The 72,089-nt window shown below is 40.1% G+C and overlaps 2 protein-coding genes across 2 annotated transcripts; one reads left to right on the forward strand and one right to left on the reverse strand.

Moving 5' to 3' along the window:
• Window positions 1-2,282: 2,282 nt before the first annotated feature.
• On the forward strand, window positions 2,283-5,614 carry LOC126237714 (small nuclear ribonucleoprotein Sm D1). The gene is made up of 4 exons (XM_049947744.1): window positions 2,283-2,531; window positions 2,779-2,855; window positions 5,001-5,198; window positions 5,312-5,614. Exons 1-4 carry the CDS (start codon window positions 2,518-2,520, stop codon window positions 5,380-5,382), a joined length of 360 nt encoding a protein of 119 aa, XP_049803701.1. The 5' UTR covers window positions 2,283-2,517; the 3' UTR covers window positions 5,383-5,614.
• Window positions 5,615-24,414: 18,800 nt separating this feature from the next.
• Window positions 24,415-49,363, reverse strand: LOC126195157 (uncharacterized). Its single transcript, XM_049933668.1, has 3 exons — window positions 49,194-49,363; window positions 24,815-24,909; window positions 24,415-24,613 (listed from the first exon to the last, which is right to left on the reverse strand). Exons 1-3 carry the CDS (start codon window positions 49,236-49,238, stop codon window positions 24,442-24,444), a joined length of 312 nt encoding a protein of 103 aa, XP_049789625.1. The 5' UTR covers window positions 49,239-49,363; the 3' UTR covers window positions 24,415-24,441.
• Window positions 49,364-72,089: the final 22,726 nt, after the last annotated feature.

Below are 72,089 nucleotides of genomic sequence, written 5' to 3' on the forward strand. Positions count from 1 at the left end.
AAAAATCCCAGTTTCCACTTGGCTCCCATAGTGTTCTGCTACTGTCTGCTTTTCTGTAGCTGAAGGCTGTCCCCAACAAAAATACGACATTCTACAGGTATGATCTCACACAACCTGACCACGTCCTGGGCTACAGTAATATATTCCAACAATATTTAGATAAAAGAAATGTTGTAAATGTTCATTCATACTCAAATCATTTTCAATAAATTACAAATAATGGTTTGTTCATAAATAAATAAACTAGTATTCTTATGCAAGTGCACTCACTCTAAATGACAACAGATTGTCGCTAAATATTGTTCGAAAAATTAACTTCTTAAATTATCATGATGTATTCCCAGTTCCAATCAATAGCTAAAGAAATATTTGGTAAAAATAGTTATATATTCATTAAGTTAATACACAAGTACGAAAAAATATTAGGTATTCATACTACAGTCAATTGCTGTGTTATTGCAGAGAATGCGCTTTTCTGTCAAGCATTTGTATAATGAAAAGATATAAAAAATGTAATAAATCAAGAAATAAAATAGATACATATGTGTAGCTTTCAGAAATTGGCTGCAGTGCAGTGCTATCATTTGAGATATCGTTTGTTGAAATCACATGAAGCATTTAAACCAGAGGCTCATTGTGAAAATGTTCAGTCACATTTATTGTGTAATACTGCCTTAACACTTTGTGGTATCTTGTTCAGAAACACCATGCCACTATGTGCAACATCGTTTTTAATTTCGGAAAGCATAGTCCAGTGTACATTTATCTGATTTCTGTTCTTGGTTTTGTAAGTATGGACATTAGCCCTGGTTTTTTATGTATATGCATTGTCTTTGGCATAAACAAGAACTTGGAGTCTGTACGAATTGGGAACAGTAAGTGTGAAGTATTTTTTTGCTTCAAATTATTTTGTAGACCAAAAATACATCTTATTACTTTCTCCTGACAGATGATGCCATTCTTATCTCCATCAGAGTTTCCCCAGAGTATCAACCCATAGTTCAAGTGTGGATACAAAATGCATAATAGGCTATCAAGAGGTGGTCTTGACTGACACAATAATTCCGTACATCCCCTCTGAATAACTTGCCGCAGTGCTGCACATAGTCACATGCTACCCTAATTTCCAAAAAGAAATGCAATAAAAAGCATACGAGCAGAGCATATGAGCACATACTTCCTATGTCGTCCTAGCAGATCATTCACGTTAAAGGCTGTTTTCTGGCGCTCTCTACCAATCGCTCAAACGAACCTAGAAATCCTTAGGGTGGGTTAACTCAAGCATCAAAAGTGTCTCCACATCTAGTGGCATACTGTAGCTGCAATGCACTAGCATGTGTGAACTCCCAGTTTTAGTGGCGCAAGTTAAGAGACTCAACTTTTGTGATGCCACAAGAAGTTCATCTTGGTTGTACTTTGTTGCGCCTCATACCTACCACCACTGCTCCCTGGCGACAGTATTTCGAAACACGAGCAGTCTGTTGCAGTTATCATGCAGTAATTGCTGCTGTACTCCATTCGATTTCAGTTTGTTTTTATTTTATTCTTGAAAAAATGAAAACAATGGTCTACCAATACATTTTCGCAGCTTCTAAACCTACAGTAACAACAACCTATGTTTGGATTCTGCAGCAGTGTGTGTGTGTGTGTGTGTGTGTAAACCAATGACATATCCCATGAAGGAAAAAATTAAGGAACATAATCTATGTAACGAAAAAAACGAGTCGAATAAACTTTATAATTTGTGAGACCAAGCATTGTATAAATTGCCTATTATATGCAGGAAATAGCTCCAGAGTGTAATATGGCAGTTGTTAAACTAAACTGTAGTTATTCAAAATGCCTGTATCGACGAATGCAATAAGATTCTAAAATCTTGAAAGAGTGGCGTGTCTGCAAATGATATTTACATGGTAGCTGTCATTAGTCTGCCGTTGTAGACAGCATTTTGTCTCTCATTGTTATTTCTTTTATATATGTGTTTATTTCCCTGTGTGAAATTTATTTTTTGATCCAGCATTTGGGTTTCGTATTCCTCGTATTTAACTCTTGTCACAGCGCTAAGCCCGTAATCTGCACTATTTTATCCATACACGCTTATGTGATTTCAATTGACGCCATATTGAAAGCTGTGCAACTACGTAGAATTTGTGGCGTCCTGTGTACTGTAGCTCACGATGGCACTACAGGAAGCAACAAGCTGTGGCGCCACGATAGATGGGTATGCCCTCCCGTACCCTATGTACTACATACACGATCTTTGGCTGTGGTTAGCTTTGGGAAAACCGCCATATGTACTTTTAAACATCTTTGAATGGAAGTGGCGTTGTTGTGTATAGTGAATTGTAGCAGCGGTAGAAGCTTAGTGGAAAGGGTATTAAAGTTTCCAATTAATTTTGTTCTGTATATGTAACTCGCGTATGCTGTGAAACGAGTTCGTGATAGATTGCTCTTGACACATAGCTAATAACACGTGTGTATAAATATTTGACCGGCAGTCGTGGTCTCTCAGCAGTCATGAAATTAGTGAGGTAAGTAAATAGTTAATACAAAAGCAGTGTTCATATACTATTTCTTCTCTATTTAGTAAATAGCATAACCTGAATTTTAAAGTGAACTTCAAATAGTGTATTATACTTCAATGTTGTATGTACAATTCTCGTAAATGTAGCTCGTTTCTAATGGAAGTTTCTTTGTTCTTATTTGAATTGTTTTTTTTTTTGTGTTTGTTGATTAGCAATGGATTTGTATGTTTTATCGTAATTATCATTTGTGTAGGTTTTTGATGAAACTTAGCCATGAAACGGTTACCATCGAGCTCAAGAATGGGACCCAAGTGCACGGTACTATTACTGGTAAGTTTCGTGTTACATAAATGTTTTGAGTGTCTTCAGCTGTAGTTGATTGCAATATGGGCCATCAAATGTTTTATTGTGTTTCTCATTCGCTCAAAGAACCGTTACAAAATTTACCTTGTGCTGTATAAAATACTGTTTCACCACTTCGAATTTTGTATTTTGTTGTGACGTATTTATATTTCGTAGCGTGGGATTGGTTGAGCTGTGAATTGGAACAGTTAACCTTCGTTACTGTTCTCAACGGATTTAACATAATTGGTATAGTGAGATTTGTGTAACACCTTATTTAATATACTGTTAGGAAGTAACGTTTCGTAATTTTTAGTCATAATGCTCACATTGTCAGAAATTAGAGAAATAGTATTGTCCTAATTTTGGTTATGTTTAGTTCCCTTATATGTAGTATTTGGAACAAACTTTTGTTCATTCATTGCCGAAACACTAATCAGTGTGCTCTGTGCAAAGGGTGGGGGGGGGGGGGGTAGCTGCCTGTATGTAAAACATTCATATTAACACACTTGAAGCACTTCCTTCATTATGACTATTCTTTGGGTGCAGATTCATTTGAATTAGTGTCGATATTTCCTTTTCAGATTCAGATGGGGGAAAAAAAAAAAATCTGTACACCAGGGAAGTTTAAGTTACAACTTTACCAAGACATTAGCAGTTGAAAGCACTTCTTGAATAACTAAGTTACAATGAACTCATAGATCACCTATAACACATTTTGTATTATAATTTCACCTTTTCATATCTGTGAAAACAGGCACCACTACTGTGGCGGGGTTTTGTGAACTGCCATTAAAATTTGTCTGTCTTTCTCCACAAGTGAAGCTACAGTGATGTTAAGCACAGTCTCATCTATAGCTTATAAAAATAAGCTACCAAAATGTCAAACTAGAAATTATTTGCCATTTCATGACAACATTAAGAAATATGTTGGTGTGTGTGAAACCCCAGATCACCATGAAGGGATAAGAATGAATTTGTGTATGAAGGGGCTAGGAAGAGAATGGAGTACTGTTAATTTTAGTATTCTAATGAGATGGTCTGCGGAGGACAGGGTGATCTTGAGAAACAAAGTAATCGTTTATATGAAAAAATATATTACGAAAAGGAAAGACTGCAACCACGTGATTTGCATACTAAGCTGCAACCACTGTGCTGCTTTCTACATGGGCATGACAAGTAACAAGTTGCCTGTCCGCTTGGGGGACACTGCCAAACTGTGGCCAAGGCAGCTGGACCACCAAGGTGCTGAACATGCTGCCTAACATCGTGTGCTTCACTTCAGTGACTGCTTAACAGCCTGCAATCTATCATACATCCCTGTAACCCCCCTGACCTCAGTCTTTGCTACCCCCTTTGCTGCTTCCACTCCAGCACTATACAGTCTTGTATTCCAACAAACCCACTAGTCGTCTTTCCCACTCTGCTTCTCACTCCTCTCCCCCCACTCCCTCTGCCGCAACCAAAAACTTTCCGACTGCACCTAGAAGTCCTACACGGTCCCCACCATGTCACTGCATGCTCTCGCAAGCAGCATTATACCTTCCCCCCTCCCAAGCTATCCCTCCCCAACCTGTGCCACATTCTTACTCACACGACAATGCAGTTGCAGCCCAGCAACGGTAACCGGAGACAATGGTCATGTCAGAATTGTGAATGTGAGAGTCTTCTATTTCGAAAGAAGGCCTCTTGGCCAAAAAGTTAAACTTATAGCAGTCTTTTTGTTCTACCCGTCCGCAACTCAACATTCCAGCATATATGGTGAGTTGCATTCTGTCCTTTCGGTAACATTGCCGTTTTCCATATTTTAATAAAAGATTGACTTACACATGAAATAATTAACGGTTGCAGAGTAAATGTGCTTTCTTGCACATTATTGTATGCGAAATCTGGTTGCGGCAGATGATTACTTACTGGTGTTTTTACCCCCCTCCTGTATCCATTTGTTTATGTGGATGATTTGTAATGATTACTAAGTGTATCATCCTACAGTCTGCGTAGATGATGTTCTCAAGGTAAGCTTTTTAATTAATTTGGTTTAGTGTTTGTTACAGCTTCTCACTAAATTATAAAATGTGTTCTTCCTTTGTAGTAATTTATATTTTACATACACGTTTACTTTTTTGCTTGAAGGTGTCGATGTTGCTATGAACACTCACTTAAAGGCTGTGAAGATGACAATAAAAAACAGAGACCCAGTGCAGTTGGAGACACTGAGCATACGTGGAAATAATATTCGATATTATATTTTGCCAGACTCATTACCTCTTGAAACACTGTTAATAGATGATACGCCGAAAGCCAAAGCAAAAAAGAAGGAAGCTGCAAGAGGTAATAGATTCTGTTTTAGTTATAATCATTCTTTTGTGGCATGGCAGATTATATTACACTGCTTGAAGAGAAGTGAAAAATATGTACAGCTGTAACTTATTCTCTCTATATAGGTGCCAGCAGAGGCCGAGGACGCGGCAGAGCAAGGGGACGTGGGCGTGGAAGGGGCAGAGGAAGAAGATAAGTGTTACCAAGAAAGAAATTGTTCCGTATGCGTTCTGATAAATCTCACAGACTTTGACACTTCAGTTAGATATGAATCCTTGTGTGTTTGTGCGTAACTGTATTCACACCATTGGTGTGAGGAGTGTGGTTGTGTTCTTTCCTTAATATGCATAAATTTCATTTACTGTGAAAGTTTGTATGTCAAGCATTTTTATTTGTAATATGTAATAAAGATCTATTAGGAAGTGTAATCACATTGCACATTTGTGTGTGTCACTACATTGCTGCTATGCAGTGCAAGGATTTATTTTTAAGAGGAGGCTTGAGTGTTCTGTTTCAGTGGATAGATTTGTGTATCAGTCGTACAATCACTAGATCTCAAATGAAACTTAATTTCACATGGAAACATAGTAACTGTGTTTTGCCTCCACTGACAGTAGTTGGAAGGTTTATTTTTACCATTTTGAAGACAATCTATTCCTTTGAAAACTGTCACACTTCCTCAGACAGTATGACATGTTACATGGAACAGGAGGATGATACAAGAAAAATTATAGGCAAACCTAAATTAGCTGTTTCTGGGAACTAGATTTGAGCTCATGCTGCCAGCTGTGTTTCATGGATGTTCACACGGGACAGATAAAGCTTGGAATCTAATTACTTGAATTTTGTCAGTTGTAAGAAAAGATGAAATTGTTTTCCAGTGTAAAAAAAAAAAGATTGGCAAGACCAAAGTTTGCTCTGGAAGAGACCCGAGTTACGAAAAACTAGAAGTCTTTGTACAGAAGTACTCATGGAAACATTTTCACATTGATTTCTTTGATACAGAAGGAATTGACACGCATTGTGAAGGTAAGTGTACCTCTTGCAAGGCTGTGTGAACACGTAAAGAATCACACTGTATTGGGCACTCAAAGCAGGTTGAATCCTGAACTTGGTAGTCTATGAGCTTTTATACCACAAATTCTTCCTGTTTCGTGAGAGATACTGGAATGGACTAATGTTTATCCCTTTTTTACAGGTATGACATAAAGGATAAATATTCAGAATAATTGTTATATACCAACAGCTTTTTGTTTTACTGATTTGGGAATATTGCAGTGATAGTTGCGTATATTCTTGCCTAAGTTTTCCATAGCTTTGTAGATAACAAAATTAGTTTAATGTGGTGATAGGAATAGTATGATTTTTTTACCCATCAAATTAAGTGCTCGATTTCTGTGAATCCTTTCATTCTAAGGAATTTATTATTTTTCTAAGTTTACTTGGGGTGTCATCTCCTATGGTGCTTTGAACTGTTACCAGTAATAATAAAATTATATGATATATTTATTTTTAGTTAATAGTTATGGGTGTCACATGCAAAAAGTTATTTTCAGAACAGTGGAAGTTCATTTTCAGTGACTTTGAAAGTGTCTCCTTTTACATTTTATTTGAAAGTCATGTGTTGGGTATTGTTCATAACTCTTGGTTCTTTTAATTGGGGTATAGCTTAATGCTGCAACTTTCAGGATAACACATCTGAATATGTATCTGCTTTTCCAAGTCTCTTCAGGTATTTCAGGTGAAATGAATCATTTTACATGGCCTTGATCTGAGAACTGTTTCTCTTTGCCATTGCTGCTTGTTAGCAGAATATCAATGAAGTCACCACAGTCAATGTTATCTATAAATAAATGTGGTGCAGCCATAGTTCCGTCTGCTGCATTCTGGTCAGTACCAGTCATTTTTATCACAGTGAAGAACTTGTTGTCAGTATAGATTGTTACCTGAACAGACTTCTGAGGTTTCCATCTTTCATTTACCACAGTTCTGCATATTTGTTTCTTCCTTAGGTATAAAAATTATGTTTATGTTCTTAGTCACTTAACTAGCACATTCAACAAGTGCATTACCATCCTTTAAATGTTCTTGTAAGCACATTGTTCCATGCACTTTGCTTAACAATGCCGCCCACTTCTACATACCTTTACTGTGCAAAGATGCAAGGAATTACCTTTCTCTAATGACAGTGGAATCCCTGGTTACTTCAAACTATTCCTTTCCCCCCTCCCACCCTTTTTTTTAGGAAAAAATGCCCTATATATGTTGGCAGTTTTACAATATAACTCAAGTCTGACAAATACTCAGCTTCTGCTGAGTTGTGTTCATATCAGCATCTGTATCACTAGATATATAATACACACACACAGAAAGCACATTGCTGAAACCTTCATGAGTGGTTGAAATTTGTCGGTGTGCTTTCGACTATTCCCAGGTCATTATTTCTTTATTCCCAACATTGCAGCTAAGTCTCATTCCACTCATTCACTACTATTGTTTCCCTGCCCCCTCCATGTTACTGCATCCATCCCACACGATACTTGCATTCTGGCCAGAGTTGGCAGTTATGTATACTAGGTGTGTATTAATGGTAGGGTTTCTCTTTTGCTGATCAAGACTGTGGCCGAAAGCATTTTGTGTCTTAACTGTGCCTGTCTCCAACGTAATGTGTTGTCTTTTTTTCAAGTTGTTTTGTTAGCAAAACATCTGTAACAACTGTTCAACCCTCCGAAATAGATGTTCGAAAGCTATAGCATTATACTTTTTGCAAAGTTTGTGTCCTATTAAGTCAAGACGTGTAGAATATATCAACACATTTGCATAATTTGAAAACCAGAATACCACATTTATTACTGAATATACAGTAAAAATGAAAAGTGTTCTCTAAGTGGATACCATGGTTTCATCTATGGCAACAAAACTTTCTTTGCAACACATCCTCTATCTCTGTTAACTTCTGAGTTTTAACACCTTCTTTGGCTGATTTAATAGTGAAATGGATGCAGTTGAGGATAACCTGAAAGAAATTTCTGCTAATTATTTTAGGCAAAATGTCATTCTTGAACACAGGATTTGTACTGCAATAATCCTCTATTGTTAGGCATTATTGGTCCATTGTACGTAATAATGCCAAAAAATTTGTGTATACTTTCTTCATTCATTTCTTTCCAACACTCCATCCATGCATTTTTCTTACAAAATTTGCTATTTAAAATCTGTGCAGCATTTCAATTGGATTCAGTTACAATCAAATTAATCACTTTCTTGTCAAAAAATACATGTAGTTTCAAAGTATTCCTATTTGTAGTATACATCTACATTTATACTCCGCAAGCCACCCAACGGTGTGTGGCGGAGAGGGCACTTTATGGGCCACTGTCATTACCTCCCTTTCCTGTTCCAGTCGCGTATGGTTCGCGTGAAGAACGACTGCCGGAAAGCCTCCATGTGCGCTCGAATCTCTCTAATTTTATATTCGTTATCTCCTCGGGAGGTATAAGTAGGGGGAAGCAATATATTTGATACCTCATCCAGAAACGCACCCCCTCAAAACCTGGACAGCAAGCTACACCGCGATGCTGAGCGTCTCTCTTGCAGAGTCTGCCATTTGAGTTTGCTAAACATCTCCATAACGCTATCACGCTTATGAAACAACCCTGTGACGAAGCGCGCCGCTCTTCTTAGGATCTTATCTATTTCCTCTGTCAACCCGACCTGGTATGGATGCCACACTGATGAACAGTACTAAAGTGTAGGTCGAATGAGTGTTTTGTGAGCCACCTCCTTTGTTGATGGGCTACATTTTCTAAGGACTCTCCCAATGAATCTCATCCTGGCACCTGCCTTACCAACAATTAATTTTATTTGATCATTCCACTTCAAATCATTCAGTGCGCATACTCATATATTTTACAGAAGTAATTGCTTCCAGTGTTTGTTCCGCTATCATATAATCATACAATAAAGGATCCTTTTTTCTATGTATTCGCAATACATTACATTTGTCTATGTTAAGGGTCAGTTGCCACTCCCTGCACCAAGTGCCTATCTGCTGCAGATCTTCCTGCATTTCGCTGCAATTTTCTAATGCTGCAACTTCTCTGTATACTACAGCATCATCCATGAAAAGCCGCATGGGACTTCAGACACTATCTACTAGGTCATATATATATATGCAATGGTCCCATAACACTCCCCTGTGGCATGCGAGAGGTTACTTTAACGTCTGTAGACATCTCTCCATTGAGAACAACATGCTGTGTTCTGTTTGCTAAAAACTCTTCAATCCAGCCACACAGCTGGTCTAATATTCCGTAGGCTCTTACTTGGTTTATCAGGCGACAGTGTGGAACTATTGAACACCTTCCAGAAGTCAAGGAAAATAGCATCTACCTGGGAACCTGTATCTAATATTTTCTGGGTCTCATGAACAAATGAAGCGAGCTGGGTCTCACACAATCGCTGTTTCCGGAATCAATGTTGATTCCTACGTAGTAGATTCTGGGTTTCCAGAAATGACATGATACGTGAGCAAAAAACATGTTCTAAAATTCTGTAACAGATCGATGTCAGAGATATAGGCCTATAGTTTTGCGCATCTGGTCGATGACCCTTCTTGGAGACTGGAACTAACTGTGCTCTTTTCCAATCACTTGGAACCTTCCGTTCCTCTAGAGACTTGCAGTACACGGCTGTTAGAAGGGGGGCAAGCTCTTTCGCGTACTCTGTGTAGAATTGAATTGGTATCCCGTCAGGTCCAGTGGACTTTCCTCTGAGTGATTTCAGTTGCGTTTCTATTCCTTGGACACTTATTTCGATGTCAGCCATATTTCGTTCTTGCGAGGATTTAGAGAAGGAACTGCAGTGCGGTCTTCCTCTGTGAAACAGCTTTGGAGAAAGGTGTTTAGTATTTCAGCTTTAGGCGTGTCATCCCCTGTTTCAATGCTATTATCATCCCAGATTGTCTGGATATGCTGTTTCGATCCACTTACTGATTTAACGTAAGACCAGAACTTCCTAGGATTTTCTGTCAAGTCGGTACATAGAATTTTACTTTCGAATTCACTGAAAGCTTCACGCATAGCCCTCCTTACACTACCTTTGACATCGTTTAGCTTCTGTTTGTCTGAGAGATTTTGGCTGCGTTTAAATTTGCAGTGAAGCTCTCTGCTTTCGCAGTAGTTTCCTAACTTTGTTGTCGAACCACGGTGGGTTTTTCCCGTCCCTCACAGTTTTACTTGGCACGTACCTGTCTAAAATGCATTTTATTATTGCCTTGAACTTTTCCCATAAACACTCAACATTATCAGTGTCGGAACAGAAATTTTCGTTTTAATCTGTTAGGTAGTCTGAAATCTGCCTCCTATTACTCTTGCTAAACAGATAAACCTTCCTCCCTTTTTTTATATTCCTATTTACTTCCATATTCAGGGATGCTGCAACGGCCTTATGATCACTGATTCCCTGTTCTGTGCAGAGTCGAAAAGTTCAGGTCTGTTTGTTATCAGTAGGTCCTAGATGTTATCTCCACGAGTCTGTTCTCTGTTTAATTGCTCGAGGTAATTTTTGGATAGAGCACTCAGTATAAAGTCACTCGATGCTCTGTACCTAACACCCGTCCTAAACATCTGAGTGTCTGTCTATATCTGGTAAATTGAAATCTCCACCTAAGACTGTAACATGCTGAGGAAATTTATGTGAAATGTATTCTAGATTTTCTCTCAGTTGTTATGCCACTAAAAAAGTGGGGAGGTCGGTAAAAGGAGCCAATTAGTAACCTAGCTGGTTGTTGAGTATAACCTCCACCCATAATAATTCACAGGAACTATCCACCTCTATTTCGCTACAGGATAAACTACTACTAACAGCGACAAACACACCACCACCAGTTGCATGCAATCTATCCTTTCTAAACACTGTCTGTGCCTTTGTAAAAATTTCAGCAGAATTTATCTCTGGCTTCTGCCAGTTTTCCGTACCTATAATGATTTCAGCTTCGGTGCTTTCTATCGGCGCTTGAAGTTCCGGTACTTTACCAACGCAGCCTCGATAGTTTACAATTACAATACCGATTGCTGCTTGGTCCCCACATTTCCTGACTTTGCCCCGCACCCTTTGAGGCTGTTGCCCTTTCTGTACTTGCCCGAGGAATTATTATTTATTTCTCTTCATCTGTAAGTGCAGTGGCTGCAGACTGACTGACATTTTGAACCAAGACCACTCATTGGGCCATATGAATAAAACTGAAGCACAAGCTTGGAGCAAAAGGTAGAAGTAAGAGCATGAGTACTGTCACTTATCGACTGAAGCTGTCCGATTCAGATGAAAGCTAGATATGTGCAGAAAGTACAGTGTTTTTAGTCACGGCTTTAGAAAATCATCCTGAGTTATTAGAGAAGTCACAACTTCCAGAAGGAAAAAGAAAAAGAAGCAATGCTAAATGTTATACTTTCATTTGAAACCGATATCAAATTGACAGGAAACAGTTGCTAAAGAAAGTCAGTAACGTGAAAATGAGACAAAGGGAAAACGGATAGGAACAGAAAGGGAACCGATTGTTTTAAATGTTTTACTGCTTGCTACAAGGAGATTGGAATCCTACAATGAACCAGATACCAGGTAAGATAAATTATAAGCTCATGTGTTGTTAATATTTTTTTTATTTTCATTCTGTTAAAAAATTACAAAGTGTGCAAGCGTGTTTTTTTTTTTTTACCCAATTCATTAACTTTCAAGGGCAGTGACACTAGGGGTTGCACCGTCCATTCTACACAATCGCCAGTAGAGCACTCTAACTCATCTGGTAAGATTCAGTTCTAGTCAGTTAAACAAAATTAATTATTGCTACTTTTAAAGATACTAGTGGAAATTTGTTTTTTGTGAGAGTAGCTAAATGTTCTTATTACTGTATCATAAGTACTACTACTATTACTATTATTAGTGATGCTAGCAGTAATATGATATGTAAGAGCCATGTTTGCTATTTTGTTTCATTAATTTCCATGGCTAGAGTTAATGTGGGCCACCAACATTTCGTAATCCTTTGCGAAGGAAAGTTTCCGCTGTTATCTATGTAAAGTAAATCGTCATAAAAATGCAAACACACATTAAGTTCCACCGTTGTATACATCTCTGGCACACATATGTGTTTCTAAGAACAGATGTCACACCTCGTGCTGGCCCACCATCCTCTTCGTCTAGAGCAAGTCCATATGCCAGGCACCACCCTTGAAGGAAGGAGCATTGCCAGAAACAGACGAGACAAAGATGCTCAGTAATGCAGAATTACATAGGCTGGTGCTGCTGGAGCAACTGAAGCTCACAACTGCAAATGGAAAAAGAAGTTATGTTAATGAACTTTCTTAATATAAAGATGAATAATGTAAAAAAAATTTGCAGGAGGAGAATGAAAATAGTTTCAATTTATATACCATTCTGTAGACTGTTAGTCCTTTTGTTGTAAACAAAACATTCTAAATCCTGCGTTTTGTACTAGAACTGCAATTCTTGTCTTCTTTGACGTCCTCTCCGAAGAATATCTGCTTCAGTTAAAGGCTCCTCCTCATTATCACCATCTTCATACTGTAGATGTTTTGCAACATTATGCAGGATAAAGCAGCAAGCTATTATTGTTGGAACATTTGGTAAGGCAACTCTACACATATACTGCAAATTAGGAAACCGCCTATTCAGCAGACCAAAGCAACGCTCTATCACAACTCCTTTTTTTAAAAGGTTATTGAATAACTTGTGGCTGTCCTCAGTTGGATTACAAAACGGGGTCATCAACCAGGGCTCTAGGCCATACCCTTTATCACCCAAAAGAACAGTGTTCTTACATTCACTAAGCACTTTCCAGAAACTTGAATTTCTCCATATCTGATTGTCATGTAATGACCAGGGCCAGCTAGCCTAAACACTAGTGAACTGTTCCTTCACGTTGCATGCAGCCTGCACATTTATACTAGCAAAACCCTTTATGTTGATATATTTGTCGCCAAATTGCACAGGTTTTGGAATTATCACATGTGTACAGTCAATTACACTAATAGCACTTGGAAATTTGTATTTTTGTAGCCACTCATTTTTAGCCGCAGTAACATTATGCGTTGGCAACGGAAACTTGATCCACAAATGAGCTTTTTCCATTATCATTTTACACTACTGGCCATTAAAAATGCTACACCAAGAAGAAATGCAGATGATAAACGTGTATTCATTGGCCAAATATATTATACTAGAACTAACATGTGATTACATTTTCATGCAATTTGGGTGCATAGATCCTGAGCAATCAGTACCCAGAACCACCACCTCTGGCCATAATAACGGCCTTGATACGCCTGGGCATTGAGTCAAACAGAGCTTGGATGGCCTATACGGGTACAGCTGCCCATGCAGCTTCAACACGATACCACAGTTCATCAAGAGTAGTGACGGGCGTATTGTGACGAGTCAGTTGCTCGGCCACCATTGGCCAGACATTTTCAGTTGGGGAGAGATATGGAGAATGTGTTGGTCAGGGCAGCAGTCAAACATTTTCTGTATCCAGGGACCGAATGAAGGGTAGAGCCAGGGGTCGTAACACATCTGAAATGTAACGTCCACTGTTCAAAGTGCCTTCAATCCGAAAAAGAGGTGACAGATGTTTAACCAATGGCACCCCATATCATCACGCCAGGTGATACGCTAGTATGGCGATGACAAATACACGCTTCCAGTGTACATTCACTGCGATGTCGCCAAACACAGATGCGACCATCATCATGATGTAAACAGAACCTGGATTCATCCAAAAAAATTGTTTTGCCATTCGTGCACCCAGGTTCGTCGTTGAGTACACCATCGCAGGCGCTCCTGTCTGTGATGCTGCGTCAAGGGTAACCGCAGCCATGGTCTCCGAGCTGATAGTCCGTGCTGCTGCAAACGACGTCAAACTGTTCATGCAGATGGTTGTTGTCTTGCAAACGTCCCAATCTGTTGACTCAGGGATCGAGACATGGCTGCACGATCCATTACAGCCATGCGGATAAGATGCCTGTCATCTCGAGTGGTAGTGATACGAGGCTGTTGGGATCCAGCACGGCGTTCTGTATTATCTTCCTGATCCCACCGATTCCATATTCAGCTAACATTCGTTGGATCTCGACCAACGCGATCAGCAATGTCGTGATACAATAAACCACATACCAACCTTTATCAAAGTCGGAAATGTGATGGTACGCATTTCTCCTCCTTACACGAGGCATCACGACGACGTTTCACCGGGCAACGCCAGTCAATTGCTGTTTGTGTATGAGAAATTGGTTGGAAACTTTCCTCATGTCAGCACATTGTAGGTGTCGCCACCGGCACCAGCCTTGTGTGAATGCTCTGAAAAGCTAACATTTGCATATCACAGCATCTTCTTCCTGTCGGTTAAATTTCGTGTCTGTAGCACGTCATCTTTGTTGTGTAGCAATTTTAATGGCCAGTAGTGTAGAAACACTACTCACTGTTTTACTGAGTGTAGTTTGATTAATTCCTATTTCTTCTGCTGCTATTCCAGACTGGAATCCTGGGTCAGCTACACACCGAAGGAAAATCTTCACCTTCTGTTCCGACGATAGTGCTCCACCTCTTCTTTCCCCTGTCTGTCAGAAAATGCTTTGCAATTCACTTAACATTTTCTTTGTTGAAACGATACAAGAGTTTTACAGTGCTCTCCAGGTGGACATCGACGTGGTCTGTAGCATTTTTCGCAGCGTAAACGTACTGGTATTTGAGCCATATCTGCACTCTGCAAACGTGAGCCTGCTACTGACCAGCCTTCAAGTTTCACAAGCAATTGCTTCCAGAATGAAGTCAGGGCTTCTCTTCATTCTCACAGTTCATCTAATACCGAAGCAAGAGCTCTTTTTGTTCCTGCAAGCAAAAGCTCTTGCTTCACATTTTATTCATAAATTCCGAAGTTTTAGCTTCGAAATTCGAAGGAAACGCATTTGCTTCACTTTATTCTTACGGCCCATTGTCATCACCAATACTAGCGAACTGGTGATATCACCATCTATGTCCATACTCTGGTAGCTATTGTAAAGCGCATAGCAGAGGTTACTTCCCATTGTACCAGTTGCTAGGACTGCTTCTTCTTCCATTCGTACAAGAAGCATAAGAAGAATTTTTAACCTAATCTTGTCCACATGATCCCTTTGAGAGTGACATGTAGGGGGTTGTAGTTTACGCCCAGAGTCATCACTTAAAGTATGTTCTTGAAATTTTGTAAGTATTCCTTCTTGGGATATTTTGCAACTATCTTCAAGTGTCTGCCAGTTCAGTTTCTTCAGCATCTCTGACACTCCCCCGAGTAAAAAAAAAAACTGTAACCATTCACACTGTACTTTTCTGTATATGTTCAGTGTACCCTGTGAGTCCTGTTTGGTATTTGAGCAACATTCTAGGATGGGTTGCGTAAGTGATTGATAAGCAGTCTCCTTACCAGACTGATTGCCTTTCCCTAGTATTTAACTGATAAACAGAAGTCTGCCTTCTGCTTTATCTACAACTGAGTCTATGTCATCATTCCATGTCACACTTACAAAGTGTTACATCCAGGTATTTGTATGCTTTCACCCATTCCATCTGTGACTCGATAATCTTGTTTTAGGATACTATATTTTTCATTTTGTGAAGTGCACAACATTTTTGAACATTGAAAGCAAGTTTCCAATCTTTGCACCACTTTGAAATCTTATCAAGATCTGACTGAATATTTGTGCCTTTTTTCAGACAGTGATTTCTTCCAATTACTGGGTACAGTTTTTTGTTTCAGGAATCTGCAACAGATTACAGTTAAGAGGGGCTAACTCCATCACAAATTCAGTATCAAATCTCATACACATTCCTTTGGCCCTGCAGCTTTGTTTTGTTTTAGCAATTTCTGCTGTTTCTCATCACCGCTAAACTCCACATCACTCATCTTTGCAGTGGTGCCAGAATTAAATTGTTGCAATACCCCTGGATTTTAATTTCTAGAGCACCATTTGGAAACTGAGCTCATTGTTTCTGCTTTTGCTTTACTAACCTGTCTCAATCCCTGTCCCATCCATTACTCTTTTGGCACCAACTTAGGTACTTTTACATATCAACAGAATTTCTTTGCGTTTTGTGTGTGTTTCTTTGATGAAATTTTGCTACAGTAGTCGCTGAAAGCTTCACACATTGCCCTCATGACCACCAAACTCGCTTAATTCAGTGTTTCGATATCTGTTGCTCTATACATTTGCTATCAATTGTATCTGCAGGTGCATCTTATTCATCAGAAAATTCTGATAATTCTGAATCATCTGTATCAAAATGTGATTCTTCAATATCCTCAGTAATTCATCTGTGAAACCATTCCTCTATTGATGTTTACAGTATCCTGACATCTGACTGGTTTGAGCTAAAACCATTTATGCTTGTACTATATAACAAAGCAAAACTAACTGTTCAAACAAAACATAATTAGCAGTCAACTTTATACTGTGTGCAAGCTCACTCTACACTGGTGTCAACTCAACAAGAAATAAAAATTAATGTAAAATACAGCAAGATGAACTGTAAGAACTTACAACTGCCACCAGGGTGTAACTGACAATACCTCGCCAATCCAAGATTGCACATATAGGCAACATTCATCTCCAGTATGTTCGATCAGCAAGGCATAGGTGACTGAATGGATTACATGTTACAAACACACCATCCAAGGACAAACAAGAGTGGAACTTGGTGCCACCATTGTGCACAAGGTGTCAGATGTCGGGGCTTTACTATGTCTACGAGCAGCAAAGCAGTTACCGTGTTAATCTAGTGACTATGAAAGAAGTTGGAGGTGGTATGTTGACTGGTGCATCTTTTCCAATCCAATGGTCTGATCTTGTAATCTTTTTGAATGCAATTGCACTGACGAGCCAGCCCTACAACCATTGCTCACCCTGCAATTGAAAGATATGTGGTAACACTGTGGGCACGTGACATGGTGAGGAAAGTATGTTATTGGAACAGCAATAAATTTGGAAACATTCTGGTGATGAGGAGGGCTTGCCACTTTAGCATTGGAGAATGGTGAAACTACTGTTAGGTAAGAAGTTGTTGGATGTCCAAACTGCACCTGAGAACATAGGCATCTGAGGCTTGCCTACTGTGGAGAGCAGGGTAGGTGGCGCCCTGTGGCAGATACGACAGAGTACAGTGCTGGTGGTGGTACAAGTGTTTTCACAGCAAACTTCAGCACACACTGTGGAATGTAATGCCCCACAGTAGACAATCGCTACTTGTTACCATGTCAACCTGTTGACATCACAAATTATGATTGCAGTGGGCACAATATCATCAAGATTGATCTGTGGGAACAGGGCACATAGTCACGTTTCTTGTAAGTTGACAAGTGTGTCTGGATTCTCCATCGCCTACGAAGCCCACACCTACTACAGTAGTACAAGTTTATATGCCAACTAGCTCTGCAGATGACGAAAAAATTGAAGAAATGTATGATGAAATAAAAGAAATTATTCAGATAGTGAAGGGAGACGAAAATTTAATAGTCATGGGCGACTGGAATTCGAGTGTAGGAAAAGGGAGAGAAGGAAACGTAGTAGATGAATATGGATTGGGGCTCAGAAATGTAAGAGGAAGCCGCCTGGTAGAATTTTGCACAGAGCACAACTTAATCATAGCTAACACTTGGTTTAAGAATCATGATAGAAGGTTGTATACATGGAAGAACCCTGGAGATACTAAAAGGTATCAGATAGATTATATAATGGTAAGACAGAGATTTAGGAACCAGGTTTTAAATTGTAAGACATTTCCAGGGGCAGATGTGGACTCTGACCACAATCTATTGGTTATGACCTGTAGATTAAAACTGAAGAAACTGCAAAAAGGTGGGAATTTAAGGAGATGGGACCTGGATAAACTGAAAGAACCAGAGGTTGTACAGAGTTTCAGGGAGAGCATAAGGGAACAATTGACAGGAATGGGGGAAAGAAATACAGTAGAAGAAGAATGGGTAGCTCTGAGGGATGAAGTAGTGAAGGCAGCAGAGGACCAAGTAGGTAAAAAGACGAGGGCTAGTAGAAATCCTTGGGTAACAGAAGAAATATTGAATTTAATTGATGAAAGGAGAAAACATAAAAATGCAGTAAATGAAGCAGGCAAAAAGGAATACAAACGTCTCAAAAATGAGATCGACAGGAAGTGCAAAATGGCTAAGCAGGGATGGCTAGAGGAAAAATGGAAGGATGTAGAGGCTTATCTCACTAGGGGTAAGATAGATACTGCCTACAGGAAAATTAAAGAGACCTTTGGAGATAAGAGAACCACTTGTATGAACATCAAGAGCTCAGATGGAAACCCAGTTCTAAGCAAAGAAGGGAAAGCAGAAAGGTGGAAGGAGTATATAGAGGGTCTATACAAGGGCGATGTACTCGAGGACAATATTATGGAAATGGAAGAGGATGAAGATGAAATGGGAGATACGATACTGCGTGAAGAGTTTGACAGAGCACTGAAAGACCTGCGTCGAAACAAGGCCCCTGGAGTAGACAACATTCCATTGGAACTACTGACGGCCTTGGGAGAGCCAGTCCTGACAAAACTACCATCTGGTGAGCAAGATGTATGAAACAGGCGAAATACCCTCAGACTCCAAGGAGAATATAATAATTCCAATCCCAAAGAAAGCAGGTGTTGACAGATGTGAGAATTACCTAACAATCAGTTTAATAAGCCACAGCTGCAAAATACTAACACGAATTCTTTACAGACGAATGGAAAAACTGGTAGAAGCTGACCTCGGGGAAGATCAGTTTGGATTCCGTAGAAATACTGGAACACGTGAAGCAATACTGACCTTACGACTTATCTTAGAAGAAAGATTAAGGAAAGGCAAACCTACGTTTCTAGCATTTGTAGACTTAGAGAAAGCTTTTGACAATGTTGACTGGAATACTCTCTTTCAAATTCTAAGGGTGGCAGGGGTAAAATACAGGGAGCGAAAGGCTATTTACAATTTGTACAGAAACCAGATGGCAGTTATAAGAGTCGAGGGACATGAAAGGGAAGCAGTGGTTGGGAAGGGAGTAAGACAGAGTTGTAGCATCTCCCCTATGTTATTCAATCTGTATATTGAGCAAGCAGTAAAGGACACAAAAGAAAAATTCAGAGTAGGTATTAAAATCCATGGAGAAGAAATAAAAACTTCGAGGTTCGCCGATGACATTGTAATTCTGTCAGAGACAGCAAAGGACTTGGAAGAGCAGCTGAACGGAATGGACAGTGTCTTGAAACGAGGATATAAGATGAACATCAACAAAAGCAAAACGAGGATAATGGAATGTAGTCGAATTAAGTCGGGTGATGTTGAGGGTATTAGATTAGGAAATGAGACACTTAAAGTAGTAAAGGAGTTTTGCTATTTGGGAAGCAAAATAACTGATGATGGTCGAAGTAGAGAGGATATAAAATGTAGACTGGCAATGGCAAGAAAGCGTTTCTGAAGAAGAGAAATTTGTTAACATCGAGTATAGATTTAAGTGTCAGGAAGTCATTTCTGAAAGTATTCGTATGGAGTGTAGCCATGTATGGAAGTGAAACATGGACGGTAAATAGTTTGGACAAGATGAGAATAGAAGCTTTCGAAATGTGGTGCTACAGAAGAATGCTGAAGATTAGATGGATAGATCACATAACTAATGAGGAGGTACTGAATAGGATTGGGGAGAAGAGGAGTTTGTGGCACAACTTGACCAGAAGAAGGGATCGGTTGGTAGGACATGTTCTGAGGCATCAAGGGATCACCAATTTAGTATTGGAGGGCAGCGTGGAGGGTAAAAATCGTAGGGGGAGACCAAGAGATGAATACACTAAGCAGATTCAGAAGGATGTAGGTTGCAGTAGGTACTGGGAGATGAAGAAGCTTGCACTGGATAGAGTAGCATGGAGAGCTGCATCAAACCAGTCTCAGGACTGAAGACCACAACAACAACAACAACAGGTGAACAGCTGCTTGAGACATGCACTGCGCCATAGGTTCAGGCGGGTGGGGGCCAGCATTACTCTATGAGGGACATTCACCTGGCCTTCCATGGGACATGTGGTAGTTGTTGAAAGCACAATGACAACTGTGGAACATGAACATCATTGCAGATAACCTGCATCCTTTCATGTTTGATGTCCAATGATGATGGCGTATTCCCATAAGGTAACGATATGCTTCTCAAGCTTGAATTGTACTACAGTGATTTGTGGAGCATGGTAGTGAACTCACATTGATGTCTTGTTCACCACAATTCCTGATCTGAACACTATGGAGCACATCTGGTAGTTTATTGGGCGCTAACTTTGCACCTACAAACCACCAGCCAATAATTTATGGCAACTGCATGATCTGTGTATAGACATCTTTTGCCACATACCTTTAGAATTGTACCAAGGATTTGTTGAATCCATACCACACAGAATTGCTTTTAAATTTTGTTTGTTCTATGTATCATGAAAGTAAACTGGCAATTCACATCAGGCATGGAGACTAAAGTTGTATTGAATGCTGCACAACTATATGGTTTCAGTTAGGAATTAGAAATTCCAGTCTTTCATTCTCATTCTATTCAATAAGTCTCTGCAGATCTGGGGTTGTGGGCAACTTTTCTGAACTCTAACCCGTTTCCTAAACCTGGTCATTTTCCTTCACCCTTCTTCCTCCCCCTTCTGCTAGAACACGCCACTGGCTCCAAAAGCATGCGTATTTTAATACCTTTTATATGTGTATTCTCCTGCCACCACATGGTGAGTAGATTTTCTTATCTGTACAGTTACATTATATTTTCAAAAAAAATTGTAAAAAGGGTTGTGCAACTAGAATTTTACGGATGCTGTCAGAGAGTAAGGCGGCAGTAAAGTTTAAGGTTAAATTAATAACTGATGAAGGCTTATACGTACATTACATTTGGGCATAGCTGTAACATTTTATCTTGGTTTAATTTTGTTAAAAAATTCTTGATATATGTTCTGCTACAGTTTGTATTAAGCTGAAAAGATCTTACATTTTGAAATATACTGCCACTGACTTCCAACAGAAGGAAAATGTGTGTTCATTTAGGCTGTTGTAGGCAAGTACAGAACAAGTCGTGCAAATCAATATCCTTAATAAATGATGCAAAGAAATGTTTCAATAATCATATACAATTTGCAAAATTGGTCACACACTTTCCTATTCTGTTATTGTTACACTGGAATATAATAGCTCCCATGTACTTGGACATAAAATGTAAACAGGGTGGAAGACTATACATAAAGTGAGGTTATAGTTTTTTGTACCATGTAGCAATAAAATATGGAAACTTTGGACTACATTATGTTTCATCCATATCTGTACTAGAAGGAAAAAAATGACGGAGGAAAGCACTGCAGGCACAGAGAGAAGTCACAGAGGTTAACAGTTTAAATGGTTGCTGTCTTCTGTCTTTGGTGCATAACATTTTCTACACACTTGTTCACTGTTCCACTACATCTGTTGCTGAAAGGTTTATGTCCTTTTTTGAATGAATTTTCTGTTGGTTAAAAAATTCAAATTTTGTCTTTCACTTTGTTCCTTTCCCCTACAATACCAAAAGAGTGAATCACTAACTATGTGTTACGTATATATGCTAAATTCTGCTGGAAGACCCTGACTATCTTTAGTAGCAGACCTCAGTTGACGAAAAATAGCCCTACTACAAGCTTTCTCACAAAATTCTAATGTTGTCTATGGATATTTGTCTGCATAAGTATGGGGTAAACAATAGGTAAATTTATCATCAATCCAAAGACTGGTTTGAACACTACAGTGCTTTACTATGTAGGGTCCTGTTGGTCATACACTATTGCCTTCCCTTGACTTACGAAATGACTTACCCAGCATGTTATAGAGGGAGCTACAGAGTAACATGGACTTCAGACCATAGTGAACTCAGTATTTCTAACAACAAACATTGCCAGAAAACGTAGAGTACTGAGATTCATAGTAATTGTTTACATTGTGTACTGTAGTCTGAGAGTGTGTCGTCTTCACAGGAGGAGAACAAAATAAAGATATGCCTTGTATCTCACCATAAGATATTGAAGTAATTGAGTCAAAGATGTTGTGAGAAATGGCACTTGTGGCAACTCACCCTTAAGAGATCAAAATGCCTTTATGAGCAGCGACCAGGACCTCCACTGACAAATCGTTCGCTGAATGAAGACTGTTGGCATAATCCTTGTGGCACGGTACTGGAACCTGGTAGATCTCTCTGCATTGGCCTACAGGTTATTAATCACTGCACTGATAATGACTTTGCAAGGACTTACAAGTCTTCCTGGTATTCTTCCACCACCAAGTCTGTTCACTCGTGCCAGCCTAGCTCATTCATGTTTTGTGGACTAACTTTGTTCCCTGCTTGTTTAACTATAAATTAGTAAAAGCCGTGCATGTTGACAAACAGGAAACAAACGTGTACAAAAGTAAGTAAAATTTGCACAAACAAATGAAGGGAGTATGAAAAGTGCTCTGCATGCAGGCATCTTATTTAGTGGTATGGCCAAATACAACAAATTCTAATTTATCATATACTACACTCACAAGAAACTCAAGAATGATTAGCCATTTACAACACCAGCCACTCCTTGTTGCTGTGCTCATCAAAAGGAAGACTAAGGTTTATGTCCAAATTATGATTTCATTAAATACAAGCTTTGATAAAAAAAAAAGGATGACAAAGGGAACAAGCCATGCCCAGATTTTATCTAACAATTTCAGAAATTATGTTAACTGTTTTAGGAACCAATATAAGACCTACATTAGGAAGGATGTGTGAAATACCTGGGTGTAACGATTTGTGGCGGGGCATAGAACAATGATTCTTATGAGCTCAGTCATAGGTAAAGCAGTTGGTAAACCTGAGTTTATTGGAATTATGCTGAGAAAATCCATTTAGTTCACAAATGAGACTGTTTACGAGACTCATGCAACCAATACTAGAACACTGCTCAAGCATGTGGAACCCATACCAAACAGGTCTAATAGGGGATACTCAATGTCTACAACAAAAGGCATCATGAATAGCAACAGGTTTCTTTGATCCTTATGAGTGTCTCACTAAAGTGCTGGAAAACCTGAACTGACAGTCAGACACCAATTATCCCACAAAAGCCAATTTATAAATGAAATTGCCGAGGTCTCCATGACCACTTCTTGTCATGTTTTTGTTGGTGCCCGCCCGCCTAAGGATTCAGATGGTTATTCAAACTGGGAAAAAAAAAAAAATAATAATAATAATAATACTCTGAGAATTCCAGGTGTGAGGAGAAAGTTGATTTCAAGAAACTCATGATAAATTAATTGTGAGTGGAGAGGGGAGGGGCATGCCATAATAGTAACTATTCTTTCCTCGCAGCTGATATGTACTACCCATAAGCAGCAGTTCAACTGCAGTTTTGAAACACCAGTGATTTAAATGGAATAATATTCATATAGTTAGCACATTTTGAAATATCAAGTATTTTGAAATTTGTGATTTATAAAACTCAATAAAATTAGATTTCAATGCTAGGTTAAAAACAGATTTCCCTGAGATATTATGAAATTCCTGAAATTTTTCGAGGTAAAATATAATTCACTGAGAATTCCACGTTTTTCAGAAGAATCACCAACCTGGGATTCCAGCAGCTGACAGTTGTTTAGCAGCACCAGCAATGGAGGGTAATCTTTGACAATGCTAGCCACTCAAAGTTATGAAAAGTCAAAAAAACCACCAAAAATCAGTTGGCCTAAGACCTAAGATGAGTGCCAAGAGCCTACTTAATAAAATTTCAAGAACCAGTTTCAGTGAGAATCTAGGAATGTACTACTACTACTACTACTACTACTACTACTACTACTATACTGCATCCTACATATCACTGCCATAGGGTTTGCAAAGACATGGTTAGAAAAATTACTGTGCATCTACAGGCATTTAAGCAGTCATTTCAGGAGTATGAATGTAGCTATAGATTTGAACTGTTGTTCTTCCAAGTCAGGTATGGTGTATTTTGAGACTGGTTTCTTAATTTGATGCTCCATAATATAAGATGATAAATTTTGTCACCATCATATACAAGAACATAATGAATAAGTAAATATCACTGTCTGAAATATTAGTTTATACATTACAGGATTTGAGATCAGTAATAAAAATATTAAAACTGAAAATTCTGTTCTTGAACAATGGTGTGTTATCTATTGCTTATTCTGTAACATTTTGTATACACCAAATACTAAGAAACAAAGGAACATTAAAATTGCAGCCATAGCAAATGATTTGGTATTTTCTTTCTGAAGATGCTTTAATTCATGCTGATTCCTTTTTAGTTCTTCTTTCACTTCTTCAAGCTCTCCTTCAATACGCTGCCTGCAACAAAAGGGTTTCACTTGTTATGAGTAGATAAAGATACACGGGAGGTAATATGTAGAACAGATAACCTGAAAAAGTAAACAGAGTGCTGCAAAACTATACAAACATGGCCTTTGTGTCAAAGTATTCTTAAGAAACATACTACTATCTAGAAACATGCATTGTATACCAACTAAGCAAAATGTAAAAACCAAGTACCTTTCATCAGATGAAAGATGCCTACTTCTGAGGTTCCTTTCCAGAGCTTCTATTCTGTAGAAACCATACTTTATACAGTCTTCTGCACTTCTGATCTGTAAAAGATTATATATACACTTTTGAACGGAACTCACATTAAAATATACAAGGAAATACATCAAAGGAATTGAAAATTCTTGTTGTCCTTTAAAAATGTACGGTTCTCAAAGGGTAACATTCACATATCCTGTATTTATAGGTTACAGCAAGGGCTACTGAAAGGAAAGAGTGAAGGAAAAAGTGCTTACCATAACAGTTTGGCAAAAAGTTCAGTTCGGTATTGAGAATAGTAAAATTTGAAGCTGTGATTAGATGCAAAGATAAAAAAAATAATAGTCAAAGGTATAAACACATAAGTAGGACTGTTGAAGACAAAGAGTGGCCAAGTTATGTAAATAATTACTATTAAAAATGCATGACACATTTTATATTTGAACTTAAATACGAAAATTTTAAATGTTAAAGCGTACTATTACGTGTGCCCGTTGGACACTATAGACCGGCAGCACACCCGTGGATATTTTGGTTAACATTAAAACAGTTCCAACAAACTGACATGAGGTGTTAAAGGTATTAGGATACATATCCATAATCTCAGTATGTACAAATCAAACACTTAGAATCAACTGTAATTGCAACTGCTCCACATACACGAATGCACTTGGAGGGCAATATTAAAATATCATTCAGTGAAGAAGTGTTTCTCAAAAGTGTTAAGTATTCAAAAGTAATACCTTTGTTTAAAAGCTGTTGATTTGCCAACTACAAATATGAGACGGTGGAGAGGGGGGGTACAGGCTAGGCATGAGATGAATGGTTGTTGGAGCTAGAGTGGAGCAGCAGGTAACATAGGGACATGAATAGAGGGGGGGGGAACACAAGAGGCCAAGGGGAGACTGTGGGGACAGGGGGTTACCAGGGATTGAGGCCAGGACAATTACGGCAGTGAAGGGTGTGTTGCAAAGACAACTCTTATCTGTGTAGTTCAGAGAAGCTGGTGGTGATGGGAAGCATCCACATGGCCTGGGTTGTGAAGAAGCCATTAAAATTTAGCGTGTTATGCTCAGCTACATTTTGTGCTACTGGGTGGTCAACTTTTTCCTTGGAAACAGCTTGGCAGTGGCCATTCATCCTGGTCAGCAGCTGGTTAGTAGCCATACTAACATAGATAGCTGTACAGTGCAGAGTTGGTATATCATATGGCTGGTTTCATCTGATGGGGAAGGATAAGCGTTTTGACAGCATGGGAGTGAGTACAAGGTGTTGGATAGGAGGATTGAGCAGGTCTTGGACCTTGGTCTTGTACAGGGATCCTCGTCGCAACAGGTTGGGAGAGGGAGTGGTAGTGGGATGGATTAGGATGACGTGTATGTTGGGCGGGCAATGGAATACCACTTCAGGAAAGGTATTTGGTAAGATGTCCCACATTTCAGGACATGATTAGAGATAATCAAAGTCATGATGGATATGGTTCAGTTGTTCCAGTCCAGGAAGATACTGGATGATGAAGGGGTGCTCCTTTTGTAGGTGTTTCTTGGTGGTGGTTGGAGGATTGATGTGTGAGGATATGGCTTGGAAAATCTGTTTGTGGAGTTGGTCTGTGGGACAGTACCTATCTGAGAAGGCTTTCATGAGACCAGCATACTGGGCAAGGGATTTCTCGTCACTCCAGATACATTGTCCACAAATGGCCAGGCTATATAGGAGGGATTTTGGTGTAGAGATGGCAGCTGTCGAAAGGTAGGTACCATTGGTGTTTAGTGGGTTCGATGTGGACAGAGATATTGAAGGAGCCATCACAGAGGTGGAGCTCAACTTCTAGGATAGTGGCACATTGGTTGAGACATACCAGGTGCAGGGGACAGGAGAGATGGTGTTGAGAGTGTGAAGGAATGGAAATAAGCTGTCTGGGCTCTGAGGCCTGATCATGAAGATATCATCAATGAACCTGAACCAGACTATACGTTGGGAGTTTTTGGAGGTTAGGAAGGTTTCCTTTAGATTGCTTGCAAACAGATTGGCTTAGGGGCGCCATGCGGGTGACCATGGCTGTGCTGAAGATTTGTTTGTATATCTTCCTTTCACAGGAAAAGTAGTTATGTGTAATGATATAGCTGGTAAGTTGCGTAAAGAATGAGGTAGTAGGTTTGGAGTCTGAAGCACATTGGGAGAGATAGTGTTTGATAGTAACAAAGCCATTTGCATGAGGGATGTTTCGGTATATGGAGATGGAATCAAAAGACAAGATCAGGGATCCAGGAGGTAAAGGGGTTGGGATGCTGTTGAGTCAGTGAACGAATGTGGGAGGCTAGTTTTTGGCAACTGGTTGGAGATGTTTGTCAACAAGAGGAGAAGTTATTTCAGTGGTAGTACAATAGCCAGCTGCGACAGGGCATCCAGGATTTTGTGGAGCACATAGGAGGTGGGTATTCAGGGTGTCATCGGGATGAGGAGGGAGATGGGATCTGGGGAGAGGTTCTAGGAAGGGCCTACAGATTTCAGTAGGGATTTTAGGTTATGGTGGACTTCTCTGATGGGATCACTATGACAAAGGATTTAGGCGGAGACATCAGACAATTGGCAGAGGCATTCTACCAGGTAGTCACTATGACATCATGACACTGATGGAGCCTTTGCCTGCAGGTACGATGATTAGGTCATTGTGTTTAAATGTTGTGTATGGCTGGCCTTTATTGTGCTGAAAGGTTAGTGCTCTTAGGAAGGGATATTGGGAAGAATGGTTTGACTAAGTTGAAGGTAAGGAAATCCTGCAAGATGACCAGAGGGTGGCTAGGTGGGAGAGGGACGAGGGTCACAGTTGGATGGTGCTACATACTGAGAGAGGCAAGGTTCAATCTTGGAATTAGGCTGGCTTTGGTTGGAAGGACTGGTGGCAAAGAAGTGTTTCTACTGTAAGTTACAGGAGGAGGAGAGTAAGTCTTTAACAAAATCGACATGGTTAAACTACAGGTGGGGCTGAAGGTGAGGCCTTTAGAGTGGACTGAAACTTCTGTGGGACTGAGCTTTGTGTTTGAAAGATTACCAACAGTGTTTTGGGTTTGACTGGGCTCTGGATTTTGCGGACTGTTGGAATAGAAGTTTGGAGGATGTTATAAATTAAAAAGGGGCACTATGAGGGGTTGACAAGCTGGTTTACAGCTCCGAAACTGAAACCCTTGTACTCCAACACCTGTAGAGCTTTCCAGATATCACCTCCATAAATCATCCAACCTGTTGACATCCTACTCTCATCTTGGGACACCACTATCCATCAACACCTAGCCTATCCACAGTGAATCCTCTCAACAATGCCTCACAGCACACCCACCTTCAACATGCTCTTCAGGCTCGAAACCCACTAACTCATTCATTACACACCTTGCCAACTATATCCTGACACACAACTACTTTTTCTTTGAAGGGAACGTATGCAAACATATCTGTGGACAGTCATGGGCACATGTATGGTGCCCTACTATACCAACTTTTTTATGGGCCTTCTAGAGGAAACCTTCCTACCCTCCCAAAACTCCCAACCTCTAGTCTGATTCAGGTTCATTGATGACACCTTCATGATCTGGACTTAAGGCCAAGCCACCCTATTCTCATTTCTTCACAACCTCAACAGTTTGTCTCCCATCTGCTTTACCTAGTCCTCCTCAAAAGTCAACAATCCACTATCTTAGACTTTGACCTCCACACCTTTGTTCACATCGAACTCAATAAGCACCAACATTACTACATTTCGACAGCTGTCATATGTACCACACCTGAAAATTCCTCCTACACAGCCTGGCCACCTGTGGGCAATGTGATTACATATCTGCAGGGACAAGAACTCTCTTGTCCGGTATGCTGGAGGACTTATGACGGCCTTCATAGACAGGTACTCCCCAAACCTTGTCCACAAACAGTTTTTCCGTGCCATATCCTCACACACCCTGAATCCTCCCACCAACCCCCAAGAATCAGCTACAAAAGGAGCATCCCCCTCATCGCCCAGTATCTTCCTTGACTGGAAAAACTCTCACCATGCCCTGAAATGAGAAACATCCTACAAAACATCCACCGTACCCCTCCTGATGTGGGGTTCCATCACCCTCCCAACCAATACAACATCTTATCTATCCCTATGCCACTCCTACTCTCAATCTGCTCTATACCAAGGTGCAAGACCTGCCAAATCCACCCACTCAGTACTTCCTATTCCAGTCCTGTCACAAGCTTATCGTACCTCTTAAGAGGCTGGGCCACCTGTGAAAGCAGACATGTTGTATACCAACTCTGCTGCAAACAGAGTACAGCTTTTTAAGTCAGTACGGCTACCAACCAGCTGCTGACCAGGATGAATGGCCACTGCCAAACTGTTTCCAAGAAAATAGTTGACCACATAGCATTCTGTGTCTAGATTGCTCTGAAAGCTAGCAAGTTTTCTTTCTTTTTTTTTATGTGTCTGTCAATGATTCGGCACTTCTGCTTTTCAGTGAGTGGCCTCCTTTACTTTTGAAGTATTTACATTAAGATCACAAGACAGCTAAAATCATGTTGTCAGATGAAATTAGTGAAAAATCAGTGATATATAGCTTTAGGTAGAACTATTGCTGAAGCCTGCGAAAGGACACATTCATAGTCCAAGACCAACAAGTTGACCATGTAAATACAAATTACTTGATTTGGAAAAATGAGACAAAAATAAGTATTCATATTCAAAGATCCGTGATCCATGTTGAAATCATACTTTTTATTGCAGCTTACATCAAGGAGAGGGACTCAATTGGAAACATAGATACACATAAGAAAAGCTTTTGCCCTTCAGGTTTGTATATTGTCTCAAAGAACTGCTAATTGTTCAAGATATTAACAGAATGCAATTACACAGTCCAGTCACACAAATGTGACCACTGGACAAAAGCCTGAATAATTATCTTTTGCAGCACAGACTGCTATGAGCATGCAGGTAGAGAGACAATGAGGTTCTGGAAGGTACCGACAGGGATGTGGAACCGCACTGATTCCAGTGCTGTGGCCAATTGCACTGGGTTTCTCAGCTGAAGATCCATGGAGTAAACAGCCCTATCAGTGTGGTCCTAAACTCACCCTGGTGCTCTTCGGGTCCTAAACTCATCCTGGTGCTCTTCGGTCCATGCACATACACTGTGAGCTGTGTGACACGGTGCACTGTCCTGCTGGTGTATGCTATCATGTTGAAAAACAAACTGTGTGTGGGGGTGGACACAATTTCCCAAGGATATGTGCATACTTGTGTTGATCATTATGCCTTCCAGAATGATGAGATCACCCAGGGGCTGCCACAGAAACATTTCCCAGACCCTAATACTCCCTCCTCCAGCCTAGACCTTTCCAATGATTCTTGGATGATGTTTGCTTCCAATCATTTCATGAGATACACACCAATGGCCATCTGTGCAATGGAGCATAAAAAGAGATTCATCAGAAAAGGCTCCCTGTCGTTACTCGGTGGAGCAGGACCCCTATGCAGCAATGTTCACTGAACAGTCATTGAGAATACACTGTTTGCAGCCCTTTTGTTCATCTGGACAGTCAGTTGCTCAACAGTTGCATGTCTGTTTGCCCATACATACCTCCGTAGCCTTCGTTCAGCTTCATCAATGGCTAATGGTGCACAACAGTTGCCTTGACGCCAGTTCTGGATAACACCATTTTGGCATGCATGGTACACTTTAACCATGGCAGCATGTTAACATTTTACAAATTTAACCATTTCGAAAATGCTTCCAACCTTGGCCCGAAAGCCCAACGATCATGCCCTTTTGATCTTCAGATAAATTTCTATGTTTCTGGATTACAACCACACATTTTTCTGCATCCCCCGACACGCTTCATATACCCTCCAGTGCTACTAGTGCCACATGCCATGTATAAACAGATAATAGGGTACTGTTTTTATTGTGTATGTTTCCACCAGAATGTTTTTGTTGTTTTTCTCTTTCGCATTTTAGATACAATTGTACTTCCAGTAACTTAATGAAGAGAGCCTAACAAAGAATGGATAGTGAAGTTTTGTGAATGCAGAAAGGCTTGGAAAGGTGGCGTAGGTTTGTTAAGAGTTAGAGAGAACCAAGTTCCAACGTAACTCTAACATTATTGTTTACATAATTGGTTTATTACGTTAAGTTACTCATACCATATAAATGCGTGTCCCCTGTGAACAATGGACCTTGCCAAGGTGGGATGATTTGCATGCCTGAACAATACAGATAGGCATTAGGTGGAACCACAATGGAGGGGTATTTGTGGAGAGGCCAGACAAACACGTGGTTCCTAAAGAGAAACAACAGTAGCCTTTTCAATAGTTTCAGGGGCAACAGTCTGGGTTATTAACTGATCTGGCCTTATAATATCAGCTAAATGGCAGAGCTGTGCTGATACTGCGACTGACTGAAAGCAAGGGGAAACTATAGGTGTTACTCTTTCTGAAGGCATGCAGCTCTCCTGTATGATTTAATGATGTTGGAATCCCTTTGGGTATAATATTCCAGAGGTAAAATAGTCCCACATTGGGAACCCCAGGTGGGAACAACTCAGGAAGATGTTGTCACGAGGAAAAATAAGACTGGCATTATGAGATTTTCACTCTGCAGCAGAGTGTGCACTCATACGAAACTTGCTGGCAGGTTAAAACTGTGTGCCGAACCGAGACTCAAACTTGGGACCTTTGCAAGTGCTCTACCATCTGAGATTTTCACTCTGAAGTGAAAATCTCATTCTGGAAACATCCCCCAGGCTGTGGCTAAGCCATGTCTCCGCAATATCCTTTCTTTCTGGAGTGCTAGTTCTGCAAGGTTCACAGGAGAGCTTCTGTAAAGCTTGGAAGGTAGGAGATGAGATACTGGCAGAAGTACAGCTGTGAGGACAGGGCATGACTCGTGCTTCGGTAGCTCAGATGGTAGAGCACTTGCCCGCGAAAGGCAAAGGTCCTGAGTTCGAATCTCGGTCCAGCACACAGTTTTAATCTGCCAGGAAGTTTCAAGACTGGCATTGTTTGGGGTGAAGTGTGGAATGTTAGATCCCTTTATCACATATTTAGGTTAGAAAATTTAAAAAGGGAAATGGATAATATGAAGTTAGATATAATGCAAATTTCTATAGTTTGGTGGCAGGATGAACAGGATTTTATGGATAACTTATAAACACAAAATTAAATAGGGATAATGTAGGAGTGCCTCTAATAATGACTAAAAAATGGGAATGGAGGTCAGCTACAATGGACAGCATAGTGAATGCAGTCATCACAGCCAAGACAGACAAAAGCCATCACCCACCACAGCAGTACAAGTTTATATGCCAGCTAGTTCAGCAGTTGATGAAGAGATTGAAAGAATGTATGACAAGATAAAAGAAATTATTCAGGATACGAAAATTTACTTGTAATGGTGGACTGGAATCTGAGAGCATGAAAAGGAAGAGAAGGAAAAACAGTAGTAAAATATGGACTGGGGGAAATGAAATAAAAAGCCACCTGGTAGAATTTGGTACAGAGCATAATTTATTCATTGCTCACACTTAGATTACGAATAACGAAACAAGGTTGTATATGCGGAAGGGACCTGGAGATACTGAAAGTTTTCAGACTGATTATATAATCGTAAGATGGAGATTATACACTGTAAGATATTTCCAGTGACAGATATGGATTCCGACCACAATTTATTGTTTATGAAATGTAGATCAAAACTGAAGAAATGGCAAAAAAGTGGTAAATTGAGGAAATGGTGCATGGATAAGTTGAAAGACCCAGAGGTTGTTGAGAGTTTCAAGGATAACATTAGCCAGTAAGTGACTGAAATCAAAAGAGAATACAAAAGACAAATGAGTAGTATTAAAAGGTAAAATAGTGAAGGCAGCAGAGAATCAAAGTTAAAAAAATAAGGCCTATTAGAAACCCTTGGATAACACAGGAGATACTGAATTCAACTGATGAAAAGACATAATATAAAAATGAAGCAAATTAAGCAGGTGAAAAGGAACAGAGACATCTAAAAAATGAGATTAACAGATAGTGCAAAATAGCTGAACAGCAATGGTTGAGGACAAATGCTAGCCTACAGAAGCATGTACAGGGTGTTTCCATAAGAGCGTGCAAAAATATAACAGGATATAGTGAATGCTCCACTGACCAATCTTGGTAAGGAACATGGGGTTGGAGAAGCCAACTTAAGGAGATAGGAAGTAAACTTTTCTATGGATTTGTCTAGCATTACTGTTTTCCAGCTTAATTACAATAACATGCATAAAAATTTACATGCACTGTGCTGTTTATTTACATATATATTCTTTATTTCCTGCAAGGAAACAAAGAGGATGAGCCTGATTAGTAGGAAGTCATGATGCAAGGTTTTATTTACTTTACATGAGGTTGGCACAAAGAGTTCTACCTGAGTTGTTTGAGAACATACCCTTGGCTATTCTTGAGAGGAAGTGGATACAATATTATGGTGCAATGCCTCACTTCAGTGTGGGTGTCCGCAACCATCTCAGTGCGGTACTTCCTGGTTGTTGGATTGGAAGGGGAGGTCCTATTCTATTGCCTGCTAGGTCACCTGACCTGAAGGCCCTTGATTATTTACTATGGGGATGTCGAGTCACTTGTGTATTAGACCCCAGTGGATATGGAGGTGGAATTAGTTGCCAGAATTGCAGCTGTCTGTTACGTGATTTGAAACACAGCATCGATATTTGTCAAGGTGTCAGAATCTTGTTTGCCAATGTCATGCTTGCAGTGAGGTTGATGGCCACCAGTTTCAGTACATTTTGTAAGATACAGTACAAATGGTGCATTCACTGTGTCAATGATGGTATTTGCAGTTAACTGTAACAAACATAAATAAAAAAAAGTACACAATAATGTGATTCTACTAATATCTTCTTAATCTGGCTTCTCCAACTCCAGGTTCCCTACCTCAAATTGTTCAGTGGAGCATCCTCTATGTTTCGTTAAATTTTTGCATGCTTCTACAGAAAAACCCTGTATAACAAGGGAAAAGACAGATACCACCCACAGGAAAATGAAAGAGGCTTTTGGAGGAAAGGAGGGAAGATCAGTGTTAAATGCCTCATTAACATTGAGGTCGTTACAGACAGAGCACAAGTTCCGATTGTTTCAAGGATGAAGGAGGAAATTAGCCATGCCCTTTCAAAGAAACCATCTTACCATTTGCCTGGAGTCATTCGGGGAAATGGATTGTGGGACATGGATTTGAACTGTCGTCTTTCAAAATGCAGGTCTAGTGTGCTACAAACTGAGCCCTTTTGTTTGGTTTGGAGAAAAGACAAATATCCATATGAATACTGAGACCTTGTGGAAAACAAGTTCTAAGCAAAGGAGAGAAAGCTGAAAGATGGAAGGAGTATATAATGTGTCTACACAAGGGAAATGAATTTGAAAGCAATAAAGGGAGAGAAACTAGGGCAGGTTACAGAATTTAACTACTTAGGTAGCAAAATAACAGCAGATGGAAGGAGCAAAAGTGACATTAAAAACAGAATACAACTTGCCAAAATAGCATTCAATGGAAAAAGAAACTTACTGACGAGTAGAAATGTTAGTTTAGACGTAAGAAAGAGAGTCATGAAAACCTATGTGTGGAGTACAGCCCTTTACGGATGTGAAACTTGGACTAGTGGAAAAGAAGAAAAGAGAAGATTAGAGGCATTCGAAATGTGGTGCTACCGGAGAATGGAAAAAATCAGCTGGCGAGACAAGGCTACAAACGAAGATGTCCTCAGAAGAGTGAAAGAAAACAGATCTCTTTGGCGAAATATACAGAAAAGAAGAATAACCTTCATAGGTCACATTTTACGGCATAACAATTTCATTAAGAGAATATTAGAAGGAATCATTGAAGGAAGAACTCGCCGAGGACGACCTAGATTAAGCTACATTCAACAAGTAATAAATGACATCGGGTGCCAGACCTATGCAGATATGAAGAAGAAAGTTGACAAAAGAACGGAATGGCGTGCTGCTGCCAACCAACCTGTGGGTTGATAACCGAAGAAGAAGAAGAAGATTATAGAAAGGGAAGAGGGCGTAGATGAAGATGAGACAGGACATATGATACTGCGAGAAGAATTTGACAGAGCACTGAAAAACTCAAGTCAAAACAAGGCCCCTGGAGTAGTAGATATTCCCTCAGAATTACTGATGTTCTTAACACAACCAGCCATAACCAAATAATTCTACTTCATGTGCAAAATGCGAGACTGGGGACAAACACTCAGACTTCCAAAATAATGTAGTAATTCCAATTCCAAAGAAAGCAGTAGCTGACAGGTGTGAATATTACCAAACATTAGTTTAATACATCGCAGCTGCAAAATACTGACATGAATTTGTTATAACGTCAAGTTTAACAAATATATTTCAAGGACGACACAATACATGTAAGTCACAGATCAAGTAAACAAAGTAAGACGTGTGTACACTGTAACAGTCAAATCAGCACTGAGTCCAAGACTAGCGGCCGCTGGCTGCCTGGCCGCTTAGGTGGCGCGGCTGCTGCATGGCTGGCAGACAGCGCCGCATGTAGACAACGCGCGTAACTGCGCAGCGGCACTTTGAAAGATCGGGCGAGTCACAACACTTTTCCCCCCTTTGAATTTTTTGCACTGGTCTTGATGGAGGTGGCCTGTAGATTGCTAATGTCCATAGGTGTTGTTTGACTGGCCGTAAAGTCTCGAGGAGGCGGCTTCCCGTACGGACGGAAGTGTGCCCGATGATAACGGGTCGAGATGACAGGAGACGTGGGGGTCGAACCTGCTGGGGGCCCGTGCCCCAATCTGCCTGTTGCGGCAAGTCCGGTTGTTACAACAGAAGACATGGTCAATGTGTCGGCATCCCTAGGAGAAGGAGGCGAGTAGAGTTGCTCCGACAGATGATGGTCATCTGGTTCCTGCATGGGCACGTCTCCTGGTGGCGTCAGTTATTGTGCTGGCTCCAAGATGATGGTGAGAGGACTGCGTTGTGAGTAATGAGAGATTCCAAGATCCCGAGCGTCAGGTAGAGCCGAAGGTGGTGTAGCTGCTTTCTGAAAAGGCATTGCCGGCACACGAGGCCGAAGCTGGTCCGAATGACGCACTGCAACACCCGTGTCCGTCTGGATTTCATACAGGCGTCAGCCATGGTGTCGTAAGATGCAGCCAGGACTCCATTTTGGCCGCCTGCCATATCCCCGTACCCATACAATGTCGCCAGTGGTGAACTGGCTAAGCGGAGGCACCCGCGGCCGTGAGGTGTAAGGCCGCAGAAGAGGAAGTAGCATGCGGGGCTGTCTGCCATGTAAGAGCTCAGCCGGGCTGTGGTTGCCCATGGGGGTGAAACGGTAAGAAGCCAGAAATTGGAGAAGCGTATCATCAGCAGCAGAAGAAGTCAGGAGTTTCCTCATCTGAGCCTTAAATGTGCAAACCAGTCGTTCAGCCTCACTGTTTGACTGTGGATGGAACGGAGGGGCCATGAAATGCATGATGCCATGACGGGCACAAAAATCCGCAAAATCAGAAGAGGCAAATTGCGGATCATTATCAGTAACAAAAGTAGAGGGAAGGCCTTCCAAAGAGAAAATGCGAGCCAGAGCATTGGTGGTTGCCGCAGTGGTAGGCGACGTGCAATGGACAATGAAAGGAAAGTTAAGAGTAGGCGTCAATAACGAGAAGCCAGTAAGTACCTAAAAAAGGTCCCGCGAAGTCAGCAGGAATATGATCCCAGGGCTTCTCAGGCGAAGGCCACGGCGACAAAGATGACTTCGAGGTGGCGGCCTGTGACGCACAAGGGCCGCAGGCAGCGACCGTGTTTGCGATTTCAGAGTCGATGTCGGGCCAGTACACATGATGGCGCGCCAGAGATTTTGTGCAAGAGACACCCCAGTGCCCTCGGTGAAGGAGGCGCAAGACCGAAGCACGCAAAGACGCAGGTACCACAACACGCGGTGAAGCATTTTCGGTGGAAAGAAGGGTAACACCATCCCTAGCCGTGAGGCGGTAATGCAAAGCGTAGTAGTTCCGCAAAGGATCAGAAGTCTTAGCGGATGGACGATCTGGCCAACCCTTCCGAATACAGCATAAAACCCGGGAGAGGGTAGGATCAGAACCCGTAGCAGCCGCCAGCCGGTCCCCGGTGATGGGGAACCCATCCACAACCCGCTGCTCGGCAACATCCAGGTGGAAACACAAAAGTTCGTACCTATCAAATGCCAGATCAGGACCCATGGGAAGGCGAGACAGTGCATCAGCATTCGCACGTTGAGCCATCGGCCGGAAATGAATCTCATAATTGAAACGAGACAAGTAAAGAGCCCAATGCTGGAGGCGGTGTGCAGCCTTGTCGGGAAGTGACGTTGATGGATGAAACAAGGAAACAAGTGTTTTGTTATCCGTAACAAGATGAAATTCGGATCCATAGAGAAAACACCAAACTTACGAAGAGTATAAATAATGGCCAAAGCTTCTTTTTCAATTTGAGAATATTTTCGTTGGGCATCCATGAGCGTTTTGGAGGCACAAGCAATGGGTTGTTCAGAACCGTCAGAAAAACGGTGTGCAAGGACTGCACCAACCCCGTATTGAGAGGCATCTGTGGCAAGAACAAGATGTTGGCCAGGTCGATAAGTAGCCAGGCACAGGGCCTGTTTCAGCATAGTCTTCAATTTCTGGAAAGCCGCATCGCATGACGCAGACCAGTGAAAGGGCATGTTTTTATGCAACAGGTGATGCAACAGCTGAGCCACCGAAGCCGCAAACGGTAAAAACCTGTGATAGTATGCTATTTTCCCCAAGAAGGCCTGCAGTTCCTTAACAGATGTAGGGCAAGGAAGGGCATCAATCGCAGCGACAGTTTGCTGAAGCGGACGAATACCATCCCGAGAGAGTTGAAACCCCAAGTACGTGATAAGATGCCTGAAAAAATTTTGATTTCTGAAGATTACACTTAAGATCAGCAGTCTGGAAGACGTGAAATAGGGTGCGGAGATTCTAAAGATGTTCTTCAGTGGTGGAGCCAGTGACAACAATGTCGTCCATGTAATTTATACACCCCGAGACAGGGAGCAATAATTATTCCAAGAACCACTGAAAGAAAGCAGGGGCGCTGGCAACCTCAAATGGCAATCGTTGGTATTGATAGAGGCCGAAAGGCGTGTTAAGGACCAGGAACTGCCGGGAAGCAGTGTCGAGAGGAAGTTGATGATAAGCTTCTGACAGGTCAAGTTTAGAAAAATACTGGCCTCCAGCAAGTTTAGTGAACAATTCTTCAGGTCGGGACATAGGGTAAGTGTCGACGAGGCATTGAGCTTGTACAGTGGCTTTGAAATCGCCACAGAGACGAATATCACCATTGGGCTTAGCAACAACAATAGGAGAGGACCACTCACTGGAAGTGACAGGAAGCAAGACCCCCGAAGCAGTGAGACGATCCAGCTCCCATTTGACCCGATCACGAAGGGCCACAGGAATGGGCCAAGCCTGAAAAAACTTAGGCCGAGCACTGGGTTTGAGAGTGATATGAGCTTCAAAGTCGTTTGCATGGCCTAACCCAGGAGAAAAAAGGGACGAAAATGTCGTCAACAAGGAATCCAATTGAGCATAAGGAATAGCATCAGAGACGATATTGACAGTCATCTATGGAGAACCCAAAAGCGCGAAAGGCATCGAAACCAAAACGATTCTCTGGGTTACTATGGTCGACCACAAAGATGGGAACAGTGCGAATGAAGGATTTGTAAGATACCGCAGCATTAAATTGTCCCAAGAGAGAAATCTTCTGTTTATTGTACGTCCGTAATTGCCTAGTGACAGGTGATAGGATTGGAGAACCCAACTGAAGATACGTCTGAGAATTGATGATAGTGGCAGCAGAACCAGTATCCACCTGCATGCAAACATCACGACCAAGGATTTGGACACTGAGGAATTAGATTAGATTAGATTAATACTAGTTCCATGGATCATGAATACGATATTTCGTAATGATGTGGAACGAGTCAAATTTTCCAATACATGACATAATTAAGTTAATTTAACAACATACTTAAGTTAATCCTTTCTCCTAGTATTGTAGTTATGCACACTGCTATTACTTTTGAATTGGGTTTGGTTGTTAATAACAAATTTCATAAGAGAGTATATATACTGAGAAGCTACTGTGAATATCCCTAGATCCTTAAATAAATGTCTGTAGGATGATCTTGGGTGGACTCCAGCTATTATTCTGATTACACGCTTTTGTGCAATAAATATTTTATTCCTCAGTGATGAGTTACCCCAAAATATGATGCCATATGAAAGCAACGAGTGAAAATAGGCGTAGTAAGCTAATTTACTAAGATGTTTATCACCAAAATTTGCAATGACCCTTATTGCATAAGTAGCTGAACTCAAACGTTTCAGCAGATCATCAATGTGTTTCTTCCAATTTAATCTCTCATCAATGGACACACCTAAAAATTTGGAATATTCTACCTTAGCTATATGCTTCTGATTAAGGTCTATATTTATTAATGGCGTCATACCATTCACTCTACAGAACTGTATGTACTGTGTCTTATCAAAATTCAGTGAGAGTCCGTTTACAAGGAACCACTTAGTAATTTTCTGAAAGACAGTATTGACAATTTCATCAGTTAATTCTTGTTTGTCAGGTGTGATTACTATACTTGTATCATCAGCAAAGAGAACTAACTTTGCCTCTTCATGAATATAGAATGGCAAGTCATTAATATATATTAAGAACAACAAAGGACCCAAGACTTACCCTTGTGGAACCCCATTCTTGATAGTTCCCCAGTTTGAGGAATGTGCTGATCTTTGCATATTATGAGAACTACTTATTTCAACTTTCTGCACTCTTCCAGTTAGGTACGAATTAAACCATTTGTGCACTGTCCCACTCATGCCACAATACTTGAGCTTGTCTAGCAGAATTTCATGATTTACACAATCAAAAGCCTTTGAGAGATCACAAAAAATCCCAATGGGTGGTGTTTGGTTATTCAGATCATTCAAAATTTGATTGGTGAAAGCATATATGGCATTTTCTGTTGAAAAACCTTTCTGGAAACCAAACTGACATTTTGTTAGTACTTCATTGTTACAGATATGTGAAGCTACTCTTGAATACATTACTTTCTCAAAAATTTTGGATAAAGCTGTTAGAAGGGAGATTGGACGGTAATTGTTGACATCAGATCTATCCCCCTTTTTATGCAAAGGTATAACAAAAGCATATTTCAGTCTATCAGGGAAAATGCCCTGTTCCAGAGAGCTATTACACAGATGGCTGAGAATCTTACTTATCTGTTGAGAACAAGCTTTTAGTATTTTGCTGGAAATGCCATCAATTCCATGTGAGTTTTTGCTTTTAAGCAAGTTTATTATTTTCCTAATTTCAGAGGGAGAAGTGGGTGAGATTTCAATTGTATCAAATTGCATAGGTATGGCCTCTTCCATTAACAGCCTAGCATCTTCTAATGAACACCTGGATCCTACTATAAACACAACATTTAGAAAATGATTATTAAAAATATTTTCAACTTCTGACTTTTTGTTCGTAAAGTTTTCAGTAAATTTGATGGTAATACTGTCTTCCTGTGCTCTTGGTTGACCCGTTTCTCTTTTAATAATATTCCAAATTGTTTTAATTTTATTATCAGAGTTGCTGATTTCAGACATGATACACATACTTCTGGATTTTTTAATAACTTTTCTTAATATAACACAGTAGTTTTTATAATGTTTGATAGTTTCTGGGTCACTACTCTTTCTTGCTGTCAGATACATTTCCCTTTTCCGGTTACAAGATATTTTTATACCCTTAAGAAGCCATGGTTTGTTACAAGGTTTCTTATGAGTATATTTAACTATTTTCTTGGGGAAGCAGTTTTCAAATGCATTTACAAAAATGTCATGAAATAATTTATATTTTAAATTGGCATCAGGTTCACGGTACACCTCATCCCAGTCTAACTGCTGTAGGCTTTCCCTGAAATTTGCAATTGTTAAAAAGCATTGACTGAACGTACTACTTTGGAGGACTGTTTAGTATTGCTGAATGGAGCTATGTCATATATTGTAACTAGCTGTGCACGATGATCAGAAAGACCATTCTCAACAGGCTGAGCATTTATCTGGTTAAACTTATCTTGGTCTATAAAGAAGTTATCTATCAGTGAGCTGCTATCCTTTACCACCCGAGTAGGAAAATCAATAACGGGTGTCAAATTGAAAGAACCGAGTAATACTTCAAGGTAATTTTTCCTATTACCCTCTTTCAGAGAATCTACATTGAAGTCCCCACAAATAATAATTTGCTTCCCCCTGTCTGACAGATAGCACAACAAGGAGTCCAAATTTTTCAGAAATAGATGAAAATTTCCTGATGGGGACCTATATACAGTTACAATTATAAATGTGCCTTTATTTAATTTAAGCTCACAGGCACATGCTTCTATATGTTTCTCTACACAAAACTTTTTTGTTTCTATACTTTTTGCACAATGATAACTTTTGACATATATGGCAACTCCTCCTTTCTCCATATTTTCTCTCATTACATGTGCAGAGAGCTTATATCCACTTACATTTACCTTATCCATATCAGTAACAATGTGATGCTCAGACAGGCATAGTATATCTATTTCATCCTCAGCTTCTAAATGTTCTAAACAAACCAGAAGCTCATCTATTTTATTCTTTAAACTCCCAATATTTTGATGAAATATACTTACATTATTTTTAATTATACTTTTATGAGAACCTTTCCTTATTCTAACATTTGCAGTACTCTCCTGTCTGAGTTTCTCATTGTGCTTAGGCCTGGTTGCTATACCAGTGGTCACATGGTGTTCAGAGAGGCAGATTATGTCAACTGGGTTGGGTGACTAATTCATCAATGCAATTACCTAGGACTGAGATACAACTTGGTGGAGATAAAATTTCTGGTGATTGGTGAAAATTTATAATTGACAGCTGTGATTGGTGATCCGATGTGCTAGAATTGTGCTGTTTAATTTCTTTCCTAAACTGAAGATTTGTTTCAATCCTGACCTCTCGTAGAACTTGACATCTTTCTGTCTTACATATCCTAAAAAAGGTACTGCTCCAACACCTGTAACCACTGGTATTTTACCATTCATGGCAGTGCCTCCCCCCCCTTAAATTTCCTGCTATTACCCCAGCCAGTTTCCCCTTCCCTTTCCTGTTGAGATGTAGGCCGTGCCTGGTATAGTCCCACCTACTGAGAGAATCAACAGGAACCACACCAATATGAGTCCCCGCACCCGACCCAAGCAGCCGTTCCAACTCCAAATTAACTCTCCCAACAGAAGAGTTCAAATGAGGCCGGTCATGGCGTCTCAGCACAGATACAAATTCAACATTGGTGTGTCTCGATGCCGACGCAATCTTTACCAGGTCACACTCTATACTGTACCCAGGATCTCTGTCGATGCTGTTCCCTGGCCCTCCCACAATACACACGGTGTCTTCCCTGGTAAATCCTTTACAGAGTGAACCTAAATCCTCTGTCACCTGATCCAGACTAGCACTTGGTTTGAAAAAATTTGTGACCTGGTATTCTGGTCCTAATTCCTCCTGCAGAAGTTGGCCTACACTTTCCTGAAAGGGAAGAAGTACCATTGACATACAACACAGAAGCAGAATCAGTGTCACATTCATAAATGTCAGGTATGCAGTCGGATTTGCAAATGGATGACACATGACCCTTCTTTTTGCATTTGTAACACATGGCCCAACGTTGGGGACAATCCTCCCGTGAATGTTTCGTTAAACACTGCGGACATGAAGGAAGTTGCCGTGGGTTTTGCTGCAGTTTCTTAGAGGTTTGTTTATGGGTTTTGCTGCAGTTTCTTAGAGGTTTGTTTATGGGTTTATGGGGGACACGCCGCAAGCTTCGTCAACAGTGCAAAAAGGTTGTATGTCCCCAACGTCACCCCCGCCTCTATTTGCGCTCCAGCGGCGCAAGAAATTTCAAAAGACTGAGTGATGGATAGGACTTCATCCAGAGTCAGATTTGCCAACTGAAGGGCACGTTGCCTAATGTCTTTGTTGGGCGCCAACTGGATAATAGCATCCCGTACCATGGAATCGGCATAGGATTCTTTGTGAACGTCAGTAACAAATTGATACTTTCAACTGAGGCCATGAAGTTCAGCAGCCCAAGCACAATAGGATTGATTCGGTTGTTTTTGACAACGATAAAAGGCAACACGAGAGGCTACCGCATGCGTATGCTTTTGAAAATATACAGACAGAAGTGAGCACATTTCAGCAAAGGACAAAGACGCAGGATTCTTTCAAAGCAGCCAATTGCGACAACAACCAATACATTTGAGGTGAAATCCATGAAAGGAACAGAGACTTACATGTTTGGTCGTCCACGACATGAAATGCCAAGAAGTGCTGTCGAAGACGTTTTTTGTAATCAGACCATTCTTCCACCGTCTCGTCGTAAAGAGGAAAAGGAGGTATAGTCAACAACAAGAGATGGCCCGCATTGGATGCCATGACGAAATCATGAATCATAGATGTGAGAAGCGTTTGCTGTTCAATGAGACCTTGCAATAGTTGCTCTACAGTAGCCATGGAAACCTGTGGGTCAACGATGAAAAAGAAAAATTCACTACCTTGTCGCCAATTGTAATAACGTCAAGTTTAACAAATATACTTCAAGAACGACAATACATGTAAGTCACAGATCAAGTAAACAAAGTAAGACATTTGTACACTGTAACAGTCAAATCAGCACTGAGTCCAAGTCTAGCGGCCGCTGGCTGGCTGGCTGCTTAGGTGGCGCAGCTGCTGCATGGCTGGCAGACAGCGCCGCATGTAGAGGACGCGTGTAACTGCGCGGCGGCACTTTGAAAGATCGGCGAGTCACAACAGAATTATTTATAGAAGACTAGAAAAATTGGTAGAAGCCTATCTCGAAGAAGATCAGTTTGGATTTTGGAAAAATGGAGGAACACCTGGCAATACTGACCCTATAATTAATCGAAGAAGATAGCATATGTAGACTTACAGAAAGCATTTGATAGTGGAATACATTCTTTGAAATTCTAAAGGTAGCAGGGGTAAAATACAGGGAGTGAAAGGTTACATACAACGTGTATAGACACTGGGTGGCAGTTACAAGAGTTGAAGGGCATGAAAGGAAAGCAATGGTTGAAGAGAGAGTGTGACAGATTTGTAGCCTACCCTTGATTTTATTCAATCTGTACACAGAACAGTAGTGAAGGAAGCCAAAGAAAAATTTGGATAATGAATTAAAGTTCAGGGAAAGAAATAAAAACTGAATTTGATTACATTTCAATTCAGTCAGGGACAGCAAAGAACTTGGAAGAGCAGCCGAACAGAATGGACAGTATCTTGAAAGGAGGACACAAGACAACCACCAACAAAAGCAAAGCAAGGGTTATGGAATGTAGTCAAATTAAATCAGGCGAGACAGAGTTAGATTAAGAAAGTAGATGCTACAAGTTACAGATGAGTTTTGCTTTTTGGGAAGTAATTAAATGATGATGGTCGAAATAGAGAGGATATCAAATGCAGACTGGCAGTAGCAAGAAAATCATTTCCAGAAGAGAGAAAGTTGTTTACACTGAATATAAATTTAAGTATTGGGAACTCTCTTCTAAACATATTTATCTGAAGTGTACCCATGTACAGAGGTGAAATGTGGTTTAAGTAGTTCAGGCAAGAGGAGAATATAAGCTTTTGAAATGTGTTGCTACAGAAGATGGGCAGATATCATAACTAATGAGGAAGTATTGAATAAAATTGTGGAGAAAACAAATTTTTGGCGTGGCTTGACTTTAAGAATGGATTGAGAGGTAGCAGATATTGAGAGATGTCAAAGAATCATCAATGTAGTATTGGAGGGAAGTGCAGGGAGTAAAAATTGTTGGAAGAGACCAAGAGAAAAGTGCAGCAAATTGATCATCGGTTGCAGCAGTTATTCGGAGGTGATGATCCTAGCACAATACAGCAGCATCAGAGCTGTATCAAACCAGTCTTCAGACTGAAGACCACACAACAACTAATATACAGGGTGTCTCACCAAAGGGTTGTCAGGTGCATTTTCTCTAGTGTTGCACCAGATATTTGCAGTTTTGTTTTTGCCAAGTGTAGAGGAGTCAGCCCAAACAAGTACTGCTCATCACATCTTTCTTGCTATACCCCACATTGACGGAATGATTCGATTTGGTTCCCATTACAAAGAAAATGTTTTCTAAAGCAGAATTTCACATGACCATTTGACAGAGTGGTCCCAAATTAGTCCAGTATGCTATTCATTTTATCAATATGTATTAACAGAGACAGTAAAACATGACGAATAACCAGTACACCAGCAGCGACAGCACTGCTATGGCCCATGCTGATGGCTACCATTGTGCAGCAGCACTCCTCTGTCACTGCTGGAGTAACAATTCTTCATGTTTTACTCTCCTGGTTAATAGATATTGATAAAACAAATCTGGGACAGCTCTACTGAATGGTCATTCAATTCAAAAAACATTCATGGTCATTCAATTCATCGAATTCAAAAAACATTTTCTCTGTAATGGGAAAGAAACTGGCACTTTCCATCAAAACTGGATGTCACAAGTGAGACTTAATGTGCAGTATTTCTATGGGCTAACTCCAGCAACACACTGAAAGAACAAAATTGCAACTATCTGCTGAAAAACTAAAGACAATGCACCTCAAGACTCATAGAAGAGGCACCCGGCACCGTATGACACTGCAGTTCAACAAAATACACAGTGCTATAGATGGTGTTAGGGAGTAGACTCCATTTTGAGAGAAATGGTCTTCAAAATCACAGTTCTTCGGGTAATTGCAGAGTTGATCCATTGAAAAATTCACAACCAATTTCTTGCCCCCTCCTTGTTCAACCCGATTTAATCTTCTTTCCTTGAGTGTGCACACACATCCCGTTCTTCTGTGCAAAAAGTGAATGATGTAAATGAATTTTTGTGTACAAGTACTGGTGAAACCTGAAAAAGTGCACTTTTCAGTCCAATGTCAACGAGCTGACCAAGTAAATACCAATTTAATATGATTTGGAAAAAATGAGAAAATTAAGGACGCATATTCAAAAACATGTGATCTACACTGAAATTATATTTTTCTCAACAGCTTTCATCAACTTAGAAGAGAAAAACAAATTTAGTGTCTCATACAGTTCTAAGCAGATAAAGAAGGTAGCAGAGTTTATTTATTTACTGATAATATTTGGTGCAGTGTACACTACACAAGTTCTTGTAATAATACATGTAATGACTTGGATATTACAAAACATTACAACTGACAATGTAGTCATCTTCACATAGAAGCATCAGACTGGAATTTCCTAAAATCATTAGCTGACAACTTCCAACAAACTAAATTAAAATTTTTCCTCATATTTTGCACTGACTCTGAAATGTATAACTGGATATTCTGCAGAGGTGATTTTGCTCTAAAAAAAAAACTATCTGTGATAGGATGCCACATTCAAAGATAATTTGTTTGTAACTTGTAAAAAAATTTCTCTCTTTTGGCTGCACACAAGGTGAAGATCTTTCAATTCATATAGAAAAACTAAAAAGTTTGTTTAATGAGTTGAACAATGGACTTCCAGATAAACTGTAAATATTTTTTCCGATTTCATGTTCGTTTGCATATTTTGACAAGAGTGTTCAAAATGTTTCCGTCAATTTGGATGTTACTAACAAAGGATGAAAAGAGAACATTCAATGAATTAACAGTCCAGTTATGTATGTTTGAGAGGAATTTTATGAAGAATTCCAACAGTGACAAAAATGTCAGAAGAAGTGCTAATGGTAACCACAATGAAGCAAAAACAAGATGGCAAAAACAAACTTTTTATGGGTTAATCAAGGAAAAGCAACATTTGCGATTATTGTAAAACAAAGGGCTATGAGAAAAGGACTGTAAAAAGTGGAAACAAGAAGAAGTCTTAACTGAAGCAATGATAGTCATGAAGGTGCTAAAACTGTTCTGAAAACAGTCTGTGAAGAGGTCTATTTAGTTGAAGCACATACAACATGGTGGGTTGACAACAGAGCTACAAGACATCCAGTCAACAGCTCAGATTAATTTACAGACTTTAAAAAAAAAAATTTATAGCCCAGATCTAGTTCAAAACTAGTGTTTAGTACCGGATTTGACAGGTAAGACTGTCATCTCCGGATCTTTAGAAACTTTTTTGGTTCTATATCATGTTCTATTGTGTGCTCATTACTCATACCACATTACACAGGTCTCACATCTAGGTCTATTTGTAAGGATGTGAGTCATAAGGCAAGGAGCTGGGAACAGGGACGGTGAAGGTACAAACAAGGAATTGCGTAGGTTGGGTAGGCAGTGAAATACCATTGAGGATGGAGTGGGGAGGATATTCCTCACTCCAGGGCATGATGAGAGATAGTCGAAACCCTGGCAAAACATCCCAAGATTAATGATCACACAATGGAATAACATGTACAACCAAAGAAGTTAGATCTGAAGATAACAATCGAAAAAACAGTTCTGAATGCAATCTTGGGTACAAAACATTTCTATAATGTGCAGACTTTCTAAAATTTGACAGTCCATGTGGTGTAAAGGCAGCCAAAGCATTCGTCACCTCAGTGTATATGCAACAACCAGAAGGGTGCACTGATGGCAGAGAGACAGGCAGTCAATTAGTTATGGCAAAGATCAGCAGGATGCCAGAAATTTCACTGCGGAGTTGAAAGCTGAATTCATGATTGCAACGAGTCTGGCATCATACTGTATTTCCTTGGACTGATCTGATGATGGTGCAGTCAAGATAAATCACCAAGCTTATAAAAGGAAGATTCTGGAGCATTTAAATTTTCAAGAGTGAAAATCTGTTTCAACCTACTGCAACGGAAACAGATACGTCACAAGCAAAAACAAGGAATGCAGGAAAGTGTGATTTTCTTTAGCCTGATGCTTGGAACAAGACCTGATTTGAATTATAGTGTGAGATTTTTGTTTTGAAGACTTTACTCACCATTAAAAGAAGATGTAGTGAGGCTAAAATGAGTATTCCAGTATACTGTATGCACATGTGAATTATTGTTAAGATTCATGCAATGACATATTAAATTCCCACAGTGATGGAGACTTTGGAGGATGCAACATAAAAGATCAACATCCGATATCCTATATTACACTTATAGCGGAGCTACCTCCCAGCTCAGCCAAAGACAGGTAATGAATCTCCTGCTGCCTCTGAAGCAAAGTAAGTCACTGCAAAAGGCATTGTTAAGGCAATAATTTAACTGTGCAGACTTAAGGATGGTGAAAGCTGACAGTAGTTCCTGTCCTCAAGGTTGATAACAGAAGAACAGTGAGACCCACACAGAATCCTGAATTCCATCACTGCACAAAACATATAAACGTAAAGCATTTTTTATTGGAGAAAAGTGATACGGCAGTTAGATGTCCAGAACTTGTCAGCCAGCGTATTATAGACAACGCCCCTGGAAAATCCATAACTGTCTATTTTGTCAGAAAAGGGTCTTTCATGTTGAGGTGTACCACCTTCATTTATTAACGATTTCCAGGTACTGTATTCAACTAATTACAACAAAGTACGAGGAGAGTACACAACAGCCAATCACCAGTTACAATTAATATACAAACTGTTAATATTAGCTATGAATATGCAAATGATGTCACGACTAAATTACACGACTTTCTAATGCTACATGCTGCAATACACAGAACACTAGATGGCAAGACATGGTAGGAGACAAAATTAACTCCTATTCTAACATATGGAAACTTATCTTGGACATTAAATAAAGACGACAAAAAGCATAGAGTCGCCTGAGATAAATTTTATGGTGAAAGCTGTAGGGCGTGCCCTCGGAGATCATAAACAAAACATAGAGAACGAGAACAACTTCATATATCACTTTTTAATGAAAAAAAAAGAACAGAGCGAGGATGCATAAAATACAAACATGTGAACAGAAGGGGAGAAGGCAGGTTAGTTAAACAAGTGACCAATCATAAATAACCGGCTGAGAGAGATTCAGGGCGACCGAGAAACATATGGTCTTGGTGAAGACGGAAAAGGCTGTAAACTCCGCCACAAAGAGAAGACAATTTGGATGTTGTCTACAGGTTGTACAAGTAACTGTGACCATTTATATGGTTACCAGTGTAGGCTTCTCACATTTACACTACTTCGACGTACATTAGCTATGAGCGTTTTGTCGGGGAACTGTAGCGTTATACGTAACAGCGAATAAAATATATGTATTTTTACCCCAGAAAGAATGGAACGCGGTTCAGAAGTATTTCCCATATCCATCTTCTCTGCTATCTAAGTACATATATTTACTCTAATGTCATTATCTTGAGAGCGCCACAATCTTTCAGTAACTCAGTTTCAAATCTGTCAGTAACAGGTGGCAAAATCAGTGTCTTTCGTTACTAAAGATAAAACACAATATGTTTACGTCTCTCCTGCCACAGATTGTGGCTTGCTGTAGTGGCATCGTGAGCTACCGTTCAGACAGGGCGTCACAAACTCCACATAGTTTCACAGCTTTAATTTGAAATCATATGGGCTGGTATGAATGTTATAGTGCAGGTCACGGCCTTAGAACTGTGACAAGAGTTAAATATAAGGAAAACGAAACTCAGGTGTTGGATCCCAAAATAGATTTTGCACAGGGATAAATCATGGAAACAAATACATTTATAAAAGGAATAACATCAGGAGACGAAAATGGTGTCTGCAATGGCAAACTAACCAACAGCAAGCATGTAAATATAATCGGCAGATACGCCATTCTTCCAACCAACCAGGATTTCAGAATATTATTATATACGTTGAACAGGCATTTCGAATAACTAATTTTTAAGCCCGTTCTACACGGGATGTTTGAGCTTGCAAGTTTCCCCTTGATGCAACGGTTCCGCCAGCCTCTGCCGTGTAGACAGGGCCACTTGCACAAATTTAACGCGTACGATCGCTGTTAAGCCCGTTCTGCGCGGGACCACGGGAGTGTAAATAGCCAAATGCGGCCTCCCACTCTTTTCTCCGTCATGATGAATCTCGAGCAGTGACGTCATCTGGCAGCTACTGCAGTTTGTTTACAACTGTGTCGTTTGTGTGTATTTCTTGTCCTGCCGAGTGTTCAGTTGGAAAGGAGTTTGTTTCGTGTGTCTTGTAGCTTCGTTTTTGGAATTATGTCTACAAATACGTCGTATTGTGCAGTTGCTGAATGTAATAATAGCGGACGTAAGACTGAAGGCATAAATTACCATCTTTTCCAAAAAATGTTGAACTACAGCGTAAGTGGATTGCTCGTTGTAAACGAGAGAATAAAGTCAATATTAATAATGCAAGAATATTTCTGAACACTTTTGTGAAAGCGATTACAAACGAGACTTGCAGAATGAATTGTTAGGTCTACCTACACGGAAATTACTACAGGATAATGGTGTTCCGTCTCAAAAAATACCAAACTGGCACGGAAATAAAAATGGTTCAAATGGCTCTGAGCACTATGGGACTTAACTTCTAAGGTCATCAGTCCCCTAGAACTTAGAACTACTTAAACCTAACTAACCTAAGGACATTACACACATCCATGCCCGAGGCAGGATTCGAACCTGCGACCGTAGCGGCCGCGCGGTTCCAGACTGTAGCGCCTTTAACCGCTTGGCCACCACGGCTGGCACACGGAAATATATTCCAAGTTCCAGGTCCTAGTACCCCGAATGTTACGGGTAGCGTTCTAACAGAGAGAGAACGTCCCTGTGACACTAGAACAGTAAAAAAAAAAAAAATGAAAAATAAAAAACTCTCTCAATGTTGAAAACTTTATGTCTGAAGAAAAGTAAGCTGGACAAATCCAGCAACACAGACATTTTTACTGATCCACTAATTTCACTTAAAGACCAGGAAATTCAAGAACTGAAGAGAGAATTGGTTAGTTCGAAGATTAAAAATGTTCGACTGGAACAAATAATTAAGTCAATGAAAGAAATTATAAAGCAAGCTGCATCTATGAAATGTAATGTGCCTCACACTAATAAGCGTAAATGTGTATGCTCGGATGTGAGAAGTACACTTTCTCAGTGTTTCACACAAGGACAAATTCACTGTCGGTTAAAGAAGAGGAAGCAAGTAAAGTGGTGCTCAGAGGACATTGCAAATGCTCTTACATTGAGAGCTTTGTCTCCTAAAGCATATGCGTATCTGAGAAGGAAGAATTATCCTTTTCCCAGCAGGTCAGCACTCCGGACATGGACGAAACAGTTCAAGTGCCAACCAGGTATTGTGAACCAGTTTTGGAATTTGTGGAAGCAACTTGGTGTGTCTACATCTAAGACATTTTTTTCAAACCCTGTTGATCATAGCAGAAAAGTCTGTTTTTTTTTTCATGTTACACATTTGCTTAAATTATTAAGACATCATTTTCTTGATGACAGAATCACTTTGCCTGGCGGTACTGTGATTACAAAAATGTTTATAGATGATCTTCTTCGACATCAGAAAGGCGATCTTTCGAACAATTATCACATATCGGAGGTTCATCTTAACGTTAGTGGACGTGATCGTCAGAATGTCTGAAGGGCTGCACAGCTATTTTCAAGTCGCACTGCACAAGCTGTGCATAAAGATCGCGAAGGGAGCTTCATTGAGCTGGTGAACGATGTTTTCAATGTGCTGAACTCGAGATACCCTCAAGATGAGAAATCTCCCCTTAGAAGTGGTTAGAGGTTTAATATCAGAAGTCAGGAAAACTCTCTAAAAAGATTTCTTGAAATGTGTTCTAATATGCGAGTAGGAAAAAGAAACAGTCTTCTCCCGTTTCAGAACGGATTCATTATATCAATAAATTCACTTTTTGGACTTTAGAATGATATGAAAAATTCCGGAGCTACTTATATATTGACAGCCAGACTTAATCAAGATTGTCTGGAAAATTTCTTTTTCAGAATTTGTGGTCTTTGTGTTTTCTACAACAATCCCACACCTTTCGAGGTGAAAAACAGAATTCGTTTACTGATACTCACTGGAAGTGCAAGTAAATACCTTTCTCTTCTGGTGCTTCGACTTCAGATGACAGAAATGAGAATTCTGCTTCTGAAAACTACCCGATACCTGCTGTTGAAACTGAGGGAGATTTTGTACGTTTTCTCTCGAGTGATTTATGTATCAGAGTAACTGATAAATCATTTGACATCGCTACAGATGACGAAAACTTGCTCTTAGATTTCGAGCTCAGTGGTTCAGTGTGTACCCGTGAAGATGTGAATGATGATGCTTTAAAATATCTAGCAGGATACATAGTATTCAAGAGCAAAAACGTTGACAGTTCTTTTGGAAATACAGCAGAGCAGTGTGTTGTTGATACAGAATTCAGTCTGAAACAAGACCGGATTACTATTATTTCAAAAGGGAACCTCTTTTCTCCCTCTACTGCCTGGTTTACTAAAATACGTGAGTTAGAAATTATATTTGCTGCTTTTCATGGATCAAATATTTCTCATTGTAGCAGAGTGATGGCAACCTAAGCAGACCATATACGTGCGAAATTTCCCGAACTTAATAGCAAAATAGTTCATTTATATGTCAGAACAAGAACTTTTATATGGATTAGGCATTTAAACAAAAGTGCCAAAATTGATCCAATGAAACGGAATTTGGCAAGGAAGAATCGGCTCTGGTCTGCATCGTCTTCAGCATCTTGGATGTAGCTTCTGCATCAGCTTTGTAAGGTAAGTTTGGAGATTATTATCTTTTATTTACAAAAAAAAGTGTAAAATAGGCAGTACCCAATTGTAAAACATTTACCGTAGTCAGATGCCTAAAACACGAGCATGAATGTGGATGCGAACATCGGCCACTAGTTTTGTGTGGTGATATATCATCATTGCTACTAATATTTAACGCACTTCTTTCGAAAACCTTGTATATAATGTTAACATGAAGTGTGTTAAACCCTGTGAGCTCGAAACTTTAAGTTATATGAGAAGAGAAGAGATGTGAAAACAATTATTTTGCAATCTCCCATACTCTACAAACGGAGGCTGCTGCTGGGTGACGTAGCTAGTCGCTGACCAATGAGAACGCACTAAGCCAATATGGCATACCTTTCTTATTCTATGTTCCTTGCACAGGATCTATGAGCTTGGAAGATAACCCAATGCACGTTCATGCCTACGAATGCTAGAGGCGAAACAGGATGGATCCTATTCTCATGCATATGTAGGTGCTTCACGCATGCGCAGACCACAGAGTGTGAAGCACAGCTGACAAATGGGGCGAAGTGCTTTGTGAATTACGTACCTTGCTCCTGCTGAGCGAAACGTAATATAGCAGGTTGTTCATCTCACAGAAGTTAACACATGAAATATCTGCAATTTTCGATAAGTATTAGTTGAAGCTTTATCTCGGTTATAGAATTTATCAAAATCTGCTGTTGTTCTAAGCCATTATTCCTGTCCAGTTGTTGGAGCCCATAAGAAAGTAGAAGAGAAGTGAAAGTTCTCACTTCTTTTGTTATTCAGTAATATAGGAAACAAGTACTTTCAAATACTTATTCCTCCAAGAGTTACGGATTTCACACGGTACATCTATTATCGGTTTTGGCAGACTCGAAACGAAACACGATGTGCAAACGACAAGCTTTTGTAAGGTTCGTCAGTCGCCAGAAATCGCTATGTAACAGTTAACCTCCAAAGGAATAAAATATGACAGTTTTCAGCTATTATAATTGAACAAACAATCACATGAAAGAATATACACAAAATTAAAGTCGTGCTTTCTGCTTGGTAAAATTGCTTCTCTCAGGCGAATATTGGGCTCAGTGAAGGATGACAGCTTTTCGAAACAAGCAGCATCCATTCTCACAAAATTTTAAACTGTAGTTGATCCTCTAGCCTCAACTCTTACATTGATAAGGAATAACAGTCCTTTTCCTGGCCCCTGCTTTGAAGCCACGGCTGAACCCAGCAGCTTCTATTTTTGCCACGTATTTCTTCCTATTTTTTTCTTTCCATCCTTCTCAGCCTTGTCGTCTGAAGGTATTTAAACGTCTTTTATAACGAGGGTGTTTACACATTTGAGCGACTTACAGTTTTATATAAACTGTGTGAAAACAATTAAATGCAGCGTCATATTGATCATCTAAAGTACAAATAAATGTAGGCCAATGCCCTTGGAAAAAGACATTAAATACCGAAAGTCTCGAAAGTTAACCAAAGCCGTCGATTCACGTTCAGGAAGCTGTCAACAAACACAGCAAACATGTAAAGCAGATGACATGACAGACAGATGCCATATAAACGCTTTTTTGTAGTTGGACATTCTACTGCACGGAGCACTGCCATAGACAAAGTCTTTATTGTGAGAGTCGAACGTCTAATGTAAAACGGGCTTTAGATGGAATAAAATGGATTCTGTTCTCACATGTATGAAAGTGCTTCACGCATGCACAGACAGCTGAGGGGGTAGCGCAACTGACAAACAGAGCGAAGTTAATTTTGAATTGTGTCTCCTGCTCAATGAGATGTTGTGGTTCGTTCATCTCATAAACAGTTAACGAATGGAACATCCATTATTAGCATTCTCTGGAATTTAAACAATAAGACGCTTGTATGAGGAACTGGATGTAAATCAGTGATCTGGATCTATCTGGAACTGCTCTTAAAAATATGTTCTTGTTGACTCACACATGAGCCTTAATGTGTCTTCTCACGAAAGGAAAAACGCGAGTTAATATAGTAAAATAATATTGGCAACACAAAAGCAACATTTCTATTGGTTTGTCCAGCTTTTACAGTGAGGTCGTTTACACATGTAAGTGACTTAGTTTCACATAAACTGCACCTAAACAACTAAATACAGCGGCACAGTGTCCTTCTAAAATGCAATTAAATGTAGTAATCTTTACGAAAGGACATAAAATACTTGATAGTCACGGAAAGTAAATTTAAGCCATCTGTTTTCTTGCTGGAAGTTGACAACAAAAACAATACACATATAGAGCAGACGTCTAGATAGGCAAGCACTGTGTAAACGCTTTTTCCTAGTTGGACCATCTGTAGTGTGGAGCACTGCAGTAGATGACGACTTTCTTGTTCATGTTGTATGTCCCCTGTAAAATGGGCTTTAGTTTAATAGCTGCCACATCACACTCTGGAACTTTTTCTGGCGTATAATCCACAGTTTATACAATGCTTCATTTCACAAATTATGAAGTTTTTATGACTCGCTTTTTTGGTTAAATATATTAAGTTTCTTTATTCTTCCAAAAATCGTTTAAGACTGTGGAATAAGTTTCTTTATTCATCCAAAAATCTTTTAAGGCTGTGGAATATGTCATTGGTTTGCAAATATTGTGTGGGCGCGGACACACACACACATACTCTCTCTCTCTCTCTCTCACACACACACACACACACACTCACTGCTGTAGAAAATCAAACACAGTTTGCTGTTGCTCGTCCAAACTGTGCCCCTGGGGCTCTAGCGCCCGCGAGCGCCTGAGGCTAGCGCCCCCGGCGAATTCGTATGTTGCCGCAGTGTCGCTTAGATGGCCATTCGGGCCACCGGCCAAGCCTCGCCATGCTGCTGTACGCGCGCTTCGTACAGACGACAGACTGCCACGCCAGCAGCGGTCAAAAGTGACACAAAGCTGTTAGTCAACAGACGCAAGGCTACAGTGGTTCGAGATGGGTGTTCAACAGCAGCAGACAAAAAGAAAGAGGAGCGGTGCGTCCGCACTAGTTAAACCCGACTGGGAAATTAATTTCCTTTGTACTGCTGTCGAAAATCATGCCAAATGTTTAGTATGTTATCGGAACCTCATGTATTTAAAAAGATACTCGATTGAACGGCACTTTAATACCTATCACAAAGATTAGTTCGAAAATTTCTTGCAAGAGGAACGGCAGTCAAAGCTTGAAGAACTGAAAGAAACTTTTAAGCAGTATTACAGTGAAGTAAGTGTTTCCTATCGTTTGACTCTTAATTATTTATAAAGATGATAAATAAAACTATATTTTATAATCTGATATGTTACTTAGCAATGTAATTACAATGAAATGAACACCCTTAGCTGCTTACAGGCGTTGACATACATCAACGGGGACAGATGAAAATGTGTGCCCCGTCCGGGACTCGAACCCAGTATCTCCTGCTTACATGGCAGATGCTCTATCCATCTGAGCCACTGAGGACACAGAGGATAGCGCGAGTGCAGGGATTTATCTCTGGCACGCCTCCCACGAAACCCACATTCTCAACGTATTGTCCCGCACTACATTCGTAGTGCCCCCACCCATTATACTCATTAATCGCGGCGCTTTGCCGATTCCCGTAAGAGTTCGGGCTCTGTGCATTCGCACAGAAGAAGAAGATGGTATCTGTTCTTTGGACATGCCCGAAAGAACAGATACCATCTTAGTATATACTTAGCAATGTGCTAGTTGTCGAATGTCAGATTGTCAGCAACAAGGAACATTTCTTTTATGTTAATTTTTATATTTGGGTTGCATTAAATCACGATGCACAGATATAAAAAGTTTCAGGTGAGTTATTTTTTGCCACTTTCTGAAAAGCTGTCACAAACACTCTCTCAGGCAGCAAAGTGTCGATAAGAGTCATTCTTTGTTTTTGTGTTTTTATGGATGGGAAAACATATGTTGTAGTTTGATCTATGTTTTCAATTAATTAAAACGCAAATATTCCAATAGATAATAATTTATTTTACGACCACATTTCGCTGTCCTTTCCAGAGGAACGGGGGGAAAACGCACCTAAAACCAATCTTTTTTTGTTAGTGTTTTATTTGAGTTTCAATGAATGGAACAATTAACTGTTAAAGTGAAAAATGGTCGGTTCAAATGGCTCTGAGCACTATGCGACTTAACTTCTGAGGTCATCAGTCGCCTAGAACTTAGAACTAATTAAATCTAACTAACCTAAGGACATCACACACATCCATGCCTGAGGCAGGATTCGAACCTGCGAACGTAGCGGTCGCTCGGCTCCAGACTGTAGCGCCTAGAACCGCAAGGCCACTCCGGCCGGCCTGTTAAAGTGATAAAAGTGTTTTAAAAACAGGATTGTACAAAATTAATTGTATGTTCTTTTTTTGCTGTGTTAGGAGCAGGAAACAGGTGGGCAAAGTTTGCACGCAAGTTACAAATGCTCGCTGAGAGTTGCGAAAGCAGGCAAACCCTTTGTGGCTGGGAATCTCATCAAGGAATGCCTGGTCGACTCGGCGACTTGTATTTGTCCAGCAGACCTCACGGAAAAATTTGAAAAAATAGCTCTTTCACATCAAACTGTTGCTCACTGAGTCGAAGATATGGCCTCAGGTATGGAGCAGGAATTAATGTAGAGAGCTGCAAACTTAATTGCGTTTCCTATCGGTACCCTCAGACTTCAAGAAGAATATAATAATTCCAATTCCAAAGAAAGCAGGTGTTGACAGATGTGAGAATTACCGGACAATCAGTTTAATAAGCCACAGCTGCAAAATACTAACACGAATTCTTTACAGACGAATGGAAAAACTAGTAGAAGCCGACCTCGGGGAAGATCAGTTTGGATTCCGTAGAAATACTGGAACACGTGAGGCAATACTGACCTTACGACTTATCTTAGAAGAAAGATTAAGGAAAGGCAAACCTACGTTTCTAGCATTTGTAGACTTAGAGAAAGCTTTTGACAATGTTGACTGGAATACTCTCTTTCAAATTCTAAAGGTGGCAGGGGTAAAATACAGGGAGCGAAAGGCTATTTACAATTTGTACAGAAACCAGATGGCAGTTATAAGAGTCGAGGGACATGAAAGGGAAGCAGTGGTTGGGAAGGGAGTAAGACAGGGTTGTAGCCTCTCCCCGATGTTATTCAATCTGTATATTGAGCAAGCAGTAAAGGAAACAAAAGAAAAATTCGGAGTAGGTATTAAAATCCATGGAGAAGAAATAAAAACTTTGAGGTTCGCCGATGACATTGTAATTCTGTCAGAGACAGCAAAGGACTTGGAAGAGCAGTTGAACGGAATGGACAGTGTCTTGAAAGGAGGGTATAAGATGAACATCAACAAAAGCAAAACGAGGATAATGGAATGTAGTCGAATTAAGTCGGGTGATGTTGAAGGTATTAGATTAGGAAATGAGACACTTAAAGTAGTAAAGGAGTTTTGCTATTTGGGGAGCAAAATAACTGATGATGGTCGAAGTAGAGAGGATATAAAATGTAGACTGGCAATGGCAAGGAAAGCGTTTGTGAAGAAGAGAAATTTGTTAACATCGAGTATAGATTTAAGTGTCAGGAAGTCTTTTCTGAAAGTATTTGTATGGAGTGTAGCCATGTATGGAAGTGAAACATGGACGATAAATAGTTTGGACAAGAAGAGAATAGAAGCTTTCGAAATGTGGTGTTACAGAAGAATGCTGAAGATTAGATGGGTAGATCACATAACTAATGAGGAGGTACTGAATAGGATTGGGGAGAAGAGGAGTTTGTGGCACAACTTGACCAGAAGAAGGGATCGGTTGGTAGGACATGTTCTGAGGCATCAAGGGATCACCAATTTAGTATTGGAGGGCAGCGTGGAGGGTAAAAATCGTAGGGGGAGACCAAGAGATGCATACACTAAGCAGATTCAGAAGGATGTAGGTTGCAGTAGGTACTGGGAGATGAAGAAGCTTGCACAGGATAGAGTAGCATGGAGAGCTGCATCAAACCAGTCTCAGGACTGAAGACCACAACAACAACATCGGTCTTGACGAGTCCGCTGACGTTGTGGCCATATCTCAGCTCGTCATATTCATTCGAGGTGTCGACGACAATCTGCGTGTCACCAAAGAATTTCTCGACTTTATACCATTAAAAGACACAACCACGGGTTTGGATATTTTTCTAGCCGTGGAAAAGTGTTAAAGTCAATTTTTTAAAATGGGAACGCCCAACCAGCATAACAATGGATAGAGCCCCTGAGCTACGAGCGATATGCACTGGATTCCTGGGTTACGTCAGGTCAGAAATGGCTGAAGTCGGCTGTTCCTTATTCACGGCAGTCCATTGTCTGATACACCAGGAGGCAGTTTGTGCGAAGACTGTCAACATAAAAAAATGTTATGGACACAGTTCTTCAAATGGTTAATTATCTTCACTCGCATGTACTCACACATCGCCAATTTAAAGAATTTCTGGCTGATATCGAAGTAGAATACCCGTACATCCCCTACTACTCTGAAGTAATATGGCTGAGCAGAGGAGAGGTGCTTCATCAGTTTTTCTCCTTGATGGGCGGAATAAACACCTTTTTGGAAATGAAAGGACGTCCAGAAGAATTACTCTGTGATCCTAAGTGGATGGCGAATTTGGCTTTTTTGAGTGACTTTACTGGTCATTTAAATACTTTGAACATTTCACTCCAAGGCGAAAATCACTCTGTTGTTGATTTAGTGCAGACAATTCAAGCATTTAAAAAAAAACTTGTTTTGTTGGAAAAACAGTTGCGTGAGAAGAATTGTGGACAGTTTCCTGCACTAGACAGCATTAAAGAAGATGTGGATTTTTCAGATTATGTTCAAATCATTTGCAAATTGCAAGAATAGTTTGAAAACAGATTTTTGGCGATAAGTGAGTTTCATATGGCATTAGATATATTTCTTCGCCCGTTTTCCCTTCGGGCAGCGGACGTCTCACAAGTGCTTCAACTAGAGCTGATTGACCTGCAGTGTGATGTCCGCCTGGAGAACCGCTTGCTTATGTGTAAAACTTTGGATGACTTTTACAGCTGTCTTCCATGAGAGAAATGTCCTCTTTTGCATAAGCATGTGACTGAAGTTCTCTCAATGTTTGGTTCCATGTATGTTTGTGAGCGCTTTTTCTCTCTTTTAAAGCTTGCTAAAACTAAGAACCGTTCATTACTTGGCAATAAAAATTTGGCTGATTCTTTGAGGTTATTAGACTCACGGAATAATGTACCAAACCTAGACAAAATCGTTTCCTCGAAAAAGGAAAAAGTGTAAAATGTTAATTGTCTTCTTTAACAATGTTGACTGTAAGAATTAAAGAGCTTTATAACCTTAATTCTATTTTTTAATAAGTTTTCAACGTTGGTCAGTTAAAGTTATTATGTACAAAACAGCAAGCTGAGAATCCGACTTCTAAGCTCTGAATAGGGATACAAAAAGCTGTAGCATGAAGTATAACAAAAAATATTTACTTGTGACTGCTAACAGTAAGAATGAGACTCTATATCCCTTACACAAAATTATTTCCAAAATAGAATATTTATCTATAGCTCATTTAAGAAACTGATGTATTTTCCAGAGAACGCCTATTGTACATATGACGAGTGTGCATGTGCAGTACTAATAGAATCAACCTGTGGGTCAGAAAACTACTAAGTTGTTCTTCGATTCTTGTTTTGGATATTGTTTTCTAAAGCTTTGTGTAGTAATTCTGCCAAACGAACACTAGTTGTTGCCTAAACAGTAAATGGTTTGCTTTTTTTACCACTCAACGACCTCTTTTACAGAGGTGCACTTCCTCTGTTATTTTGTTTACATTGGATCTGACCGCAGGACAGTCCAACGCAGAGCAGTGCTGTTGTGGTCTCACTCGCTCTGCAGCAGTCTCTCTTGCTCCTTTGCCGACACTAGCAACACACTGTCGTGGACGGGATGCTCAGCTACACTGCCTTGCGTGCTGCGTCCGCCGGGCGCAATTCTTGGATGCGCCTGTGTAGAAGCTGCAAAACTGTAGCTGCCGACCACTGTTTTCACTTTTTTAGAAATAAAATAAAAAAGACACTGAAATCGAATGGTGTAAAGCAGCAGTTGCATCACGATAACTGCGATGGAATGCTCTTGTTTAGAAATACTGCCACAAGGGAGCTGTTATCATAGGAAAGTGGCTCAACAAAGAAAAGTACAAGCAAGCTTAACTTTATGTGTGGTAACAAAAGTTCCTTCTCTTAAGTTACGCCACTAAAAACTGGGAGTTCATACATGCAACTACAATGCAACAATAGTATGCCACTAGCTGTAGTAACATTTTTGTTGCGTGTGTGAAACTGGCTTAAGTGTTCTGACTTCTTAAATAAAGGAAGACAAAACCCAAATGTTGCATCCAAAAATAGATATTGCACAGGGATAAATCAGGGGAAATAAATACATTTATAAAAGAAATAACACTAGGAGGAGAAAATGCTGTCTGAAATGGCAAACTAACCAACAGTTGGCATGTAAATATCATTGGCAGGATAGTCACTCTTCCAAGATTTTAGAATCTTATTGTATTCGTTGATATAGGCATATTGAATAACTAATCTATAGTTTAACAGCTGCCACATCACAGTCTGGAGCTATTTCCTGTATATAATGCACAGTTCATATGAAGCTTAGTCTCACAAATTACAAATTTTACAGAATTCGCTTTTCTGATTACCTATCTTAAGTTTCTTTATTCGCTAAACAATCTTTTAAGACAGTGAATTATGTCGTTGGTTTGCAAATATTGTGTGCACCCCCCTCTCCCCCCCCCCCACACACACACTCACAACACACACAACACACTGCTGCAGAAAATCAAACACAGTTTGCTGATATTGTAGTTATAAAAGCTGCGAAAGTGTACCCGCCGAACATTGTTTTCACTTTTTTTCAGAAATAAATTTAAAAAAAACACAGAAATCGAATGCAGTACAGTAGCAATTTCTTCATGATAACTGCGACAGAATGCTCGTGTTTCGAATTGCTGCCGCCAGACGGCAGTGGTGGTAGCAAAGTGCGCAACAAAGTACAGCCAAGCTGAACTTCTTGTGTCCTGCCACCAGACGGCAGTGGTGGTAGCATAGTGCGCAACAAGGTACAGCCAAGCTGAACTTCTTGTGTCGTAACAAAAGTTTGTGTCTCTTAAGTTACACCACTAAAAACTGTGACTTCACAAATGTAACTGCAATGCAACTGCAGTACGCCACCAGCTGTGGCGAGACTTTTGTTGTGTGTGTGAACCAAGCTTTATCTGTATGTGCACACCGAACTCTAAAATGGTTAGTATGTGTCAGTTCATTCTTAAATTTAGGAGTCACTCACGTTTGCTGAAAGTAAAGTACAAGGAATACAACGATCTGGATAAGGATGCATGTGCTAATAATTATGATTGGTTTGAAGTTAATCTGGTATCTCTGTTGTGTAGGTGCAAGGCCTCCTGAGGAAGAAGTGCAAGGACAAGAACGACACAGTAATAGTATGCCATATTTCTATCTGGAAAGCGTCAGAACTCTACCTTCATCGAAAAATGTCGACGCTCGAGGATGTAGAACTCACGTGCACTGCAATTTTGTTGCTTGACTGCCTTACAAAACACAAGCATAATGGGCGAAAAATGTCTGGAAAGCTTCCAGCGAACATTTAAGTGGAGCAGGATCTGATTCATGGCAGCATAGATTCGTTAATTACAACAACTGATTACAAATCAAACAAGTGAAATGTGTAATTTGTTGAGTACAGGTTCTGCTTTCTATGTATTTCTCGTGGATGTAATGGAATTTCTTTGCCATAGCAACTGTTCCAAACGAAATAAAACAAATTATTATTTACTAACCAGTAGCTGAAATATTTCATGACCTTATGTCTGTGCTGTGAAACTGTTGCAAGAGATAAACATTTATGTACACTGGATGGCTGACCTGACCATATGTGTCGCTTCTTGGAACAGCTTTCTTTTCTTTTTTTTTTCATCAGTCTTCTGACTGTCTGCAGCTCGTGGTCTCGAAGTAGCGTTCTCGCTTCCTGAGCACATGGTCCCAGGTTTGATTCCCGGTGGGGTCATGGATTTTCATCTGCCTCGAGATGACTGGGTGTTGTTGTGTTGTCTTCATCATCATTATTCATCCCCATTATGGTTGGAGAAAGGCAATGGCAAACCACCTCCACTAGGACCTTGCCTAGTACGGTGGTGCGGGTCTCTTGCATCATTCCCTAAACTCTGTCATGGAGTATGGGATTTCATCAGTCTTCTGACTGGTTTGATGTGGCCCACCACCATCTCGAGGTAGCACTTGCAACCTACGTCCTCAATTATTTGCTGGATGTATTCCAATCCTTGTCTTCCTCTACAGTTTTTCCCCTCTTCAGCTCCCTCCAGTACCGTGGAAGTCATTCCCTCATGTTTTAGCAGATGTCCTATCATCCTGGCCCTTCTCCTTATCTGTGTTTTCCACATGTTCCTTTCCTCTAAGATTCTTTGCACAACCACCTCATTCCTTACCTTATCAGTCCACCTAATTTTGAATCGTCTCCAGCACCACATCTCAAATGCTTTGATTCTCTTCTGTTCCGGTTTTCCCACAGTCCATGTTACACTAGCATACAATGCTGTACTTAACATGTACATTCCTATAAATTTCTTCATCAAATTAAGGCCGATATTTGATAAGAGTAGACTTCTCTTGGCAAGGAATGCCTTTTTGCCATTGCTAGTTTGATTTTGGTGTCCTCCTTGCTCTGTCCATCATTGGTTATTTTACTGCCTAGGTAGCAGAATTCCTTAACTTCATCTACTTCGTAACCATCAATCCTAGTGTTGAGTTTCTCGCTGTTCTCGTTTCTACTACTTCTCATTACCTTCATCCTTCTCCGATTTACTATCAATCCATACTCTGTACTCATTAAACTGTTCATTCCATTCAGCAGATCATGTAATTCTACTTCACTTTCACTCAAGACAGCAATGTCATCAGCGAATTGTATCACTGATATCCTTGCACCTTGAATTTTAATTCCACTCCTGAAACTTTCTTTTCTTTCCATCATTGCTTCTTCAATGTACAGATTGAACAGTACACCCTTTTTAATCTGAGCACTTCGTTCTTGGTCATCCACTCTTATTATTCCCTCTTGTCTGTTGTACATACTGTATATGACCATCTCTTCCTATAGCTTACCCCTACTTTCACAGAACATTTTTGTACTTCCTTCTTTCATCTATCAGCTGTAGTGTTTCTTTTGTTACCCATGGTTTCTTCGCAGTTACCTCCTTTGTACCTATATTTTGCACCATTTTACACTGTCGAATGCTTTTTCTAGGTCGACAAATCCTATGAACGAGTCTTGATTGTTCTTGAGTCTTGCTTCCATTATTAACCACAGTGTCAGAATTGCCTCTCTCGTGCTTCTGCCTTTCCTAAAGCCAAACGGATCGTCATCTAGCGCATCCTCATTTTTCTTTTCCATTATTCTGTATGTTATTCTCGTAAGCAAATTGGATGCATGAGCTATTAAGCTGATTGTGCGATAATTCTCGCACTTGTCAGCTCATGCTGTCTTCGGAATTGTGTGGATGATGGTTTTCCAAAAGTCAGATGGTATGTCACCAGACTCATACATTCTACACACCAACGTGAATAGTCGTTTTGTTACCACTTCCCCCAATGATTTTAGAAATTCTGATGGAATGTTATCTATCCTTTCTGCCTTATTTGATCTTAGGTCCTCCAAAGCTCTTTTAAATTCTAATTCTAATGCTGGATCCTATGTCTCTTCTAAATCGACTCTTGTTTCTTCTTCTATCACATCAGACAAATCTTCCACCTCAAAGAGGCTTTCAATGTGTTCTTTCCACCAATCCGCCCTCTCCTCTGCATTTAACAGTGGAATTCCCATTGCACTCTTAATGTTATCACCCTTGCTTTTAATGTCACCAAAGGTTGTTTTGACTTTCCTGTAAACTGAGACTGTCCTTCCAACAATCATTTCTTTTTCGATGTCTTCACATTTTTCCTGCAGCCATTTCGTCTTAGCTTCCCTGCACTTCCTACTTACTTCATTCCTCAGTGACTTGTATTTCTCCATTCCTGAGTTTCCCGGAACATTTTTATACTTCCTTCTTTCATCGATCAGCTGTAGTATTTCTTCTGTTACCCAATGTTTCTTCGCAGTTATCTTCTTTGTACCTATATTTTTCTTTCCAGCTTCTGTGACTGCTCTTTTTAGAGACGTCCATTCCTCTTCAACTGTACTTCCTACTGGACTATTATATATCGCCGTATGTATAGCCTTAGAGAATTTCAACCGTATCTCGTCATTCCTTAGTACTTCTGTATCCTACGTATTTGTGTATTGATTCGTCCTGACTAGTGTCTTAAACTTCAGCCTTCTCTTCATCGCTATGATACTGTGATCTGAGTCTATATCTTCTCCTGGGTACACCTTACAATCCAGTATCTGATTTCGGAATCTCTGTCTGACCATGATGTAATCTAACTGAAATCTTCCCATATAACCCAGCCTTCTCCAAGTATACATCCTCCTCTTGTGATTCTTGAACAGACTATTCGCTGTTACTAGCTGAAACTTGTTTCAGAACTCAATTAGTTTTTCTCCTCTGCCATTGCTTTGACCAAGCCCATATTCTCTTGTAACCTTCTCTTCTACTCCTTCCTCTACAACTGCATTCCAGTCTCCCATGACTATTAGATTTTCATATCCATTTTATGTACTGTATTACCCTTTCAGTATTCTCATACACTCTCTCTATCTCATCATCTTCAGCTCGCGACGTCGGCATGTATACCTGAAGTATCTTTGTCGGTGTTGGTATGCTGTCGATTCTGATAAGAACAACCCTTTCACTGAACTCTTCATGGCAACAAACTCTATGCCCTACCTTACTATTCATAACAAATCCTACTCCCGTTATACCATTTTCTGCTGCTGTTGATATTACCCTACACTCATCTGACCAGAAATACTTGTCTTCTTTCCACTTTACTTCACTGACTCCTACTATATCTAGACTGAGCCTTTGCATTTCCCTTTTCAGATTTTCTAGTTTCCCTACCTCGTTCAAGCTTCTGACATTCGACGTCCTGGCTCGTACAATGTTACCCTTCCATTGATTATTCAATCTTTTTTCTCATGGTAACCTTCTGCTTAGCAGTCCCCTCCTGGAGATTTGAATGGGGGCTATTCCAGAATGTTTTGCCGATGGAGAGATCATCATGACACTTCTTCAATTACAGGTGACAAGCCCTTTGGATATACGTTACATGTCTTTAATGCAGTGGTTTCCATTGCTTTCTGCATCCTCAAGCTGTTGATCATTACTGATTCTCCTGCCTCTAGGGGCAGTTTCCCACCCCAAGGACAAGAAAGTGCCTTGAACCTCTGTCTGCTCCTCCACTCTCTTTGACAAAGCCTTTGGCGGAATGAGGGGTGACTTCTTATGCCGGAAGTCTTCGGCCGCCAGTGCTCATTATTAATCAAAATTTAAGCAGCGACGGGATTCGAATCTGGGACCGAAGACGTTTTCATTGTTAATCCAAGACACTACCCCCCCTTTTTTTTGCATTTTGTTCGTTAGTGTTCGTTGTGGCAGACGACACATGACGTACGTTGAAGTTCTTTGTGGATCCTTTCACTCAGTTTTTTTATTACAGAGACCACTCAGCTCTCTGAACGAGCACACTGAGCTACTGTGCTGGCACCCCTAGACCACGGGTGTTCGACTTGGAACAAATACAAGCAGAATAAACATTCCTGGTTAATGTCATGACACAGTGATTTTCAGTTTCCTTTACTGTGGACAAAGACATATCTGGCATTTCCTGATCAATCAGTTATTTCATTTCTCAAAGCACCACAAGCTGCTTTTATGTACATCTTCCAGGCCACTTCCTGATCTTTTGTTATTTACTTTTCTCAACTCTTTTTAGAATTTTGTTTGGGTTGAACTGACTTTCTGTCAATCTCAGCAGAAACTGTCATGCATTGCACGATACGACTCTTACATGGTACAGTATGCTGCACAGTATTTTTAAAGCTCTGCACTCTTCATCAATATGTTGCACAAACCGTCAATACCTACCTCATCCCATCAACACTTTTGTGCAGTACCCTTTACAAGTGCATCTCTCACCACCAGTCGAAAGCCATCGGCACATGGCATGGGTTATCTAACATTGATGTGGCGCTCTAAGAGTTTTTTTTTAATTTATTTATTTATTTATTTGATTAGCCATCCGTAGACATTTTCTGGAGTCACTTCCCACTATTTCTCGTTGAGTAGAGATTTCTTCATGTGAAACACAAAATGTAAATATCACATAACATTACAGTTAAATATTGCGTGCTTTTAATGCACAATTTTTTATTATTTCCTATTTTTTAAATAAAAAACGAAATGGGAGTCCGCTTCTATGCACTTTCCCCTTCAAATGTCACTGCTGCTCGTTGGCTCACAGCAACTTAAGCTTGTTGTGTAACCACACCCACAGAAATCGCGACATAATCGAGAAAAACCGTCAAATATTTATAATAAGTAAGAATATAACTATCACTGCTGGTCTCAGAATCCATCAGATACGCGAAGATAAAAAAAGAAGAAACAGTTTAGCTACAACAAGCTTTGAAACTGTTACCTTCGACATGGTAATCTGATGCTTCTAATCACACGACCAAACGTAACGATGGAAACACTGGAGTAAAGTTTTTTTCATATTTAGATTTCCGGATGACTCTGTTGTTAGTTGATATTTAATTATAAGAAATCCTACCAAGGGTAACACGGTTGTGATAAAACTTCAGTGCGCCCAAAACAATTTTAGTAAGAAAACAAATACCACCTGCATGTAAGGGAAACATAGCGCTTGCCAATTGGTCTTCTGGTTCTGCTTTTCATTGGTCACTTGGTTAGAACTGGGAAGATGTGTTGTGAATAGTGGTGTTTCTGTTCTCACCAACAACTACGCTACTCCCTGCCTCCTGACGTGTTTCATGCACGAATCAACACAAACAAGAACACGATTTCGACATATTAAAGTGGGTTAGCATGCGCAAAAGTGTCACCACAGATAGTGGCATACTGCAATAACATTGGAGTTGCATATGAAAATTCCCAGATTTAATGGTGCAACTTAAGAGATGCAAGTTTTGTCACGCCAAAAAAAGTTCAGCTTGGTTGTACTTTGTTGTGCCACTTCCCTATCACCACTGCTCCCTGGCGGAAATATTGTGAAACACGAGCATTCTTCCGTGGTTATCACGCAGTAATTACTGCTGTACAACATTCAATTTCAGTGCGATTTTATTTCATTTCTGAAAAAAATGAAAACAATGGCCAGTAAGTACACCGTCTCTAGAACTAGGAGAATAGCAGAAGGTGTGTGTGTGTGTGTGTGTGTGTGTGTGTGTGTGTGTGTAGTATCATCCCAAGAAGGAATAAATAAGTAAACGTAATATATGTAATCAAAAAAGCGTGCTGCAAAAAGTGCATAAATTGTGAGACCAAGAATTGTATAAATTGTTGATTATATGCAGGAAAAAGCTCCATAGTGTGATGTGGCAGCTGTTAAACTGAAAATTATTTATTGAAAATGCCTATATCAACGAATATAATCATATTCTAAAATCTTGGAAGAGTGGCATGTCTGCTGATGATATTTACATGCCAGCTGTTGGTTAATTTGCTATTGCAGACCGCATTTTCGTCTCTGAGTTTTCTTTCTTTTATAAATGTGTTCGTTTCTCTTGATTTATTCCTTTGCCAAATCTATTTTTGGGTCCAGCATTTGGGTCACGTCTTCCTTGTATTTAACTCTTGTGACATCTCTAAGGCCATAACCTGGACTATATTATTCATATTCTCCCATATGATCTCAACTGATGCCATACTGAAAGCTGTGCAGCTTTGTAGAATCAATGGCATCTTGTGTGAAGGTAGCTCCTGATGCCATTACAGCAAGCCACAAGCCGTGGCACAACATTCGATGTGTATGTGTGAAGGTGGCTTAAGTTTTTCAATATTTCGCAACATGCCACGTAAAGTAGAACCCATAGAAAGCGAGAACGCTCTTTGTGTAATAAGCAGAAAGCAAGGCGCCATACTGTTTTTGTCATGTTCAGTAGAAGCCCGTATTCGGCGGGTTTTATGTTATATGTTAAATACTATGAATACAAACTGTCTCTAACACCCAGACCTCCAAATGTCACACACTCAGATCGGTACCAAACGTTGTACGTGGGTCACTCCAAAAGAAATGCACACTATTTTTGTAAAAATACAGTTTTCATTCTGCATGTGTAAAGTTGTACAGTGTGTAGATACATCCTTCCCGCTTGTTTTCAAATTTATTTCAACATGTTCCCATGAGTGGCGCCATCACAGCATGTCTTCAAGATGACTGCTACACTTGACGTTCGTCACAAGCTATGTGCTGTCATAGAATTACTGTGCTGTGAAAACGAGACAGTGTGAAACATTCACAAGAAGTTGAAAAAGGTGTATGGAGATGCTGCTGTTGATCGCAGTACAGTTAGTCGGTGGGCAAGCAGGTTACGTGATGAAAGTGGGCACAGCAATATTGAGGATTGTCCTCACAGCGGCAGGCCTCGTACCGCACACACTCCAGACAATATGTAGAGAGTTAACGAATTGGTGACTGCTGACAGATGCATCACAGTGAACGAATTGTCACACTACATTGTGACAGGGGATGGAAGTGTTTGCAGAATACTGAAAGTGTTGGCATTAAAAAAGGTTTATGCCAGGTGGGTTCCAAGGATGTTGACAGTGGCTCCCAGAGAAACAAGAAAAACGTTATGCAGCGAACTTTCGAAACAGTACGAGAATGGTGGAGATGAATTTCTTGGAAGAATTGTGACAGGTGATGAAACATGGTTCCATCATTTTTCACCAGAGATGAAGAGGTAATCAATGGAATGGCATCATGCAAGTTCACCCAAGAAAAAAAAATTCAAATGTCAGTCAAAAAACCATGGGAGCGATCACAAAACTCGGATGGACAACACTGAAACACCTGCCTTACAGTCCTGACCTGGCTCCATGTGACTGAAAGACTCTCTTCGTGGTACGAGGTTTGAAGATGATGACTCCCTTGTGCATGCTGTCAAACAGTGGCTCCAACAGGTTGGTCCAGAATTTTACCTTGTCCGTATACAGGCGATGGTTCCAAAATGGCGTAAGGCAGTTACGAGGGATGGAAATTATGTGGAGAAATGACAATATTGTTCCTAAAGGATGTATCTACACACTGTAAAACTTTCAAACATGTAGAATAAAAGAGGGATTTTAAAAAAATAGTGTGTATTTCTTTTGGAGTGACCCTCGTATGTTGATGGAATATTAACCAAAACACCGATTTAGTTCGTGCTGTGTGTTGTCATCCAGTAGAAAATGCGTAAATGCTAATTAAAAATACCATCAGGACTACAGAGTACAGGAAAGGCATATCTGTGAGTAATTGTTTCGAAAACCTCCCTTGGGCAGTTGGTACAATGTGAGATGGTTGTACGAAAGGTGATGTGTTCAAACCCTGCTTCCAACAATTTCTTTTTAACTGTGTATGCATGAAACTGTTATGTAGGAGAACATTTTCTGACATGTAAAAGGGCTTTTCCGAGTTTGTAGCAATGTTCTATTGGCAGTCTGCTTTCACTTCTTAAGTTGAAAGTAGCAAACCTTATAGAGTACATTTGTATAGATGGGTGTGGTGTTCTGTTGGTCATGTGCAACAGAACACCACACCTGTCTATAAAAAATAAACTCTGTAGGTTTGCTACTTTAAACTAACGAAGCGAAAGCAGACTGCCAGAAGAACATTGCTACAAACTCCGTAAAGTCCTTTTACATGCAGAAATATGTTCATCCATATAACAGTTTCATGTATAAACAGTTGAAAAAATATTGTCATCAGTGGTGTTTTAACACATGACCTTTTGTAGACGACATGGCGCTCTACCAACTCATCTACACAAGATCTGCAAATCAATTGCACACAAACATGCTTTTCCTGTGCTTTGTAGTTCTGGCGTCACTTTTAATTACCGGTTACAGATGTTCTACTGCACGAGTACAAAATAAATCGGTGTTTTCTTGATACTCTGTCAACATACAACGTTTGGTACTGATGTGTGTGTGTGTGACATCTGGGAGGTTTGGATGTAAGCGCCAGCACATTGACTGTCACTAGAACAGATCTCTGTAGACTAATTGATTGATTGAGGGGGTCATGGGAAAGCGTTATTCGTACGATTTGTTGTAATAAAATGACGGGAAACGTCGTATAGGTGGTTGAAGAATTTTCGTATATAGTTATTTTCGCGTTATAGCTCTCATGTTATGGGAGAAATCCCGTTTTAAGGCAACCACCCATTGACGGAGAGTTCATGAAAACGTGTCATTATTTCAGGGATTTGTTATAATTAAATATCAACAACATTTCGCCTTTACAACATTGAACACAAAATGCGAGGAGGCTTGAGGCTGACGTTTAGCATAGCGTAGTTGGTTGAAGTGCTACCATCTGAAACCAAAGTGTGGATGACTATTAGGTTCGCGCCTTTTTTATATTTTGCGTTTTCTATAAGGTTGTGGGAGTTTCCTATGAAATTAATAGAATTAATTTCTTTAATTCTTGATGTTATGCAAATGTAAGTGCGCACTCTGTCAGGGGTGAGTTTGTTCGATTTGGTAAACTTTTTTAAGCTGATGTCCTTCCTGAGTGGCCATGTATGTTACATTTTTGTCTTATTACACGTTCAGGTATGTTGGAATTTTTTATTTATGTATATCACAGACAGAACAACATGACAAGCATTAGGAATTCTATGAACATCCGTTTTCGTTGAACTAACTGCATGGTTTTGAGAGCCAAATGAAACTGACATCTGGCGCTGGTTAGTGCTAAGAGCGTAGAATCACATTAACAAGTTTCGTCGTGTGTGCCGATGTCGTTGTATGTCTGCATGCATGCCAATGTTAGCTTTCTCGTCCTATTTGGTGATGGCTTTAGGGTACATTTATACTGCAGCCACATTAATGGTACCTCACTGCTCATAGCTGGCGCATCACATCTTGCTGCTAACAGGGAGTTTTGTTGCACTTACCCACAGCCTCACTGCTAGCACATCACTACTTGCTGGTCACACAACGTCTCTCTTTCCTGCTGGGAATCTTAACCCTGCAGTTGCTCACATCGCTAGTTGGGTGGATTACTTGCAGTGTATTTCCTATGCCTCATCTGACGACAGTAATATAGTTTCGTTGACGCCCACAGTTTGATTACTGAAAACGAGAAAGAAGAAATGTTATGAATGCAGCCTTTCAATGTAGATCGTCCACATGGCAGATAGTTTCACGGGTTCTAACAAC

The sequence above is a fragment of the Schistocerca nitens genome, chromosome 1 (genome assembly GCF_023898315.1).
Source record: "Schistocerca nitens isolate TAMUIC-IGC-003100 chromosome 1, iqSchNite1.1, whole genome shotgun sequence".
In the NCBI taxonomy this organism is placed as follows: Eukaryota; Metazoa; Arthropoda; class Insecta; order Orthoptera; family Acrididae; genus Schistocerca; species Schistocerca nitens.

Coding starts and splice junctions, on each gene's coding strand:
- LOC126195157 (XM_049933668.1), bottom strand. CDS start 49,238: ATGGATATGGGAAATACTTCTGAACCGCGTTCCATTCTTTCTGGG. Junction 24,910..49,193: donor CGCGTTCCATTCTTTCTGGG/GTAAAAATACAT, acceptor AATCTTTTACAG/ATCAGAAGTGCAGAAGACTG. Junction 24,614..24,814: donor CATCTTTCATCTGATGAAAG/GTACTTGGTTTT, acceptor CTTTTGTTGCAG/GCAGCGTATTGAAGGAGAGC.
- LOC126237714 (XM_049947744.1), top strand. Junction 2,856..5,000: donor AGTGCACGGTACTATTACTG/GTAAGTTTCGTG, acceptor TTTTGCTTGAAG/GTGTCGATGTTGCTATGAAC. Junction 5,199..5,311: donor AAAGAAGGAAGCTGCAAGAG/GTAATAGATTCT, acceptor CTCTCTATATAG/GTGCCAGCAGAGGCCGAGGA.